This window comes from Agelaius tricolor, unplaced genomic scaffold, assembly GCF_023055355.1.
Source record: "Agelaius tricolor isolate 1412-34295 unplaced genomic scaffold, bAgeTri1.0.p SCAF_9, whole genome shotgun sequence".
NCBI lineage: Eukaryota > Metazoa > Chordata > Aves > Passeriformes > Icteridae > Agelaius > Agelaius tricolor.
The window spans coordinates 34,404,530-34,463,921 of record NW_027269269.1 but is presented as its reverse complement, the minus strand read 5'-3'; the positions used below and the strand labels follow the sequence as shown (position 1 = coordinate 34,463,921).

At 45.5% G+C, this 59,392-nt stretch overlaps 2 protein-coding genes across 2 annotated transcripts in view; both read left to right on the top strand.

Moving 5' to 3' along the window:
* The first annotated feature begins 4,797 nt into the window (after positions 1-4,797).
* MOGAT2 (monoacylglycerol O-acyltransferase 2) lies at positions 4,798-32,655 on the top strand. The gene is made up of 6 exons (XM_071433914.1): positions 4,798-4,891; positions 15,665-15,843; positions 28,134-28,338; positions 29,764-29,938; positions 30,089-30,288; positions 32,317-32,655. Exons 1-6 carry the CDS (start codon positions 4,798-4,800, stop codon positions 32,469-32,471), a joined length of 1,008 nt encoding a protein of 335 aa, XP_071290015.1. The 3' UTR covers positions 32,472-32,655.
* Positions 32,656-51,467: 18,812 nt separating this feature from the next.
* Positions 51,468-59,392, top strand: part of DGAT2 (diacylglycerol O-acyltransferase 2) — a 23,756-nt gene continuing 15,831 nt past the window's right edge. Inside the window, exon 1 of the mRNA XM_071433647.1 lies at positions 51,468-51,650. Within this exon, the coding sequence (XP_071289748.1) occupies positions 51,611-51,650 (40 nt within the window). The 5' untranslated portion in view covers positions 51,468-51,610. The remainder of the gene's footprint in view (positions 51,651-59,392) is intronic.

The following is a 59,392-nucleotide window of genomic DNA, read 5'->3' as shown; positions in this document are numbered from 1 at the left end:
CATCTTTATTTATAACAAAACCATGGACAAACAGCCTGGTGAGGTTTTGCAGAATCAGGAGACTTTGCTGCTCTGCAGATACCATGCAGATCTAACAGGTGTTAGAAGCTGCAAAACTAAAAGAAATCACTTCACGTCTCAGAGAAATACATGGTTATACATCTCTATATCTATATCTGTATCTTGAAGCATGGCTGCTCATTCTTGTCAAGGTTTGAAAAGACAGGTGTCTGCTAAGGAAGGCAGGAGCCTCTCTTGAAATGGAAAATGTAAACCCTCTCCATCCAAATTATTATTTTTTGAAATTAAGGGGCTCTCAGGCAAAGGTATGGGAACAGGAATAACAGTTCTTTATTAGGAAAAGAAAACACAATTCAGAGCCCCAAGTAGTGGTTCCTTGTCAAACATCCCCTGTGCCACGATAACCAGGATGTTTTGGAAGCTGATTAATAGGGTACCTGATAAACCTTCTTCTCCTGGCATCCTCACATGAAGCCAGGGCACCTTTCAGTCAAACCTAAGCTAATGGAGACCATCCAGGGACATTTCTGATAGCTTCTCCTGCATTTTGTGATGGCATGAAGAGCAAGATGACTGGCAATGACCATGTGAGCAGATGTTTCTGTCTCTGCAGGATCTGATAACAAAGGTGGACTGGCTTCCTTTCCCAGACCACCAGCTGACATCTCATCACATGCTGTCTGTACACATTCTCCCCCACACCCAGTACACACATATCCACCAACTCTTTTAGGAAATCATGCTGTGGCATTGTGAGAACAGCACGGCAAAGCTCAGGGCAAGACCTTCGAGGAGTGCACCATGGGTTTATTTAGGGAAAACACACCCTACAGTGGTAGCCATCACAAAGGCAGGCACCTAACTCCCTGGTAATCTCTGACAAGAGTCAGAGGAAGGGGGTGGCAGCTCATCCCATTGCTCCCAGGAGATCACTGACAAGAGCTGGAATGAGGTGAGAATGAGGAATACAATCAGGTAGGAGCCCCACATCTTCTTAGGAGCCTTTTGCCTCCATTTTATAGGAATGGAGATGCCCTGGGCTAAAGGGAGGTGAGACTCCATCTCCAAAGCCAGAGCCAGACCACACTTGCAGCTCCCTCTGTGTAGAGTGTTCAGCTCCACACCACTGCCCCAGGGAGATGCAGGAAAGCTCCATTTACTCTGGCTCTTCCAGGCACTCCCTCTGCTTTGCAGGACATGTCCTGGCACCAATCCCTCCCATGCCTAACATCTATCACCAGGGACAAGAGAATATGACAACACTGCAGGTGACAATCTAGAGGGGAGTTTTAGTGGCCTCTCACATCCTAAATTATTTTATAATCATGCACAGCTTCTTCCTGGTGGGTTCACAAGGTTCAGCCTGGGGCGTTCTTGTTTTCCTTGCAAAATGTGCTTATGATTCATGTATGTTGTGAGAGTGTTTTGAGGCCAAATGGGACAGGAGCCAAAACAAATCCATATCAGAGTGCTGCATAAAGAGAATAATTGAAATGCATAAAAAAAAATGACCAATAAATCAAGTTCTCTAAAGGACATCAAATTCTTTTATGAAAATCACTGGCATAACACAGCCAGAATAAGAAGAAGTGATTTCATCACAGGTAGATGGGGGAGAAATATTTGAAAGAATTTATATTAAAACCCCCCAAAACCAAAAAAACCCACCAGGCAGAAGTCAGCTTCTCTCACATCCATGTCCTCACTCAGAGCTGGAGAGGGACAAAGACCAAACTTGGTGAAATGGTATCTCATAGGTTTGGGGTGGTGGAAAGGATGAGAACCTCCCAAGGGAGGAACACTTATAACTGAAGGAGTGATGGGTCAGAAAGGAATGGGACTTAGAGAATCCACTGTGCAACTACCAAGATGGTACATTCAGTTTCCTTCTGATAATTTTGTGCATTGGAGGGCAAATTAGCTCTAGGAGTACATATAAATGACTGAGAGGCTTTAAGGTAAATAAAAGGGGATGATCTATGATTGGAAGAGAGGATCAGTGATCTGAAGAATGCTTATAGATCTTCTGCTGTAGCACTAAGTTCCATAGGTCTGTATGTGATGAGCCTTCAACAAGGAACTCCACAGGTCCACTTCATGGCCAGCTCCTCCTGCCAGCTGTGCAGTATCCTGGCATCCTGCACCAGCCACGGCATTGTTCCATGCATTTCTTCCTGCAGATCCTCTGTGTTAGGCTTTCCCAGCCCTGATCCTGGATCCTGGCCAGTGTCCATGTGCAAGTCACGTGGGCATGTCTTACCATGCTGACTTGCAAAGCCCAGTGACTTGAAAAGCCCACACTTCCATGACTCTGGGCTTACCTTTATGAGGCTCCTCCTCATACTCTGAGAGGGACATTGCTCCACTGAGTAACAATGCCACCAACAGAGGTGTTACAGAAGATGACTTATTGAGAGATTAAAGGAGCTTAATTTTCCCAAACTAAATGCAAGCCATAGGAGATTGAACAAATGACTGTATATAACTGAAAAGGGAAAAGCCAAGGGGAATGTGTTTGGAGTTTTGTCATGGACCAAGGTGTGCAAATGCCTGAGTGGGTTAGGAAATAAGACTGATTAAGGTATCAGGATCTAAGATACAGAGCTCAGAGCTCAGTGTTTGGGCATGTCTGAATGGTTAGCGAGTTCAGAGACACAACTCTGCTCTTCCCTAAAACAGGAAGGAGGAAGCTGGAGGGGATGGACACCTTCTCACTCTATATAACTTCCTGACAGGAGGGGGGAGCCAGAAAAGGGTCAGTCTTCTCACAGGGAACAAGAGACAGGATCAGAGGAAAAGGCCTCGAGTTGTGCCACAGCCTGTTTAAATTGGAAATTAGGAAAAAATTATTTCCCAAAAGGGTTGTCAAGCCCTGGAACAGGCTGCCCAGGGCTGTGGCAGGGTCCCCATTACTGGAGGGATTTAACAGACATGTGGCTGTGGCACCTGGGGACATGGGTTAGTGGTGGCCTTGGGAGTGCTGGTGGAATGGTAGGACTCCCTGACCTTAGAGATCTTTTGCAACCAAATTATTTGGGTGATTCAGAGATTTTAAGTCACAACTTCTATTTTATCTATACTCAGCAAGGAGATGCATCTCTTTCAGTTCCTCCTGAGTGGAAATCTGTGATTTCTCTCTTAATTAAGCAGAAGTTTTTGAAGTCCTCCATAAGTATTTATTTTTCTCTCCTTAATTAAGAAAGTAGAAAGACAAAAAGGAAATGACATAACCACAGCAGGGTAGGACATAAATGTTTATTACCCAGCTGGGCATTGCTTAACTCCTTGGTCAGGTCTTCCATGGGCAACATGTTCCAGGGCTTGAAAACTGTTTTAGGAAAGGAATTTTCCCTAATAACCAATCTAACCCCTTCTTGGTCCCACCATTGACCATCCAGGAAGACCAGGAGCCCTGGGCCCACAGATCTCCCCACAGAATTTTGGAAATCACTGATGGTTTCTCATCAGAAAACATCATGTCTCCAGGTGACAGTGCTGAAAGAATTAAAAACCTCTTTTGCTTTCTTGAAGCAGTCAGGCTCCTGATATTTGCAGTAGATGACAAAAGATGGGGAGAGATTTGAGTGAAATCTAAACCAGTTTTAGCTCAATTAAAGCAACCAGTGCTTTTAAGAAGAGATCCCTTGGTGTTTCACCAGAGCCCTGTTATCCTAGTGATTTGGGAAAACAGAGTCTAACAGATGCCTCCTAGCCCAGCATCCTCCTAGGCCTGACAAAGGGGAGGGATTATTTTTCAGCTAACATCTCTGATTTGCTTCTGCCAAAGGTTGTTTTTAGTTTTATTCTGTAATTCTTGGCTGCAATGACCTTGGGATTTGAAATGCCCCTTAGACATGTGAGTGAAGCCTTTGTACATGGCCAGTCCTTTCACAGTGCTCATTGGTCAGTGCAATCTGTTCACAGTATTATTCTCTATCCTGATTACAATGAGACCTTTGGTTTTCCCAGCCCTCTGATGAGATGATTTTGTTGCTTACCTGAGGGGCTTGTCAGTTCCTTGAGGATTTTTTTCCCCCCAAATTCCTAATTTTTTTCCCACATAGTCAATTACATCTCTTTGCACTTGACAAAGCAGAGGCTCAGACTGTGCACCTGCTTGGAGATACAAATACAAATCAGGAGGAGTATTTCCTTTCTCTATATAAATGTGTGCAAGGATGCACATGGAAACTCATATGCCCCATCCATCCACCATCCATCCATGTCTTGGCAGAGGCATAAGGCTCATGTAGCCTGTGCTCAGCAGTGAAACACCCTTGTGTTATCTCCCCACCTCCTTGGCTGAGACTGAAACCCATCCGCATCACATCACTTGTGAACAAAAGTGGCCTGCCTGTGCTCATCCCTTCTGCTTGTTCCTTCCTGCTGTGCACAGGGTGATTTGTAGGGGAAGGGGGAAAATAAAACTGGCTTACAGGCATGAATGCCTCATTGTCTCTGCCAGATCCAAATATTGAAAAATTGGAAAGAGACAGAATCTTTTGAAAGCAGGATTGGGTCCTGAATGGAGTTTACTTCCCAGATTTGGGTGGAAGAAGCATGAAATTGTCACCATCTAACAATGTTGTGAGTCATGATGGTATAAAGTCCATGACACCTCCCTCCGCTCCCTGTATGGAATGGTGCTGAGTGCAGCCACCACTGTGAGGATGTTGCACAATCCCTTCTACTGTAACACTGGGTAGATATTGACTTTGCACTTTGCATTCACCACTTGCTTCCTTCTCTTTGCGAGACGTGCATGCAGAGGCCAAGATGAAAATTGAGTTTGCTCCGCGGTCTGTGCCGCTTCAGAGAAGGCTTCAGACAGCAGCAGTGGCTCAATGGGTCTGCAGCTTCCTGGGTCTAGGTAAGAGACATCTCTCTTTCCTTTTTCTCAGAAGCCAGAGAAGCTTTCCATAGAACTGCAGTATGGTTTGGGTTGGAAGGGACCTTAAAGATCATCCAGTTACAATCCCCTACATTTTTATGCAGCACTCTGATATGGATTTGTTTTGGCTCCTGTCCCATTTGGCCTCAAAACACTCTCACAACATACATGAATCATAAGCACATTTGGCAAGGAAAACAAGAACGCCCCAGCCTGAACCTTGTGAACCCACCAGGAAGAAGCTGTGCATGATTATAAAATAATTTAGGATGTGAGAGGCCACTAAAACTCCCCTCTAAATTGTCACCTGCAGTGTTGTCATATTCTCTTGTCCCTGGTGACAGATGTTAGGCATGGGAGGGATTGGTGCCAGGACATGTCCTGCAAAGCAGAGGGAGTGCCTGGAAGAGCCAGAGTAAATGGAGCTTTCCTGCATCTCCCTGGGGCAGTGGTGTGGAGCTGAACACTCTACACAGAGGGAGCTGCAAGTGTGGTCTGGCTCTGGCTTTGGAGATGCAGTCTCACCTCCCTTTAGCCCAGGGCGTCTCCATTCCTATAAAATGGAGGCAAAAGGCTCCTAAGAAGATGTGGGGCTCCTACCTGATTGTATTCCTCATTCTCACCTCATTCCAGCTTTTGTCAGTGATCTCCTGGGAGCAATGGGATGAGCTGCCATCCCCTTCCTCTGACTCTTGTCAGAAATTACCAAGGAGTTAGGTGCCTGCCTTTGTGATGGTTACCACTGTAGGGTGTGTTTTCCCTAAATAAACCCACGGTGCACTCCTCGAAGGTCTTGCCCTGAGCTTTGCCATGCTGTTCTCACAATGCCACAGCATGATTTCCTAAAAGAATTGGTGGATATGTGTGTACTGGGTGTGGGGGAGAATGTGTACAGACAGCATGTGATGAGATGTCAGCTGGTGGTGTGAGAAAAGAAGCCAGTCCACCTTTGTTATCAGATCCTGCAGAGACAGAAACATCTGCTCACATGGTCATTGCCAGTCATCTTGCTCTTCATGCCATCACAAAATGCAGGAGAAGCTATCAGAAATGTCCCTGGATGGTCTCCATTAGCTTAGGTTTGACTGAAAGTTGCCCTGGCTTCATGTGAGGATGCCAGGAGAAGAAGGTTTATCAGGTACCCTATTAATCAGCTTCCAAAGCATCGTGATTATCGTGGCACAGGGGGTGTTTGACAAGGAACCACTGCTTGGGGCTCTGCTCAAAGTCGGTGGTGATTTTGGGGGCTACAAAATACTGGTCTTGCTCTGGTTTGTACCACCCCTGGTGCCTTTAGCATGATCATACAATGACAGAGTGGTTTGGGTTGACAGAGACCTTAAAGATCATCCTGTTGCACCTACTGCCACGGGCAAGGACACCTTCCACTGGACTGGGTTGCTCCAAGTCCCATCCAACATGGCCTTGAACAGGGCCCCAGGAATGGAGCAGCCACAACTTCTTTGAGCAATCTGTGCCAGCATTTTTGGCTTCTTCTCAGCACCTGATCAGAGCAGGGTGGCACTAAGGAAGTGTATGGCTTATGGCTAATACATGGGGATATTTACAGGTCTTACGCAGCATCTAAACCAGGGTGGGATTTTCTGCTTCTCTTGCTCTGTAGGTTTAGAGTTTTCATGGTTTAAGCTGTTGCTCTGCTTGGTGTTAGAAATGAGAAATAGAATTATTGTGCTTGAGGAATGATACTGTAGCAGGAGTATTGGTGACTCTGCTTTTGTGGCCCTGGGAACAGACACTTCACTTTTTACAGATGCCCTTGCACATTCTAGAAGGTCATTTTTCCAAGAAAACCCAAACAGTTTGAGGAAAAGACACATCAGCAAATTGACATGCAGAAAAAGTCACTGTCTGGTGGAGGGCATCAGGTGCTGATGGAAATGGCACACATGCTATTTTGGATAGCATGCACAGGGAAATGATGATGGGAGACACAGAGGCACATTATCAGTGGAGTGGAAAAACTGCCTGGGGACATTTACAGCCCATCAGCCTGTAATATTGCAATGTTTCCTAGTTTTATGGAAATCAGAGGTAGGTTATCAATGTAAAATGTCTGGGGCCATTTACAGCCCATCAGGAGCCAAGCTGAAAGGTAACATCACAGAGCTTCCCATTGTTATGCCAATTGTGAATCTCAGATGGGATGTGTGTAAAGCTCCTCCTTTGCTGTGGCAAGACAGCTGCTGACTAGCCCAAAACACAGCAGATCTTTGTACACAAACATCTCCAGAACTACACCTGCACAGAAAGCCCCGGCTGTGCTTCAGACTCTCACTCCGTTTCTGAGATGGGCCCTTCCAAAATCTGCTACAGACCTGAGCCTGAATGGCCACCTTTGCACCAGTATCTGATGGACCAGAGGACTGGGCAATACTGGTCCAGACACCCTGCCTTTAGCTCTTTAAATGCTTCTTGGTGGAGGATTGGCTCATGCTGTGTCAGGAAAATTACTCCACAAACACCAGAGGTTTATGTCCAAAAAGGAGACAGAGGAGTCCTGTAACTTTATTCGAATAAAGGGAGGGGCCATGGGACAATTCCCCTGGGGTCTCTCAAATTTTTAAAGGACACAGCCTCCTTTTTATCCTAATTTCCTGGGCACATTTCCCTCTCTCTTTCCCCATTGGCTGAGGTACTTGAGAGGTACAGACTTCCTGAAATGCCTAATACTTAAGACACCCTTCTAATGTATTCTCCCCAGGCCCTTTTTTTTCCCTTGTATCAATCAGTGGAATTTCTAAAGAATTTATGATTTTTCCCATTGTTTCTTTCACCTCTCAGTATCCAATTTAATTTGTCAGCAGACCTACAGTTTATTTGTAAAGACAAATCTATCTCATTCCATTCATCAATCAGTGGAATCTTTCCCATTGTTTCTTTTAGCTCTCTCAGTGCTAGTTTTATCTACTAGCAGACCCACAGCTTGTTTGTAAAGACAAATCTTTCATTCCTTTCAATCTCTCCTGTTTTATTTTCTCAGTAATTGTCTTTACAAACTTTAGTTATAATTTACTTATTTTTCTGTTCCTGGATCTCTTTTGGTTTTGCAATTATTTGCAGCGACATAATTTTCTGTCCCTTTGTAGCCATTTCTGGATCAGTAGGCATGGCTACTACCTGCATCCCTTTTATCACATGTTGAATAAGTTGCACTAAGCAAGAGATCATGCCTGGTAACAAGATTAGAGTTGCTATAGCACAGAAGAGGAAAAAAGCATTTGGTTAACCCATAGTCCACCAGGTAACCACAAAGACATGTCCCATTCACATCCCTTCCACATTTGGACCAGTACATGAGCTAACTTTCTTATTCCTTTTGTTATTTGTTTCACCACTTTTCTATTTCTAAAAAGCAGTTTGAGTAATTTAATTTTCCACACACTGTCCCTTCTTCTGCTAACAGATAATCTAATACCATCTGATGTTGAAATACTGCATTCCTCATCTGAGTGGATTTGTCAGCAAGGTGGTCAAGAGCTGTAGCTGTCTGGTTGGTTATTATTTCAAAGACAGCTTGTAACCTAATTATCCAATTTAAATTATAAATAGGTTCTCTGGCATCTGATATTAATACATTAGGATTCCAGGTGTCTGCTCCATAGTGTTGCATGATTCGCTCAGGTGGCCATTCATCTTTTCCTGACTTTTGGGTGTCCTTCAGACAGGGATGCATCAATTGACTGCTTTTCTCTAATTAGATCATCATATACCTTGATTACTAACTGATTTCCCTTTTAAAAAGTTTTGCAAGAATTGCAAATAGTTGAGAATTAGGCATTTGAGTTGCTTTTATTTCAGTTTTATCTACTAGCAGACTCACCGCTTCTTTGTAAAGACAAATCCCTCATTCCTTTCATAAGTATCACTCTTCTGAACTACACCTTATCCCAGTTTGTGCAATTCAAGAGGCCAGGGGCCATTGTTGGTCACGAGGATGGATGAAACTGCCTTTTATTTTTGGAAGAGAAGCGCCAAACAGCCATCCTTGGTGCCATTGTGTACTTGTATTATAAACCCTGGGGGTCTCCCTGAGCAGAAGAGATCCCACCTGTGATCAACATTCTAATGAGGAAGAGATCCCACATGTGATCAACCTTCTGCCACCAGAGAACACCTGGCAGGAGGAGACACCAAGGCATCCTAGCAAGAGAGATGAAAGTCTGGCAAGAGCCATGCAGTCTTCGACACAGCTGGCCAGAATGGGACATTTTGGAGTGCTCCATGATTCCCTCTTTGTCCCTGCATCTGCATTTCCTTCCACAATCCATGATTCAGTTGGGATGTGGTAGAGATGTGGTCACAGTGTTAAGAGGTGCTCCAACAGCACATCCCCATTCTCAGCACGGATGCAGTTGGGGCTTATGGAGCTTCAACAATGTTTTCCAATAAAACAATTTGTACTTGAGGTTTTTCCCTTCTTGGTATTGGGAGCAAGCTGGCACTTGACTTTCCAGAGAAGGAAATAACTTCTAGAGCCAGCAGAATGACAGCAAATGGCTGGGAGGGAGGAATCCTCTGCAGTTGTAGGAGTTACTTGCAAACACAAACACAGGCTCTACCTTCTGCAGGGAAATGCAGTTTGCTCTGAATGAGGATGAGACCCAAACCCACTCCTCATCCCATGGCTGACCTTCAAGAGCTTATTGTCTTTCCCAGGAAGAACTTGATTTGTTGTTTGGGGTTTTTTGTGTGTTTTTGTCAGTTTTTGTTTGTTTGTTTGTTGGGGGTTTTGCATGTTTTCTTTGGTTTGATTTGTTTTGGGGTTTGGTTTGTGTTTCTTTTGGTGATACAATCTGAAACCAAAAGCAGTTAGGAAATGCTCTTTAAGAGGTGCATTAGAAAGGTGATAACAAAACCTTAGGAAGCAATTCCAGCTGGTTTGGTTCATTTTACAAAGTTTCTTTAAGCCTGGAGCTTTCCAACCAAAATATCCCAGTTTAACAACTGCATAAGCTAGATGCTGAGAGATACCCTTATTTTCATCCCATCAGCTGCCAAACACCCCTTGTTGCACTGTTATAATCCTCAGGCATGGAGCTCAGACTTTCTGTGGGCAGGATTTAGCTGTCGGCTGCTCCTTTGTTTGGGAGACAGGCTTGTGCTTCTGCTGCCAGAAGAGGGCTTCTGAAACACCCATCTGGCTGCTGCACTGCCCTTTGGCCAGAGATCCCAGCAGCCCTGACTGCAGGCAGCTGTTGCCATGGCTGTGCAAATGCATCCCCTGAGAAGCCAAGCACTGTGGGAGGGACTCATTTATCCCTGCAGGATGCTGGGTGAGGGCAGCAGCTTGGCCCCAGTGCCAGCAAGGAGCTCTGCTCCAGCATCCCTTGCAACAGGCAGGCATTGTCCATACTGCCGGTTTTCTTGAGGATGCTCCTGACAAAAGCATGGAGACAAAAGGTTTTATTTATTTCAGAGGCTGATAGCTGCTGGAGGAGGAGTGCAAGTTGTAAGAATGGGTTGCAGGGCATGGAGTGGACCCTATTGCCTTCCCAGTACATGATCTGACTACTGACCAGTGCCTCCTTGTAATGGAGTGGAACCAGGCTACTGCAGAAAACTGAAATCAGCAGGCTGGTGCCCAAGCCTACTGCACTGCTTCCTTCTGCCTCTCTCATTCCCACTCTCCACTGGGCATGGACACCCATCCAGACACACCATGCAGAGCTATGAGTGCAGAGCTGAACCATGGCAAACAAACCCAGCGCAGGGCCAGTAGATCTGGGCATGCTGCCTCTGCAGACCCAGCACACCACACCCAGACTTTGAACCTTGGAGTCATCAGGGTTGGCTCAAAGGGCATGTGGTACCAGCATGATCAGCTGGTACTTTCCTGGCAGCTGAATGTAGTCCACAGCCTGCCCACATCAGCCGTGCCCAAGGGTGCACTATCTGTGTAGGTGGCCACAATCAGGGATTCCAGGCTGGCACTGAGGACCTCAGCAATGTGCATCTTGGAAGCATGCAAAGCCAGTTTGGATGGGACTTTGAACAAACTGTTTTAGTGGGAGGTGTCCCTGCCCATGGCAGGGCAGTTGGAACTGGATGGTCTTTAAGATCCCTCTAACCCAACGCATTCTGTGATTCTGCAGTGATCTGGCAAGCCCTACTGGCAAGTGCAGTATGAATCTGACTCACTTTCGGGCTGCTGTGATAAAAATCTCTTTCTGTGGGCTGCAGTTTTCCCTATTTCAGGTTGAATGAACAAATTTTGGGTTAGGAGCACTTTGATGGGACATGGTCCCTGCTTAGACTTAGCCAGAGATGTTCTCCATGTGCTTTGAAACCCGTGGCTCCTTTGGAACCCATGGCTTACTTGGAGCCCATGGCATATTTGTGCTCTCCGTGATATGGCCATTTTCTTGTCCAGAGAGGGATTTACAGCTCACAGCAAAACTCAGGATAAGAGACCCACCACTTCGTTTGTGCTTCTTTGAAGCAAAGAAGCTATGAGCTTCTTTGAAGGAATCCAGCCCAGGAAACCAATTGACCTGTGGGAAAACAAACAAACAAACAAACCATCAAATACACATGGACGTGTCTTTGCTGAGTCTCATACAGCCATGGAGATGTGAGATGCTGGGTTCTAGACCATGAAAAGTTGCTGCACCCCTGCTCAACAGGTGCACTGCAGAGTCCAGGACCATCCTATGAATGCTTCATCCAGAGCCAAACCTCACTATGGACAACTATAGAGAAACCTTCCTGAATCTGGAGTCATCAGAAAGCGCAAGATGTAGGGTCTGCATATCACATTCCTTCTTGCCAGGAACCCTTTGGTTTTAGTTTTGGTTTGAAGCAGTCTCCACTTTCCAGGACAGTGTAGACAGTGCAGCAGCTAATCTCAGCCCAGAATTACCTATTTTCAGATAACAGAACTGGTGCATCTTTAATGACTTGCATGATACCCTTAACCCTGCTCTTACAGCCCTTGTCTGCCTTGAAAGAGCTCTATGTAAGGGCTTAAGACACTTTATAGCAATTTAGCATATGCCATTGGGCTATAGCACCCATAAATAGAGTCCAGATGTCAGCAATGGAGAGAGATGGGGAAGACTGATTGGGTGATCAGAATCCAAATTTGTGGTTGGATACAAACACTTATATACTATTTTAGGAGAGCCTAGTAATGTTTACTACAATGATTAGGTTAAAATCACGTACACAAACTTATGCATATCACAACATCTCTTGCTTGCAGAGTTTAATGAGATTTTCTTTTTTCCGGTAAAGCCATTTGATTTAATCTTCTTGCAGTCTAGGTCTAATTTTCAAAGTTCCCTTTAGCTTTTGCCAAGGCATCCTGTTATCAAGTCTCTTAGGTTAACCAGGTCCAAAGTCCATTATCTGTCTTGTGTCTCCCAACATCCCAACATCTCCCCCTTTCCTTTCAACCAAAACCACTCCTTTGATGACCTTAATAATTAATCTATGCACAGATTGAAAGGTATCATGATTAATACAACTATTATCAAAATTATCACATACAAACCTATCCTAAAAAGAATCATTTAGTTTAAAAACTCCAACCCTAAAGGCTCAGGCTTGATCTTTATAAACTAAAACATTCCTGATGGCAGCCGCAAGGGCAGAGGCATTACTGGATTTAGGAAGGCTGCCAGAAGTATAATTTGCAGCCAAAGGTTTGATTCTTTTACATGGGGTGATAGAGAGAAACATTTTTAGACTGATTCCTATCTGTACATTTAATATCAACACAAAAATCCAGTTTCACAGAACCCAAAAACTCTAATTCTTGGGGTTCCAAGAGTTTTTCAGGACGGTAAGGGATCAAATTTGATGTGATTTGAAATGCTTTCAAAATTTTTTGTGTAAATATTAGTGTAAAGTTCTGGAGGAGCTATATCCAGACGTGCAGAAGGAGGAGATAAGGATCATGTCTGTTTGCAACCTCAAACTTGTCTGCAACTCAAACCTGCCCATTTCTTCTGAGCAGTGGGACCAGTGATGGTGGACTTAGTCTGAGGACCTGACATGACTTTTGGAACACACTAATGGAGCTCTGTGGAAAATTTCCTGCCACTGGTGGCCCACAAAGTGTTGGTGTCCAGACAGTGGTATGGAGTTGTTCATCCTCACCAAATTACAGACCATAAATAATCAGGTGCCTGCCTAAGGCTGGAATTTGTTTGGATGCAGATATAACTGTACATTTTCTGGAGCCTTCCTGTCTCTTTGGTGCCATACACAGTAACTTTCAGACTGACAGTCCATTCTCAAACAGGAATGGGCCCCTTTCCCACAGAGCACCAAAAGGTTTCAAAAGGACAAAAAAATCCCAAATCTTGAAATTGAGTGAAGGTCACTGAGTGCAGATTTTGCTCTGGGGAAAACAAAAATTGATTTGCAAATGAATTGAGGAAGAAATTAATAATTATATAATTGTGAGATAAAGTGTGGATTTGATCCAGAACTACTCCTTCACTTTGCAGAATGTACTTTGAGCTTTGCACAGTATGATAAAAGGAGAATTAGGCACTGCAGTTTCATAGCAGACCTGATGACCAGGCTCCTAGGTATAGTAAAATTGTGTTTGTTTATCATGTGGACCCTGGAGCTGCAGCTCATGTTCTAAGCAGTTTTTGAGTTACAAAGTCTGTGTCTGTGGCATTTGAAAACGAAGCGTGAGCAGCAGGTTGAGGGAGGGATTCTCTTGCTCCATTCCACTTTTCTGAGACTCCAGTTGGAGCAGGTCCAGAGGAGGCCTTGGAGATGCTTCAAGGGCTGGAGCCCCTCTCTTCTGGAGTCAGGCTGGGAGAGTTGGAGGTGCTCAGCCTGGAGAAGGGAAGGCTCCCGGCAGACCTTAGAGACTCTTCCAGTGCTAAAGGGCCTCCAAGGGAGCTGGAGAGGGATTTTGGACAAGGGCCTGGAGGGATAGGACAAGGGGGAATGGCTTCCCACTGCCAGAGGGCAAGGGTTAGATGGGATACTGGGAAGAAATTCTTGGCTGTGATGGTGGTGAGGCCCTGGCACAGGTTGCCCAGAGAAACTGTGACTGGCACATCCTTGGAAGTGTCCAAGGCCAGATTTGAGGGGACTTTAATGATTCCATTAAAAGTGTGGCACCAGGTGTGAGCAGTGGTTCTTTCTGACCTGCATGATGCATTACAGGGTAGACCTGCTGCTTTGCCAAGACCTGCAGTTTTTTTTCCCACTGCAAAATTCTTAGTGCCTACCCAGGTGCTTGCTGCAGTGTCTCTACTTATAGGAAAACATGCAATCCCATTTCAGCTTTAAAGGGATTTAGGATCCTGTTAGATTATTGCACTTTTTTTTCCCCATAGGAATTATTGGTACCATCATGACAGTGTTCTAAAAAAGAGCAAGGATTGGCTTTTTCATGCAAAGCTTTGTAATCAGGTTGATTTATCACAATAAAAAATGCTACAAACATGATCTACTGATTTATCTTGAAGTGAAAGCAAACAGGAGGCATATGAAGGTCTTAGATGAGAGCATCCTATTCCATGTCTCTGACAGGCCTTCACTGAGAGGAGGTGGAGAGAGTAGGTATCAGGTGACTCCCAAAGGTGGAAAAGATGTCTAAGTGCCTGAGGGTGTGGATGCATCTATATCACAGCTGAAGCTGAAGCTGAGCAGGGCATCTCCATCCTCATATCTTCCAGCTCTGCGTGGAAGATCTGAAATGAAGACCCAAAGTAGAACAAAGTATACAAAACATTATGTAATCCATGAGCTGGGGAAGGCAAAGGACTTGGATGAATCTTTGGGTTGTCTTCAGCTCAGTCTTCCCCTTCAAAAGCAACACCAAGGGTTCCAGAGGGACAGATGGAGAGGACAGATGGAGAGGACACAGCTCTTCTCAGGTGCACATCTGCTTTTCCAGGTGGCAGCTTGGTGGCCATCATCACTTTCCAGTATCTGCAGACACACAGTGTTGGGCTTGCGTGGGAATTTATGTACCAAGTGATGTTGGTTTGCACAAATGCTTTTGTTCTCTTGTTTCTATGCCAAAACACAGGGTACAAGGGAGGTGGGAGGTAGAGGTCAAACCTGGCACTACTAACTGGTCCAAGTCACAAGTCATGGAAGTAATAGAGAATGAAATAGAGCATTCTTATATAATCCATTATGACACCAAGTTGAAAGAACTGAAAATCCTGTGGAATCCAAGATTAGAAGTGGAGGAAAGGGTCCAAAATCAATAATAAAAACTCACTAAAGAGTAAAATCTTATCTATGGGTATGAACACAATTAAAATGGGGAATCATTAGCTCAAGATAAAGCTGTTTGGGACTGAACAGACTGGACATAGGAACCTTTTTGCTGCCATTGCAAAATATCAGATGTCATCAGGGAGTATTAACAGGAGTTTTGGGGTAAAACAAGGCCATTATCATTGCAGAGATCAGTCTGATTTCAAGGAAAAGCAAGACAGCAAAAGGATAGAGAGCTGACCCATGAGAACACTGTGAATGGAGTGAGATTCATCAGCCTTTTGGGAAGAGAGGGACATGGTGGCCTTTGGAGAAACTGGTGGTTGCTACAAGGGAGGTGCTTGGTGTCTTTTCAGGTTCCTGGGGCAGATAGAAAAGAAACCACCTCTGCATCAGAGGTGCCTTCACACTGATAAATTCAGCAGCAAGCCCAGTGGAGGCTCCATCCCAGGACCATGCCTCTCCAAATGAACCATTCCTCCCAAAGCCCACCTAATCCAACTATCAAGTCACTGCTGGCTTTTCTTTCAGCACAGTGCTCTACTGCTGTCTTCATCGCCCTCTTCTTCACTCGTTTTTGGCTGGTCAGTGCCCTCTATGCTGCCTGGTGGTTCATAGACAGGGAGAAACCCAGCAAGGGTGGGCGGCGGATCCACGTCTTCCGGAACTGCATCGTTTGGAGGTACATGAGGGACTATTTCCCCGTCACAGTAAGTGCCACTGGTCCATTGGCTCTTCAGTGTTCCAGGGACCAGCTTTTTCCTTGGAGTCTGGGTACAGTCTGGGGCCAGCAGTCATGGCATGGGGTGCTGGGAGCTTGGTGTTGAAGGTTATAGCCTTCCCAGCTCCCAGATTACTCAAAGACACAGTAACAAATGGGGATTACCATTTTTACCAACCACATGCTTCAATCACCTGGCTTTTCCATACCTATTTAATCTTGCTGCATTCCAGCTGCTAGGGAAATCTCACCTTTGTTTTCCATGTCTATATTGCAACATTCCTCCCCTTCAGGTTGCTGAGAATTTACCCAGTGGGCATAGGGCAAGTTTTAACCAAAATCCAAGAGATCCTGGGTGGTCTGCAATGTCAGTATCCCGTTCTGCTGAGGAGGGGGATGGATGGGTAAAGCTGGGGGTGCACTGGGCAGTCTCAGAGAGCTGCTGCTCTCTTGAGAGGCACTTCTGTGACATTCCCTGATTTACTTAATGCATGTGGCTGGCCTTTGCCCTTACTCTTTTATCTGGTGTCCCCTTGGCATGGTATGGATGCATGGAGCAGCAGCAAGTCCTGCCTCAGAGCCATCACAAGTTGGTACAAATCTGAGCAATGCAGGAGAAGAGCTCATGGGTTGTGCAAGGAAGAGAGCTTCAAGGACACAGCAGACAATGGAAATTTCTAAGATAATTCCTTTAGGAATACATTGCCTGTTGAGAGAACTCAGATGGGATGCACCCAGCTGGTCAGACATCACCTGGAGTCAGAAGCTGAGTGCTGCAGGCCAGGATAAAGAAGTTGGGAGCCCAAAAAACCAAAGAACACACCAGCCTAAAGGAAAAAATAAGAACCCAGCCTGAGAGTCCATCCTGCATGGAGTAGGGCCTGGGATAAGGATTAGGGGGAGCCAGAGCAAAGTGAGGACTAGAGACAACATGCCCATCAGCTTTGCTGCTCAAGCAGAAATAACCCTCTTTTCTGTTCTCATAAGATCACACCTGGAATACTGTGCACTGTTCTGGAGCCCCATAATCATAAGAAGGTTAAATGGCACTTCTGGGGCAAGTCCAGAGGAGGCCACAAAGCCAGTGAGGGGACTGGAGCACCTGCCATATGGAGACAGCTGACAAAGTTGGGGCTGTTTATCCTGGAGAATGTTGTGATGATACCACACTGCACCTTCCAGTATCTGAGGAGGCCCTACAGGGAAGATGGAGAGACACTGTTCATCAGGAACTATAGTGATGAAACAAGGGGGAATGGTTACAGACTGTAAGGGGGGTAGATTTAGATGGGATATCGGGAAAAAATTCTTGGCTGTGAGGGTGGTGAGGCCATGGTACAGGTTACCCAGAGAAGTTTTGGCTTCCCCATCCCTGAAAGTGTCCAGGGCCAGGCTGGAGGGGGCTTGGAGCAACCCAGACTAGTAGAAGGTGTCCATTCCCATGGCAGGGAGTGGAATTTTAAGGTCCCTTTGATGCTGAAATCAGCCAGAAAATAAACTTTCTAATGCAATTTGAAGTGTTAGAAAGCAGGCATTCTTTATCTGTGCAGGACACATTGCAAGGATGTCTTGTTTAATCCAATGCGTGTGGTGAGGCTTTACAACATTATAATCATATATATTCATTAAAGTGTGTCTCCTACTTAATACATGAACATCACTTTTCCTAGAACTAATTTGCATGCAACTTCCTCCTACTGGAAATCATTTTATGATCCCGGAAGGTCCTCTAAAGGATCTCTGGTGGTCCTGTTCAGTGAATATTTCAATTTTAAAGGTGACCTTTCCTTGAACTTTTTCTTTGGGCATGTGCTGTTGCTTCTTGTTACCTAACTTGCAAAAAAAAATCACTGTAGCCCTCTTTATCTGTTCTTCCACTGGTAAGCAACATTTATCATCCAGTGTGCATACCTTTACATCCTTTTATCTTTGTTTGTAGTTAGTCTTTAAGCTCTATTCAGCAACTTATGAGGAACTGAAAATTTCTATTCTCTATGTTATTTATCACATTGCAACCCAAACCATAAAGTAATTAAATTATTCATGTGACTGCAGTATATATTCTGTAAATTATTTATGGCTGTAAGTCATCACTTGTGAAGTGTTGGACCAACCTCTCTGCTGAAATTTAGCTGCCAGCTCAGCCCAGCAATGACCCTTCTCCTGTTCCTTTCTAAAGAACATGGAACCCCACTCCTGAATGCCTCACTGTGTTCCGTGTCTGTCCTTTCTGGCAGGAGGACCACTAACACCGGTAGAGGGAGCATGGTATGGGGTTTGGCTGCAGCTCCCTGGGTGAGGGCCCAGAGGGCTCCATCGAGCCTTCCTCCCCACTTCTGGGGAGAAAACAGAGGAAGTAACACAAAAGGACAGCAGAAAAATTTAAAAGAGATTTAATATAGAGAGCATCATAGCCAAGCAATCATGTAATACTGTTTCTCAAAAATATTTTCTCAGTCACAGAATTATGGAATCACGAAATGCTTTGGGTTGGAAGAGACCTCAATAATCATGCAATTTTAACTAACATGGGCAGGGACACCTTCCACTAGACCAGGTTGCTCCAAACCCTGATCAACTTGGTCTTGAAAACTTCCAGGCATGGGGCAGCCACAGCTTCTCTGGGCATCCTGTGCCAGGGCTTCAGCTTCCTCACAGACAAAAATTTCTGCCCAATATCCCATCTAACCCTGTTCTCCATCAGTGGGAAGCCATTTCCCATTGTCCTGTTCCTTCAGGCCCTTGTCCAAAATCCCTCTCCAGCTCTCTTTGAGCCCCTTTACTATGGGGCTAAAGCCATTGGCAGGGACTCTAAGGTCTCACCTTTTCTTCCTCAGGCTGAACAACCTCACTTGCCCAAAGTCCCAGCATAAGGGACACAAGGAAGCGACATCTGGGGACACAGACTGGTTTGATATCCAGGACTCTGGACTGCATTTAGGCGTAGAGAGAGTTTGTTAAGCCCTGGAGAATTAGGCATTCTGGGAAGATTAAGTATGACTCCTAATCCTACCAGATCCCAGCAGCAAACTTAGCATGGTCAAGTGTTTGGAGACAGCAAGTGCTGCCTGCTGTCTTATTTTAGGAAACAGCTTTAAACACTGCTTTTAAGGGATCCCTGTGCATGTTTGCTGTCGTGGAAGCAAAGAGAGGTTGGGATGAGCATCTGTTTTCTGGGCAGTGTGAATTTGCAGTGTGCTGCAGTACATGGAGCCTGCCAGTGCTGAGCTGAGCCAGGCCACTGCGGTGTGTATGCACAGCACACCTCCTGCTGATACCACCCCTGCACAAGTATCACTTTGGTGCTGGATTTATCCCCCTTGGAACTGACTGCAATTTAATTAATGATTTGAGAATCAGAGATAGGCAGGACCCGAATGAACTTGAGTGTTTTGAAAAGTGGGATGAGTGAGAAATCATCAGGGTCCAAGGCATTGCCCAGGGAAGTGTTTCTGCTTAATTTCCCTGCATTTTAAACATATTCTAATCTGTTTATTTATTTATTTTTAAATATACCCTCATTATAGTCCTTCAAATGGCCTGGAATTGTTTCAAAATCATGTAGATGTGGCACTTGGGACCATGGTTAAGTGGTACCTTGGACCTTGGTACTGAGGTAATGGTTGGACTTGATGGTCTCAGAGAGCTTTTATATCCTAAATGAATCTATGATTCTTCAATTCCAAGACATGACCAAGCTCAGCTGCATTATAATGCTGTGGAAAATATACCAAAAGGTCTAACTAGAGTATGTCTGACCAGATAACCTATGATGCCTGCTGTGTTGATGTTGCCTACAGAGTGATTTTGGATGCTGTGGACTGCTTTGTCAATGCTATGTTCAAAAAGCAGTCAGAAATCTGTCTGCTGCTGCCCAAACCCTGTCTCTGTTTTCATAATCCCTTCCTCATCATTTATCAGTGAGTCTTTACAATAAAGGATACACACAACTTAAGAGAAAAAACAAATTCTGTCCCCATGCCAAGTGAATGGACATCACTGCTTTTTCTCCCCAGCCCCATCCTGTCATCCCTCATACATCCAGGGTGCTTTGGTAACCTCAGATGTGGAAGGTGAAATGGGGAAAGTGTGAGCATAAGCTTGACAATATCTATTTTTACCACGGTCCTCAAACAGAAGTCACCATCTTGCTGACTGAAAATTGGGGCTTGATGCTTGCCTTAGGCAAGACATCTCACATTTGGATCACACAACTTGGGCTATGAGTCCGTTCTAGCAAATTAAAGTCTCAGATAATTTTGAGGACTGTTGTGGTTATTTATGTTTCTCAGTGAATTTCTTCCCTTTGTTATCAGGGAGACACTGGAAGAGGTAGGGGGTGGCTTTTTGGGTGAATAGTTAGCAATCAAGACACACAAGGAAGTCTCCTGGCATTCCAGTGGAGTTTTTGTGGGGATGGGGAGTTTTTGGCTGGGGACGTGGGCTTTTCTGTTCAGCATTTTTCGGGAGTTGTGGTGTGATGCCGCCCACCACAAGCTGTGATCTGGGACCCGACACTTGCTACGAGTGGGTCCAACCTTCCTGCCCTCCTTCCATGAGGGCATTGAGGGACTGTGTGTCCTCGGCTCCAGGACTTTGCTACGCTGCAATTCGGCACTACGGTCAAATCTGCCTGCTTCCCCTGCTTCTGCCAGCTGCTCCTTGATAGTGCTGACACCAAACGCTGGCCCTGAGTTTGCAAAAGGAGCAATTTCCTTCCTTCCCTCCCTCCCGGCGGCGGCTCAGGGGATCATGGCTCCCTCTCTCGGCCTCTCTGGAGCGGGCACTGAACTGTTACTCCTTTTTCTACTTTTTTTTTTTTTTTTTTTTTTTCCTGCCTGAAAGCCATGTAATTTTCAAATTACAGTAATTTGGAAAGAGGGGTGTTTTCTTCCCATTCCAGGAAGGTTCCCACCTACCTTGGCAGACATTTGTCTTTTAAATCAAGAGAGGGTCATATTTTGTTTTCTACTACTGTCATCACTCAGAGCACCCCAGTAGGGATAATCATGCCAGCTTTATTCAGGGCAGCCTGGAAAGAACATGCTGTACAGGGAAGGTCCCTGTGGTCTTTGCCACGCTGTTTTCTCCTTGATATTTCTTACCGGCCTTGGGGTTATATCTAAGTGCCAGGTGGACCTTGTTGTCTGCAGAAACCTCTGTCATTGTGCTTGTGGTCTTGCTGGTGTTACTGGTTTTTGTTAGCATAACTGAAATGAGTTACTGGAGAATTCGTTAAACCCTTGAAGCTTTGGGAAGTAATTTGGGAAGACTTCATCCCATGATTCATTCATCCTCATCATGGTGCTAATAAATGAATACTCCAATTTAACAATTAAGGAAATTTATTAAATTATCAAGAGTATAAACTTGGAAAAAGCCACAAGCAAATTGACTCTGAGCCAGGCGATCAAGGTCAGGGAGACTTAGAACTTGGCCTCTATTGCACCACAATCCCTGTGGGTCTCCAAAATGTCATTTCAAAGGAGTCTGTTTTATACAGTCTTTTGGGCTCTGGTAGGGGGCTCTTCTTTAGCATATTTTAGCATATTATCGTAGTTTTTCTTTCTTGCTGCTGCGTTTCCCGGAACCGGAGGATAATTCCTGGAATCCTGTCAGGTGAAAACTTCCTGGCATGAACTTCTGATGCTGCCTATCAAATGCCTCCTGCTGGGATCTTGTCAGATGGAAAGAAATCCCTTGAAATATACATCCTGGTAGACAGTGTCCTCCTCATGTTTGAATCTCCATTCTTTATTTGCCAGACACTGGCTCGGTACATAAGATGCTGTGGTTTTAATTTCCTTTAGCACAAATTATTGTATAACATATATTACAATGGCACAAACGCTGACAGAGGTTATTTGTGTGTGTTGCAATTCTCGGGAATTGCAAGGCACTGTAGAGAGGACAGTTCCAGTCTATGTGAACCAATCCTTGCCAGGAATGTTTCCTTTCTTTTCACAGAAGAGTGGTACTATTTGTAACTGAGGACTTGTGCCATGGCCCATGACATCAAATACGATTTCTGACTCCAGCGGTCTTGACTGTTCCCTTTGCTTCCTTCTGTTGGCTGGAAGAGGGATTGTCAGGGAAAAAGAAAAGCATGGCCGAACGGCCCAAAGCCCCCATGCTATCCTTTTCTGAGGAACTTCTCGGTCCCATGTGTTGGCCCTCTCTTTTCTGTTCTGGAGTGTCCTTAAGAAGGGTGTCATAGTTTGACATGGGAGGAATTTGGGGACAGTCTGTTGAATCACTGAGAAGCTGGACACACCTCTGTGAAAAACATATGTTAAAGACCAAAGAAACCCAGGAACTTTCTCTTTCTTTCCTGGCTGGCAAGAAGGGGCACGCCCCGGGCCTGCCGGGCCCCGTCCCGGGCCAGGCCGGCCCTGCCGCGGGGCTGGGCCCCCTTTCCCCATTCCGCCTGCAGGCTCCCCATCTTCCCACATCGACTCCCGGGCAGGGAGAGAGGGGTGCTCCGGGGCTGGATGGAGCCGGCCTTGCTAACATCTGGCTGCTGGCTACACACCCACCTCAGCCCGGGTCCCAGCCGATCCCGCTGGGTCCCGGAGCAGCCCCGGGACAGTGCTGGGATTTTATCCCATAGGAGTTGTCTGCAACCATTGGGCAGGGGGAAGGAGAATCCCCCTGTTATAAATGACAAGCTCGACTAGGCCAATATTCAAGCAGCAATCAATTTATTAATTAATATGGAAAAGTATGAGCAATACAGTGCTGGTACAGTGGGGGAAGTTTCCCCTGCAACTGCACACCGATAGTTGAGGCTTACAGGTATTTATAGGGGTACTCATAAGTTTTCTCAGCAGTTTCTATTCCCAATTTTTACTCATCAGCAGTTTCTATTCCAAATTTTTACGTCACAATTCTATACACTATTGTGATTTAGTTTTTCTCAGGATGTATCACAGAAAGGAGTATTCCAGATGGTGGTGGTCCGGTTTCCAAAAGAAGGAAGAAGTATCCCAGCTGGTGAGGTCCAGCTCTCCAGATGTGGGTCCACCTTTTGATTGCAAGGACTATAAATCTCATAACAGTGATGTCCAGCTTCCCTTGGTCGAAAGTATTAGTCCTTGAGTTGATGTTCATCTTCCTTTCTCAAGCTGTTTTTCACTGTTATAGTCTCAGATGGGAGGGATGAGGACATGCCTTGGTCTTGGGGCTGAAATCCTCTTGTAAGACTCTTGGGAAAAAGACTCTTTGCATGAAACTATAGGGAGATGAAGGGTTCAAACTGATATTGAGCAAAGGCCTCCATGCTAAAGCAAGAAGATGTGAAAGTAGCTGTGATCCCATGAGAAGTCTGAACAGAGAGATAAGAGTAGTCTGGTGCCCCCAGGAAAAGAAGATCTCTGTTCTCAGGCATGAAGATGATTTTACAGATAGATAATGAGAACTTTTGCCTTTGAACAGCTCATCTTTAAAACAGTACCCCATAAGTCGACATGGCCCATAAACACGGCTGTGGGAAGGCTTATGGCAATGGGAAGGACTTCATGATTGCAGATTTCCCCGGGTGGCTGCTATTGGTGAGGAAATTGAGAGCCACAAGAGGACTATTTTCTTCCCTCTTGGGGAGAAGTCTCCATAACCTTAACAAGAAGGGCTTCTCTCCCTAAGTGAACTGAAGAAAGACTATTCTAGAGGTGGTAAACTGGCAGGGAATTTTAGGTTTTGTTTCTTTACATTGTCAGTGGGAAAGAAAAGGTTGTGGGGGGAGGAAAAGTGTTCTGAAAGGCTTGTTTTGATTCTTAGTATATTTTTCCTTTTAGTTACTTTTAATAAAATTTTCTGTATACCCTTTTGAAGTTTTGAGCCTGCTTTGCCTTTCTCCTAATCCTGTCTCACAGCAGGAAGTGAGTGCACTGGTGATTGGCCAGCACTGAACCTGCCACACTCATCAGTACATTGATTGGGGAAATCTCAAAATTGGAGAAATCTGAAATTGGTGAACCAAAACCACTACAAGGGGGGCAATGGCTGAGACCCATTGGAAGACTGTGTCCCACCATTTGCACTGCTAATCCACTGGATAGAGTAAGCCCTACAAGAGGAAGGGAGGACTTGAGCATTTTGGAGCTTCCAGCTTTGGGAGTGAGGGTAGTGAAGTCCTATCCAAACTCAATTTAAATCCACCTGGCTGGTCAGGTTCTCCAATATTTGCTGCAAAAGCAGCTCTGACCTGACACTGTGGCACCAGGAGAAAACCAGGAGAAAACCAGGAGAAAACACTGTGGCTCAAAGATCTTGCTGTTTCCAACTGTGCCTCTCAAACTCTCACCATTGCTGAGACCTGAAACCCATCCTCCTCAGCAGCTGCTGGCAGTACTCAGATACTTGCCCTTCCTTTGGTCTCTCATCCTGACACCCTTGGGTGGATGACCTGCTTCTTCTCAGTTTGGCACAATCTGTCCTTCTTCAGATCTGGTTTGGATTCCTGGATATCTTGTTGGGCTTCTTACAGAGAAACTGGCTGCATGTTCCATCCTGCAAGAGATGATTTTGGGAGGTGTCTATGGAGAGCTGCAGACATGAGGATTTTTTTAGTACAAAGTTGAGAGGTTTATCCTACTTAAGAACATATTACTGATTATGACATCCATGGAAACAAAGTTTGGGACCAGAGAAGGATAGAAAAGCATTAGAAGAGAGAAGGGTTGACCAGAGAAGGATAGAAAAGCAACTCATTTTGGGAGACATTAAATGCAGAAGCCAGGAGCTTGCTGATCAGGGCTCCTGTTTGGGATGTTAATGTGGATATGGCAGCTGGGGACATGGATTAGTGGTAGTTTTGGCAGTGCTGGGGGAGCATTTGGAACCCATGATCTTAGAGGGCTTTTCCGTCCTAAACAATTTTATTTATTAGGAAGGCCAAGATCACCCCACACCTGGGATCCAGAAGGCTTCCTGACACTTTTGAGAATGAATCATTACTGCTGTCAGCAGCCAAGGCATCAGCCAGCATCCTGACCATGCCAAAGGGAATCTCAAGGAAGTCAGCAAACCCATGGCTCAGCTTGGAGAGCACAACCCTGAGCTGCTAACAGCTGCTTCCAGACCACAGGTCATACACATTAACTTGGCATTTCTCAGACACCTCTGAGATGAGAAACTGCTCTTATTTCACCAGAAAACCCCTGGATTTTGTCATGCTCATGCACACACCAGCTTGGTTGGACTCTTAAGTACTTTGACAATTATTAAATGTTCAGTTCACTCGTAAAGACTGGAATGGTGAACGCTATCCAGAGGGTGTAGAAAAGACAACTCATTTGAGGCAGGATGGAGGACAGGCCCACTCCTTGGCACCTCAAACCCAGTTCCATTAGGCAGTTCGGATCGACAGCAGGAGGGGGAGGCTGTGCAGAGTCACATTATTAACCTTCCTGGAAGTTTGGGAATGGAGACTGACCTCTGCCAGGTGGAGGGGGAAGGAGTGAGACAGTGGGAACAATCCAGAAGGGAAGATGGAGTTTCTGTGTTGAAGAGTTTCCAGAGGGAAAAGGGTAGTGTAGAGTCTAGACCTACGGTATCTAGAGACTTTGACTAAGTCTCTCCTCTGCTACAGATTTCCTTCTCAGTCTTGTACAAGTTCTCTGGTTTCTCTGTGAGTTTTGGCCAAATCATCCAGATGTGAGCAGGCTCTGTGACAAAACAAGGACCTTCTTTCCTCAGGGCTACTGCAGGGGACAGCACTTGCAGAAACATTACCCTGATTCACCAAAACTTGAGGGACTCAGCTGCTACCCTCCAGCTGCCCATGGCTTAGAGCAGGGCATCACAAATCACAGATTCAAAGACTGGGTGACATTGGAAGAGAACTCTAGAGGTCAACATGCCCAACCCACTGCTCACCCAGAGCCAGTTGACCAGGACCATGTCTTACCACAGAATCACAAAATGGTTTGGGTTGGAAGAGGCCTTAAAATTGATCCTTGTTGGAACAAGGACACCTTCCACTAGACCAGGTTGCTCTAAGCCCCATCCACCCTGGTCATGAACACCTCCAGGAATGGGGAAGCCACAGCTTCTCCGGGCAACCTGTGCCAGGGCCTCACTATTCTTATAATAAAAAATTTCTTCCTCATAGGTAGTTTTAATCATCCCTCTCTTAGTTTAAAACCACTCTCCCTTGTCGTATCACTCCAAGCACTGTCCTTTGTTCTTTCCTTTCCTGTCCTCCCTCCTCTTTCATTGGGATGAGCACCGAGACAGCAGCTGGATGTTTCTTAGGGAGTGTTTTTACAGATGTGTGGTGTAAAAACATCTGCAAACACTGTGGTGGTGTAAACACTGTGTGTGGTGTAAAAACATCTGTAAACACTGTGGTGCACAGGCAAACTATCCCATAAGGCAGTTTGACCGCTCAGTGGCTGCCCTCTTGCATCACCCTTCCCCTTCAGAGCCAGAAATGTAGCAGTTTCTAACACGCCTGGACATCTTGCTTCCCTGCTTATAATTTGCTTGGAGATGAAGCGTTGTTTGGAAGCTGAGGATGAATGCAGGAAACATTGATGCAAGCTGAGATTACTCAAAAAAGAGCAAATGGTGGGCACTTAGTGATTCAGCCATCTGCCTCTCTTCCTGCCTAGAGACCTCTGCACCTGGGCAGTAGTGGGACTTGGTTTGTCCATTCCCCTCATTAGAAGCAGCTTGAATGGGCTCATGTACAGTCAACAGTGCTTGCAGACAGGTGGAAAATGAGTCACGATGGAAGAAAGTAAAATATACTCTCATGATTAACCTGCAGTTCTGGCAGCTTCTAGGAAAATACATGCACCATTAACTGCACCCTGAGTGCAGATGGAATCAGGGTACTTGGAGGGGTGACACTTAAATGCATAGGGCTTTGGTTGTTCTTGAGCACAAATGCCTTGGAGTTGTCTGGAAAGGCATGGTGGCTCTGTGATAACAGAATCACAGAATTGTTCAGGTTGGAAAAGTCCTCTAAGACCATTGAGTCCAACTGTTCCCCAGCACTATTGCAAATGCCACTTAATCATGTCCCCAAGTGCCACATCTACATATTTTTGAACAGTTTCAGGGATTGTGGTCCCACCACTTCCCTAGTCATCTTGTTTCAATGTCTGACCACCCTTTCAGTGATGAAATGATGTGATGACTAACCTTGGAAAGATTCATCCTTCCCTGCTGCTGTGAGTGTCCTCAGCATCCACAGAAATGGTGCAGAGATTCCAGCATTCAGTTTTGCCTGCTTCTGCCTGGGCTATGCACATGCTGGCTGGTGTTGGCATGGCAAGGTCTTCTTGGTGCCAGAGCTGGAGGGTGGGTTTGTCACACCAGCTCCTCTCCCCTGGGCAGTCCATAACAAGTGCAATGGAGATCAAATTCCAGTTGTCCCTTATCTCCCTTTAACCTCCCCTCTTGTTCTGTGGCACCCATTCTCCCTTGTAGTATATCCCAGGCTTGAATATCACTTTCAGATTGGCTGAGAATTTTAACAAGCTGCTTATCCATCCCTCAAGGGCTGGCCATGAGCTGCACTGTATCTGCAATCCATGCTGCCCATCCCTAAAATGCTGGGTATGGGAATTCTCTGTTCCCTCCTGCCAAAACTGCAGCAGCCTTGGGCAGACATCCACTGCTCTTTGATGGACCTGGGCACCCAACACAGGCACAAACAAACATCTGGCATCCTTCAAGCTTTCCTCAGTGGCAAGGAAACCATCAGCTTCTCTGTTAGATGTCTGGGAATTAGATTTCATTTTACCATCTGTGAAAACACCCTGGAATCACCTGGCACGTGCTTCGGGACAGGATAAACCTTTGATCCTCACAAAGTTGTTGGGTGGGATACATGCTTGTGCTGTGTAGTAGGTCTGCCAGAGTGATTATGTATTCCCTCTGTTGTTCTGGTTGTGAGATCAAGAGGTACTGTGTGGAAGAAATCACCCTTTTCTTGCTTTCCCCCCCATATTGGAAAATCTATTGGAGGACATTTAAACAAAATTGGTTCCCAATAGCACCTAGACCAGTTCAAGGCAACATAATGAACTGTGCCATTAGAAAAGTAATTTTAGGCCAATGGGTAGTAGGAGATGGAAATATGGGAAATTAAATATATCTCAGTGAAAAATGAGGGAGTTGTTCCAGTTAACCTTTTCCAATAGAAACGCATGTTGGGTTCAAGACACTCCCCTCCAGTAATACCTTATCTGCTCTTCATAGCCAGTGTTCCACCCTGCTGAGGTTACAGTACTAACTCCGACCACATTTTGGCTTCATCTCTGTGTCTAGTTGGTGAAGACAGCAGAGCTGGACCCTCGGCAGAACTACCTGGTGGGATTTCATCCCCACGGAGTCCTGGCAGCCGGAGCCTTTATCAATTTCTGCACAGAGGCATCTGGCTTTTCCACACTCTTCCCAGGCATCACCCCCCACCTGATGATGCTTTCCCTGTGGTTTCGCTTCCCGTTCTTCAGGGACTATGTGATGAGTGGAGGTAAGGAGCATGGGACAATGGCCAGCAGTAGTATGTGTGGGTGCTTTTTTGAGGAACATAGAGAGAAAATGCATGGGGAAGGCGACTCAAGGGTCTGTTTTCCCTCACCTGGGGCCAATTGGATCCCATTCATGGACACAGCTGTTTGAGATAGCAACCCAAAACCTCTGAAGTTAAAAATTGCCCTCCTTGCTGTTATCTCTGTTGTTCAACTCCATAAATGGTCTCTGTGCTCAGGGCATCACTGTGCAGGTGCTGTGGAACAGCAAAATGCAGAGCAAATTGTGAACAGAAATGCTGAGAGCTGCAGGCCAGGATGTTCCTGTACTTCTTTCCATAAAAATTATATTCAGGCTTGAAACTGTGAGGAAAAAGATGCTTTTTCTGAAGCAGGAAGCTTCCAGGGAAGCAGCATCCAGGGACAGAGGATGAAAATAGTAGCTCATGGTGCTGCAATGGAATGTGGCAGGGGGGAAGATGTAGTGAAAAGGAATAGGAAAAGGGACAGGTGAAAATTAAACTGAGAGAGGTGAAAGGGAGTTTTGAGAGATTTTTGGACACCGGCAGGACGACCTCCATCTCTCAGCAGTGGGCTTGGGAATGGTCACTTCTCCAGCTGAATGTGGGCAGAATTCAATAGGCTAAACATAGGCATTCAGTTCCATCTGATGTACCCCAGGGCATCCATTATCCTGTTTTCCTCATAAACTCTGGCTCCTGCTGCCAGAGTATTTACATGGAGAGTGAGAAATCCAGACAGTGAGATATATGAGACACTTATGACCCAGGTGAAGGAAGGTTTAGTCACTGTAATGTTGGAGTTGGGTGCATAACTAATTTTTAGGTCAATTGAATCCATTTCACAATGAGGTTTTAATGTGCAAATTATTTCAGCCCCTGAAACAAGGATGTTTTTTAATTAAAAAAATATTGTCAAAACAATGTTGCTTTCTCATTTCTGAGTTAAAGATTTCTATTTTATTCAAGTAAGCAACACCAGAAGACCAAATACCTTCATCAAATTCCACTTTCAATTAGCACCATCCACTGAAACCTGTGTGTGTTTTGACCTAAAGCAAATGTTTCTCTGACATCAGAATTATTCAGAATTGGACACAGTCTCACTTAACAACAAATTGAAACAGATTTTTTTTAGGACTCAAGTGCAGCTAGTTCCGGACTTATTTTTTTTCCTAAATTTTTCCCTCACTTCTCACTTCTGAGCCAGACAGCAGATAGATAATTGTGTACTCACCCAGCAGAGCTGTGTGCACATCTAGCACCTTTAAAGGGAGTTGACCTGAGGTTTTCAGCTCTGAAAATAAAATTGTTAGCACCTCTCCAGAGACGGATTATGGGGGGAAAAAGGTGCAGAGCAAACCACAGACAGGTGGGTTTTACTTTTAATTTCTCTCTGCTCTCCAGGCCTCATCCCCTCTGACAAGGAGAGTGCATCCTATGTGCTGCAGAAGCCAGAGGGTGGGAACTTGCTGGCCATCATTGTTGGTGGGGCACAGGAGGCTCTGGATGCCCGTCCAGGATCCTTCACCTTGCTGCTCAGGAACAGGAAGGGATTTGTGCGCCTGGCCATCCAGAATGGGTGAGGAAGGGGGTGGGCTCCAGGCTGCTGAGGGAGGGGTGCTCGGCTCTGTGGCTGGTCAATGGGGTGTTTCTGTTTTGGAGAAGAATGAAGGGGGTTTGGCATGGGCTTTGCTAATCATGACACCCTATTGGTTTTGATTCCCTGCAGCACCCCCCTGATCCCTGCCTTCTCCTTTGGGGAGAATGATGTCTTTGACCAGGTGAAGAATCCCCAGGGCTCCTGGCTGCGGAAGATTCAGCATTGTCTCCAGCAGATCATGGGCATCTCCCTTCCCCTCTTCCATGCACGAGGCATCTTCCAGTACAGCTTTGGGGTGATTCCCTACCGGCGGCCCATCTACACCGTGGGTGAGTCAATCCACAGAGCTCTGACATCGTGCCAGACACACTCAGGCTGGCCAAACTGGGGAAACAGGGACAGTCCCTGGGTTGTGTCATCCTCCTGCCCGGCTGGAGCCTCATGCCAGAGAGCACAAGCAGTGGTAGGCTAGAAATGTGCTGTAAAGCAGCGCTCCAAACTGTTCACGTGTCTCACTGTTTTGGCAGTCTGGTTTGATGTCATGACAGATCCCAGCCCATCTGGGCTGTGCTGTGAAAAGCCCCAGAGCAAATGTGGCCAAGCTCATCGCTCCTGTGAGATGCAGACAACCCCAACACCACAACACGGTGACAAAAAACACTGCAGTAGGGTTGAATTAAACATCTGCCAAGGCAGTTTTACAAACACAAGTAGGACCAGCAGGTCAAGGGAGAGGATTCTGCTCCTCTTCCCCACTCAGGTGAGAACCCCTGATGCAGTGCTGCCTCCAGTTCTAGGGCAAGAACATTAGAAGGATGGGGAGCTGCTGGAAACCACGGAGATGCTCCAAAGGCTTGGAACATCTGGGAGACAGGCTGGGAGAGCTGGGGATGTTCAGCCTGCAGAAGAGAAGGCTCTGAGGAGACCTTAGAGCCCCTGCCAGTGCCTAAAGGGCCTTCAAGAAAGGGGGAACTTGAAGGGCAAATTTGAAGGGAATTTGAAGGGGGATTTTGGAAAATGCATGGAGTAACTGGATGGCAGGGTTAAATGGATATTGAGAAGAAATTCTTGGCTGTGAGGCCCTGGCACAGGTTGCCCAGAGAAGCTGTGGCTGCCCTTCTTCTCTGGAAGTGTTCAAGGGCTGCTGGGACAGGGCTTAGAGCAACCTGGTCTAGTGGAGAGTGTCCCTATTCAAGGTAGGGGGGGGTGGAATGAGATGATCTTTATGTCCCTCCCAAACCAAACCATTCTGTGATTCTCCAAACACTCAAGTAGTTTGCAGCTTTGCTCACTGTCCTGTGCAGACACATCTGCAAATCCAAACCTATTTGCATGTGAGGAAGATGAACCATTTTGACCAGAGACCATGTCCGTGGGAGACCAAATTTCAAGAAAATCTTTGGTTTTGAATAATTTTTCCAATATCTCCATGCTTGGTCCACCAGTGTGGCTGATGCTTTGTGAATTAATTTAATTAAAAATGCTGTTTGGAATAGTTAGAGCTTACACCACTGATTAAGTTTGACAATGAGCAATTACTTCTAATTGTATTAGAACCTGTTTGGATTGTCTCAATGGTTTTATGAGCTGTGTAGTATCACATGGGCTGTTCACTAATTGGATGAAGAATAGCCTTATAACGTGTTGAAACCCTCTGTCACTTGACAAAAACAATTTGAGTAAGAGACCAGAGCAAAAGTACCTCATGGATCTTCACTCTCTCCTGCTCCTGGTAGCTCTGGGAGATGGAAAGGCTCTTCTGAAAGTAGGAACCAAAATAACTGGATTTGCTGTTGAATAAAATGTGATTTTTAAAAGATAAGTACTTGGTTCCTAATAAAAATCAGATATTTCACAGAATCTGAGCAAAGTGGAAGCACCTTCAATGCAAGTGTATTTAAATAGTGTGGGGCTCCCCTGCTCCTCACTTTCCCCATTTGCAATGCAGATTCCCAGTGCCACGTGGAAACAACTTGGAAAACCCAACCCAAATATTATCCTATCTTTACATTGTGTTTATCTGCAGCACATCTGAGATGTGAGAAGCAGCTCTTGTGAGTTCATTGGGATACAGCACTTCTTATTTCAAAAGGCTACACAGAGGGTCTTTGACATTAGCCAACTTTGCAGATGGGTAAACTGAGGCAAGGACCAGTGTGATCCTGGAGACCAAGAGCTTGGTCAGGACCTGAGCCACCATCCCTCCTTGGTTGTGCTGTCTCCCAGGCTCCAGGAAATACCTGGTCATAGTGACCTGTCCATCCTGGATAGGCTGATCTCAGCTCTGTGCTAGGGTGAGCAAAGTGTTCAGAGATGCCTGACACTGGCTCCTCCTAACTCCTGTACTTCTTTTCCAGTTGGGAAGCCAATTCCAGTGCAGAAGAAGCACAAACCCTCAGAGGAAGAAGTTGATCAACTCCATGAAAAATACCTAAATGAGTTGTCTGAGCTCTTTGAGAAGCACAAAGCTAAATACAATGTCCCAGAAGATAGCCACCTGGAATTTATATAGAGTGCCTTAAGCAAGGTGAAACCATGGGGATCAAGCTCCAAGTTTCCCCCTTCTCTGGAACTACTTCACAACCTCAACATAGTCACAGTTAACACACAGTCTCTATAGTGTTGGGAAAAGAGCTTGATTTTCCCAGTATTTGCATGGGTGTAGAGCCAGTTTTTTTCATTTTTTTTTCTCCATGTAGAAGACATAAAAGATATAAAAGAGAAGAAAAAAAAATCTCATCTGTGGACAGCACAATTGAAACTCCTCGGCACAAAAATAACAATTCCAGTCTGGCATGGATGCCACTTTATACAGATATTTCCAGGCAGTTCTGAATTATTGAAATTATTTCCTTTGCATTATTTTCATTTTGAAATGGGACAATGAGCCATATTTGTGATGAAGTCATATGGTTTTTAAAATACAATTCATCTAGATCAATAAATGAACATTGGGTTTTTGGTGCTCTTCATGTTTTTAATTGCTTTGGGCTCTTTTCTCACCACCTGAAGCAGAGTTTATCAGAAAGGTCCAGCATGATGCCAAGCCCCCTCAGCAGCATGATGCCATAGCCCACTCGTGCAAAAGAAATTAAATAAATTCCATTAGAAATGTGCATTGGAACTATAGAATATTTCTAATTATTATAAAGAAACCAGGAGCCACTCTGGCAGTCACACCCCCACCACCAGAGCTGGGATCGAGCCTTGGCAGCTCCACACTCCACACTCACACTGGGTTTCCTTGCTGGCTCAACCCCTGGTTTCCCACAGCACAGTCTCAGACATCTGGACCCTTCAAACAATTTAATCATAATACAAGAACAAAATGACAGCTTGGGGTGAGACCCTCCAGAAGGAATCTCCAAGAAAGGAAGCCCTTGGCTTATGTGCCCTTATTATCTGAGTGCGTGGGAAAGTCTGGGCTCTTCTTGCTGAGTCCTTGGCTCCTGCTGTGTCTTGGAGTGTCCCTGTGCCTGTCTGTGCCACAGGTCCCTGTGCCCTTTTGTTTTGCAAAGAGTCAGCAGTGGCCTCTTGCCTCCAGCTCTTACCACCAGAGCTCCATTTATACCTGGCACTGCCCCTCAGCTGCTTGCTGACTGCTCTGAATATGTTCTTTAATAATTAGTTTAGAAATATAAATGAGAAATAAATTTGTAATGTCTAGGGACTCATCCAAAGGGTTCACCATACCTGGGCTCTAGGAGTCCTGCTTCCAATTTGGTTAGTTTAGTCCCAGACATCCCTGCATAGGAACATGACCAGCTATGGTAGCAGGGTCACTGTGCATTTTGTTTTACAAATGAGACCATCTTCTTAGGAAAGAGGAGGATGACTAGGACATGGGGGAAAGGAAATGTGATTTGGGCTGGAAATATCCATTGGGGTTTGGGGGAGCCACGTTTGGCAGGTGATCAAGGCTCTAAATAGCAGCTTCTTTTTGATATCCAGAACTTCATTAAACTTTGCACTTAATGGGATTTTGCAGAGTGGAAGTTTCAGGTATGGCAGGAAACCATCTGCTCAGTTCACCCTTACAGAGCCCTGATACTTTAATCTTCTTCTTTCTCCCTCCCTTCATTTCTTTCTCTTCCTCACATCCTACTCCCCACTTGAGAGGAGCCACCAAAAATCCTGCAGATCACATGCACATCATTTTTGTTCTTGAAACTGCGAGAAGTGCATTTAACAAGAAAAACTTGTTAAAAAATTGAAAGCTCTGTCTCAACTGACAATACCAGGTCATCATTGGGGTTTATTTCCTTTTTCTGCCTCCTGTCCTGACCAAGGCTGCAAGGATTCCACCAGATTCTTAATCTGAATAACCCCCTGCAAATCCCTCCCATTCCTAGAAAACAAGCAGCAGCAAGGAAGAATTTAATGGAACCCTGCTCAACATTCTAAACACTCCTGTAATCCCACGCTTAATCCAGTCCAATAAAACTGGATGTTTTTTTATTATTAGGTCACATGCTATGATTTCTATTTTTCTTTTTCTTTTGTTCTTATTTAAGGACAGAGGTGCCCAAGCAGGAGGAAAATTTTCTGCACCAGAAATAAAAAGAAATGTATCTTTCACCCTTTTCTCTTGGAGTTCATCACCATCCAAGCTTTACCCTAGCCCCAGTTTTTTTTCTCTGTCCTTTCTTCTGCCTTTCCTTTTACATGGCCTTCCACCCAGAGATGTCAGGAATGTTGCCATGACCTTATGGAAACATCCCAGTGGAGATCAGTGCCGGAGGGAAGCGATGGGGATGTCTCAGAGTCACAGCATGGTGTGCTGTGGGGATGGGGGAGGTCCAGAGGTGAGGATGAGGAGCTGAAATCTCAATACAAGGGGAAAAGGAGCAAAGGTGTTGCTGTTGGGGTGGAAATCAGCACTGAGGGGAGGGAGAGGATTTGTGGAGATGTGGGGATATTTTGGGGTTGTAGGAAATGAAGAGGGGGAGATGCAAGGTCACAGACAAGGATGGCAGAAATTGGTACTGACAAGAGGGTTTGGTCAGTAGGGGAGACTTCTACCCCACTGAGTGTTCCCAGCTGTCCACAGAGGCCTCGATCCTGCCCTTTTGGGGCTGTCAAAGTGATGCCCCTTGTGCCAGAGACACACCTGCTTGAGAGGTGGGCTGGCCCATCACCTTCCTGGCTTGTGATACCATTCTGAAAGACAGAAACGGCAGAAAATGGGTGGCCAGGAAAAAATCTCAGGGAGGCATGGGAAGGAGCTGCCTGAAAGTTGTTGGCGTGGTCAGAGAGATCCAAAGGTGAAGAAAGACCACAGTGCTGGAGAGGAGGAGTCAGAGGAAAGTGTTGGCTGTACATAATTGGCTTCCTTCAAGGCCAGTTTTATCTCACAGACTGGAAAATACCCTTGATGCCTCAGGGACCTATATAACCCAGGAGGGAGAGGTCAGTGCCTGGGCTTGTGTTAAATATAACAATAAGAACAATGATTCATAGGCATCCTTGCAGCCAGGACTATTCAGGGAGCTCAGCACAATGAGAGGTCTCATCTCAAGAAGCCAGAACTGTCTCTGAGCAAAACACTGTAAGCCAAGAAGCTTTCCTACTATTTCAGCACAAAAAGGGGTGAATATTTCACACAGAGCTGTCTGGAGGATTAAAACTCCTTTGATGCTACAAAAGGCAGGAGAAGCCTAAGGAAGGAAAAGTGCTCAGATCAACCAAACCAAACAATGTTTAGATTTGACTCTTCAGCTTGAAACTGGCTTAATTGGAGTTGCCTCCAAGGCACCTTCAACTGAGGGACCTTCAAGCTGTCACACCAAATAAGGACCACTTAAAGCTAAAACAATGTATGTTTCCTTCCAGCATGTCCACTCCCTACTTACTCAGCTGGTTTCGATCTGAGAAACAAGCCCAAGGAGAAGAAATATATCCAATTGCCTTTCTTGCAGAAATGTCAAATGTTACCCTTTTTTGGACTTCTGTGGAAATTCTGAATTGGAAAATATAGTAAGAAATAAAAGTGTGGTGAATCGGTATTCCCCTCCTGCCTGTCTCTTCCTCCCACCTCTTCCCTCCTGATCTCTCCTGTATTTCTGTTGTGAGAGGCTCTAATCTGGATTTGCCTTACTTAGCAGGTTCAGATCATGAGGCTCAGAAGAAAACCTCTAATGACTGATGAATACAAAATATGGACTAATTCTCCAAGAGGAGGAAAGCCAAGCAAAAAATGCTTTTTTGCCCTTCTGCAGCTCTAGTGCTGCAAAGTTGTTTTACTGCCCTGAGAATGGGATTAAAAGATTGCCTGCTGTTTCAAACAAAATTAAAAGGTTTTCTGCTGTTGTTTTCTGCTCAGGGAAAGATTTGCCTCCTTTAGTTCAATAAAGTCCCAAAATGTGGTATGCTAAACATCCCTCCCTTATGGCATATCTTTCAATAAAGGAAATAAAATTGCAAGTGCATCTGAAACCCATCACTTTGCCTTAAAAGAAAATAAACAAAGAAAGAAACACAAAACCAAATCAAGAAATTATCTTTTTTTGTTTCCTTTTCAATTTAAACATTTGGAACAATAACATTTAAAACATATAGAAAGCACAGGTCTCCTCACAAATATTGACACTTATTTTTTGGGATAATCTGTTGGTTCTGTCTGACTTCTAACCAATGAACTCTCTTCTGCATCTCCCATCATGTGAGCTCACCTCTTGACACAACCTTTCTTGGAGGAAACATCTGATACGGGATTTTGGCAAATCACTCTATTCAGATTATAAAAACCCATCAATGAAGAAATAATCTACAATGACCAACAAGGCAGGAGGGTATATATTGGATTTAAGAAATTATTTGGTATGATTTACCCATTTTTCAAGCTTGTGCTTGGTTTTACTCCTACCCATTTCCTGACCCCAGCCCCCTTGGAGATGCTACGCCATTAAATTTGGGCTGGCAGCCTACTGAGCTACCACATCTCTGGGGCATAGGGGGTTTGTGTGTTTCAGGAAACATGTGACCTTCAAAACAGAGAATGCACTTATCAGGTGGGAAACCACCTATAAAATCAGATAGTTGTGAGCCAGCATCTTGGGTGTCAGGATACAAAATAATTCCTGTGAGCTAAAAGGATTCATATTTCATTAGGTTGTAAGAAGCCAACAAAATACAGCCCAAACATGATTTTAATGAGCAATTCAAGACACACAGAAAATTACATACAGAATGCACTTACAGGAAGCATTTGAAATCGCTTGGGTTTATGAAATGCTTGCAGAAAACTATGAATGCACAGAATATCGTGCATTCACAGAAAATTGTGCATGCACAGAAGAAAAATAATGTAAAGGAAAAGAATTCATGCTTTATTCTTGGTAAACAAAGTTTTCTGATCCCCTAGAATTGAAAGGGAACAAGTGCTAGCAAACAGTGCTTTTATTTTCACCACTGCCAGCAAGGACAGAACTTGGCTGCTCATTGCAAACAAAAGCTTCATAAGGTTCATGGACAAGGGTGCATGTGGATGCTGAGGAACTCACCCCCACATCACAGAGTACCTTGAACTGGGAGAGCAATGTTGCATTGTCAAGAGCACGTAAACAGGCTGTGAGGTCAGGATTTTCAGAATTATTTACAAAGGGCTTAGCTTGTACCTTCTGAGGGGGAGATCCTCTAAGATGCCATTTGGCAGGATCTCCTAGGAAGGCTAAGCACCTCATTTTGCTTATCAGCAACCTCAAAATCTGGAGATGCTCACTTGATAGAATCACTGTGTCCCTCAGAGGAAGGAATGAGCTGGGTGCCAGGTTTTTCCATGCTGTGTTTTTGACATTACAAACAAATCCCACAGTGTGCCTTGCTTCCAGGAACTGCCAAGCACTTTACAAGTAAATAGGATCCATAATCCCTGGAGAGGTAGAACAGGAGCTACTTTAACCCCTCTGTTGATGCTGGGCTACTGTCAGCCCAAGAACGTCACAAGGCCAGAGAGCAAAAATAAGCACGACCTGTGGCCCAGATTCCTAGATCATCTAGTTCCATGTGATTTGTGGCTGGTCAGAGGAAGACTATAGCAAAGTTGAGACCCAGATCCCCCTGAATCATAGAATAGCTCACCACCATCATTGTAAAAAAACTTCTTCTTTATATCTAATCTGAATTGATCCTCTTTTCTATGAATACTTATAGTTAAGCATAGAGGGGAAGAAAGAATAATATAATTCTAGGAAGAAAGAGGCCAGACAAGTTGAAATTACAATTATTTTAAAGAAAGCAAAGCAGAATGGCTAAATTATTATTTAAAAATTAGAAATAAAGAAGTGATAACCAGATTTGACAGGGTTTTTAGGTACAAAAATTATTCCCTTCCTTGGAAAGTCCAAATGACACAGGAAAAGTCCTCTCCACATTAGCCCCATGGCTCAGGAGTCCCTAAGCCCCACCTCCTCTTTCAGTGGCCATCTCTGTTAGTCTCTATTTCTCTTCTTCCTTCTTAGCCTGCTACTCTATTTGGTCTCAGTTCCCTTGTAGAAACTCTTGCAATCATGTTGCATCAGACCTCCTTGTGTCTGGGATGTCCACATCCTTTGGCCAGAGACAGAGATGGAATGGATTTCACATCTCACTGAGAGCCTGTGTGCAGCAGCACAGAGGTCAGTGCAGCCCTGGCACACCACACTGATGATAACATGATGTGCTGCTGGTTCTCCCTTGCCAAACTTTAGGGCTGGCCGTGGCTGGAGCAGCAGGAAAGGTTAATCTTTGTTGAAAGTTTTATTTGGGTAAGGAGGCCATCTACCACTTCACTTTCATTTGTATTGACCAGTGCAGAGCATTAGGAGTGTTAGAAGCATTAGAAGTAATGAAACCCAGTAACAAGCAAAGCCATTGGACACTGGTGTCTGTTAAGAACAAAGAAATATTCATCACATCCTAGCAGGTCATGCTAAAACTGGCCTCACGAAAGATCTTCCGAAGCCTATTAGCTAAGGCACATCCTGAGGGAAATCCTCTTAGAGCAGTGGAGGTGACAATGTAGCTGATATTACAGTTCCCAGGACTGCAGTCACAGAGAAACAGGGCTGGGAAGGGGTATTAAGAGGTCAGTGGGGGCATGCCCTTTATCTCAAGGAAGGATCAAGTCCATCCATGTCATATGTCACCAGGCAGACGTGGTGTTAATATGCTCTCGAACACTTTCTATGATAAAGATGCCACAACCTTCCCAGAGAATTTATACCTAATGCAAATTGTAATTCAAATTCTCAAGGATGTACTTTGGCTCATGGCTTTTTACTCCCATCCAGTATGTGAATGAAGATAAGGTTATTCCCCTCTCTGTCTGTCTTCATGTCATCACATGTCAGGTCTTCTCAATCCACAGTTTTTCAAGCTAAACCATGGCTAAACCACCTTTATTTGATGAGCTGGATCCACTAAAATCTCCATAGTAATAGCTGTCAGAATGGTTGCTTGAGTGTACACAGACTTGTATATTTTGATGATCATCTCAACTTCTGGAATTGGACAACACAGGGTTATGAGGACTTTCATGAGTCTGAAAGTACTCCAGCACAAAAGAGCTGATAGAAAATGACCTATGAAAGGAGGATTTCCCTTCTTCCCATTTATACCTCAAAGATGCTGATCTGGTTTTAGGTGTCCTCAAAACACTGGTCCATATTTGGCCAAGAAATTTCTCATGCAGCAGATCGCTGAAAAGACCTGCAACATGGTCGAGTTGAAAATGTCCCTGCCCATGGAAGAAGGGGGAGTTGGAATAGATGATATTTCAAGGTCCCTTCCAACCCAAACCATTCTCTGATTCTATAATGAACTTTTCTTACAACATTCCAGAAACACGAGATGAGATTAAGTGTCATTGAAAGGCTCTGTGGAGAATTAAGACAATCTCGGGTGATTAGGTTAGTTTTTTGTCCTTCAGCCCTTAGATGGCCCCAAGAAGTACCACTCTTATTCTGCACTTCCTGCAGCTGTGGAGTGCACAGGGAGCAGAAACAGTCTGGCTGCAGTCAGCGTGACTCCCTGCTGAATAAAGGCTTGCAAGATTGAGTCTGTCTGGTGCCTACAGCCCACATGCATGCGTGGAACAACTCTATTGGGATTTGCAGGAGTTGGGAAATAAACCTGGCATCTCTTCCTGCAGACTTTGTTAATTCTTAGTTTTTTATAATTTTATATTTGATTGTGATGCAACCCCCTAAATTTAACAACATGGTGCACTCAGGCAGCTCTAGTCCATCACACGTCATCTAGTCCATCACTCTACATCAATTCCTGCAGTAGGAGGGATGTAAAAATATTATAGAAATTATATGCTTTCCACATTTCAAGCTATTCTAACACAGTGGGGAGGCTCAGATTATTACTCAGATTGGCTGACCCAGGAGGAATTAAGATTCAGCCTACCTCAGGTTGTCCACAAACCCTTTCTGCCATGCAACATGCAAAGTGCAGTGGGGATGGTGTGTTAGCTGCCTTCCTGAGGGAAGGAAAGGAATTCCTATTGCAAGATCCTTTTTAATTTATAATGAGGAGGTATTTTCAACCATGAGTAGCTTCTAGAGATGTGCTTTGAAATTCAAGAGCCAGCATAGAATATCCAATCATGCATGAGTCAAAGACTCTGAGAAAAAGGTGTTTTGGCACCAGAGCCCTACCAATCAGGGTCTTTTGGGTTCTTTTAGTAGCAAGGGGTGCTGGAGGGTGTCCAGAGAAGGACAATGGAGCTGGGTAAGGAACTGGAGCACAAGGAGTGCATGGAGGACCTGGGGCGGCTCAGCCTGGAGAAAAGGAGGCTCAGGGGGAACCATCTCACTCTCTACAAGTCCCTGAAAGGAGGGTGGAGCCAGGTACAGGTTGGGCTCTTCTCCCATGGGACAAGCGACAGCACAAGAGAAAACAGTTTCAAGTTGTGGAGGTTTAGGTTGGATATCAGGGAAAATGTCTTCACCAAAAGGGCGGTCAGACATTGGAACAGGTGGTGGAATCATCATTCCTGAAACTGAAAAGTGTGTGGATGTGGCACTTGGGGACATGGTTTAGTGTTGCACTTGGCAGTGCCAGGGGATTGGTTTGACTCAATAATCTTAGAGGGCTTTTCCCACCTAAAGGATTCTATGACTCTATGACTTTAGGACTATAAGTGCCTAAGAAGAAACCAGGCTGCAGAAGGAACATCAGGAGAAAATCAGGTAGATCTTGACAATTTGCTCTAAGAGTTCTATGCCTTATCTCTTTGGATCTGCATTTCCAATTTTGTAATTGAACATTTAACTTTTTTTTCTGTGCTAAAATAGCCCTCCATTTTAATTGGTGTGGTGACTGGTGAGCGCACTTGCTCTAAAATAGCAAACTAAAGCATTGCAAACAAGCCCTAAAACTTTTCTCCATCCATTTCTGTAGCCTAAGAGATGCAGCTTTTTATAAATAGAGGTACTTCAAGGCAAGAGCATTTGTGCCTTTTGTGTGTCCCAGACCACTGACAGTGATGCTGTCCTGCATTCAGAGGCGAGAGCTCTGGGACACGGTAAAAGGAAGGAAAATAATCTTTGCAAGGCATAACTAGCAAGCAAGGGTTTCACTGCAGCTGTTCTCAAAGGTGAAGGCTTCTAAATGAGCATCTGCAGGAGATCTGGGGCCTCTTTTGAATGTCCTGCTATATTTCATATCATTATTACTAATTTGTGTTGCAAGAGCTTCTTATGTGTGGTCCAAGGAGTTTGATTTGGTATCACAATCCTGTCTTGTAGCTGGAAGTTGCAGCCAGACTTAGCCAAGGAGAGAAATCTGTGAAAACACAGGGGGGGAAAAGGTTCGATCTCTGGTACAAATGGTGAAATTAGACTTCCAACATGCCTGGGCAGGAAGAGCATTCTTGGAAAGGAGACTCACTGAGATTGAGACCCTCCTGAGTTCCTTTGTTTTGCTTCCAGCTGCTCATCAGCAGAAACCATTTTGTTCAAGACCTCAAAAGGCAGCTTGGACAGACTAATGTGGGGCTCTGCACCAGCCATAAAGCACAGGAAGGTGGGTGACAGTGTGTTCTCAAGCCTGTGGGCAGACCCACTCTCACACAATGGGGAAAATGGTGCAGCAGATGGCCATGTGTTTTTTCTCTTGCACCTTTCCCCAGCACAAAGCTCACAGAAGTTCTGGTCCTGCAGACCAAGGATGGGCCAGGGCAGCTCAGACTGGAAGAAGTTTTCAGCCTCAACATTTCAGGGCGGGGATCAAAGAATCATAGGATCACATAATAGTTAGGGTTGGAAGAGACTTTACATCTCATCTCATTCCATCCCCCTGATATGGGCAGGGACACCTTCCACTAGACCAGCTCCAAACCTCATCCAACCTGGCCTTGAACACTTCCAGGCATGGGGCAGCCACAGCTTCTGTGGGAAACGTTTGGTAGGGCCTCACCACTCTCACTGCCTAGAATTTCCTCCCAATATCCCGTCTAACCCTATCCTCTGGCGGCTGTGTCTTGGTTTACCAGACATGTATCTGCTAGGGAAGGCAGAAAGCCTTTCTTGAAATGGAGAATGTAAACCCCCTCCCTCCGAATTATTATAATTTTGTATAGTAGAGGAAATGTATTGTATTTGAATATTTGTATTTGAGTATCTGTATAGAGGGTTTGCCCCAGAGGTCCCGGTTGCCCTTGATGGGCTGCAGCTGTGACCAATGAAGATAACTGGGATAAAAGGGGGCGGGATAGCCAGTCAGGGAGAGCCTTTGAGGAGCCCTGACCTGAGAGAGAACAGCATGCAGAAGAAGGAGTCAGTGAAGATCTGCAGCTATGAGAATACACCAAAGAGGTATGGACTTTAGAAATCTGATAATATCATTATGGGACTCTAGAGAAATAGAACAACAACAATTTTGGAATTAAGAGGCTCTCAGGCAAAGATATGGGACAGGAACAGCAGTTCTTTACTAGTATGTGCAATAAAGCAAACAAACAAAAGCTCACAACAAACAGAACCTGAACCCAGTCCAGGCCGCGGTGCTTTCCCCTTGGGTGCAGTTCCGGTCACGGCCAGCAGGGGCGCTGGCGGCTCCCGGTGGGCGGGGCAGGGGCGGGGATACCCCCGGGCCTGCAGGGGGCGCTGCGGCAATGGCGGCTGGGCCCACACGGGCAGCGGCGGAGGAGAGGCTTTGATCCGCAAACCCTGGGGAAGGGCTGGAAGAGGGGATTTCATCTGCAAACCCTGGGGAAGGGCTGGAAGAGGGGATTTCATCTGCAAACCCTGGGGAAGGGCTGGAAGAGGGGATTTCATCTGCAAACCCTGGGGAAGGGCTGGAAGAGGGGATTTCATCTGCAAACCCTGGGGAAGGGCTGGAAGAGGGGATTTCATCCGCAAACCCTGGGGCAGCTGATCCTGGTGAGCCCCGCAGGACTCTGGGAAGCAGCGGGCTGGAATAGCAGGGATGAGTAGGAAATCCCGGGACAGTGGACAAAAATGTATCAGAAACTCCACGGCAAAGGGCTGGAGCCTGTGGGATGTCCTGGCAGGGCAGGGGGATGCGGGGCCCAGCAGCAGAAGAAAGGTTCCCCACTGGGTTATGGTGGTGGCCGTGAATTCCTCTCCCCAAGCAGCAGGTCTGACCACCGTCCTCCTCCGAAGCCCAGCAGAGAGAGAGCGTTCCCAAATTTCCAGCCCTCGTCTTTTTACCTGCCTCTCTCTATTCTAGCAGTATGTCTGTTTCTCTCCCCCACCCCGAGAGAAACTCCCAGAAAACCAAAGGAGTTCCCCCTCCCCGCAGCCTCAAGCACTCAGCCATCAGTGCTTCTTAGCAACTCAATGGGAAAAAAATTCCACAAGTAACGAGGAAAGAAAAGAAAAAACCCAACCCCCCACAAGTGGGAAGCCATTCCCTCTTGTCCTATCACTCCAAGCCCTTGGTCAAAGTCCCTCTCCAGCTCTCTTGGAGGTCCCCTTTAGTATTGGAAGAGCTCCCCTGTCCCTGTACTCTCATGCACATCCCCTCCCTCTTCTCCTTGGAGATCCACATGCTGGGGGTTGTCCATGTGCAGTCTCCACCTCCTCTCCTCCCACTGAAGCAAATCCCCAGATGTAGACGTGAACTTAATAACAAACCAATGTCTGTGTGAAAAATGCTTTTGTGATTCCTGTCAATTGGCAATGGAATCAGCAAATGCTTGTATCTGTATTGAAAATAGACGCAAAGAACGGTTTTGAAACTTTCTGACTGAATACCCAAATAAATCATGGAAATAAGAGAATTGTAGTAGAGTAAAAGGGATGAGGTAGCAAGACAACTGATGCTTAGAATAAAATAAGTTGTGGTCAAGCTAAGGGATATTGCAACAAAGCATCTAAATGCTTATGTAAAATAAAAAGCTTGATGCACTTGACATAATCATGTAGCAGACACCAGTGTAAGGCCTCCTTCCAGATGACCACAAGAAGGACAGGACCACATTGAAAGATTATGATATTGCTGATCCCAGTTTATTGATATTTGCTGATTTGGACTAACCAAGCACATTGGAAAATGCTCTGTAGGCTTAAAACCAGTATATATACTTTGGTGAACTTGTAGTGGTGTGTGCTGTGAGTGGAGCAGTGACTCCCCAGCCACCAGCGCTGCTAGCTTGCTTTCTTTACAATAAAAGATAAAGAAATAAAATTTGCTTTGGCTATTGAAATTTTATATCAGTCTGTTGCCTCCAAACTACATTGCCCAGTTTGCAGTCCTAAGGAACCCTTCCTAACATCTTAAAAAGGCCACAAGCATCCTCCCATAGGAGAGATTCATCCTCCCTTTCTAAAGACCTACATCTTTTCTTCAGTGAAGGGAAGAGACGAGCAGCTGAAAACATGGAGCAGAAATACTGAAGCTTAAGGGAGACAGTCTCCTAAGAAACAGCCCACAACCATTTCTCATGGAGCAGATGTATCCAAAAGATGTTATGCTACAGCCTTGAGAAACCAAGTGCCTGTGAGCAGTGGGGAACTTGTTTCTCTGCCATGTAGCAAGGTGGTCTCTTCTCACCAGTGTGAGAAACAACTGCTCACTTTGAAAATTTAAACAGGTTTATTAAACCTTAACAAAAGTACAACAAAGGAGTACATAAGGAAAAAGCTGCAGTGCTGGGAACTGCCCTTCATGGATACCACATGGCCAGTTCATCTTCAGGATGGATGCTCAGTCTTTTATACCCCTGGGGGTTGCATCAGCCAGCCCAGCCCTCCCAGAGTCTGTCACTCAGCTCTTCTTTGCCATTTATCAGTGGAGATTGCTCTCTTGTGACTTGATTGGGGGTCAGGTGTTGCCGTGCTGCACCCCCTGAGCAACCCCCTGAGCTTTTCCATTCCCCACTGCCCCATGCCAGGGACACATGTGCAGCCTTCTTTGTACCTGTCCTAGACAGCCCAGGCTGTCTGATGGCAGCAATACAGGGGGGAAAGGGAACTGTGGGGAGAACAGAGGGCATCTAAACTACAATAACATAACTGTACATCACTAAAGCTTTTCTTAAGGTTCACACAATAGTTATCTTTTAATTGTGAGACCCAATCATCTCATTATCCATCTATAACACCAGGCTGCTTTGCAAGGCTGGGGTGCATCTTTCCTTCTTCCCTGACCTAAGTCATCCTGTGCTCTGTGCACGGCTGGAACCTGCAGGGAGGATTGCAGGAATCTGGGGCAAAGGGAGGATTTCCCAGTCTCTGCTTTTCTCTGCAAAGGGTGCTGGTGCTGGAGGGGCCCCAAAGCTCTCAGGGAGGTTTTTCTGCAATTGGTAAAATCCTTGGAAGCTGGAAGGCACAGCATGTGCTAATTCCATGAGGCAATTCTTGGATATGTCCTTGCAAACTGCAAGTGATCTGTTGGCTAAATTTCTACTTTTTTAAATCCATTTTTTCTTTAGGATCTTGGGACTGATGGATCCTCCACAGGATTTGTGGCCACTTCTGTCATGCCCAGGGTGGTGAAGAGACCTTGAGAGGCCTGGCTGGCTGAAAGGTCAGTGGGGGAAGGACAACCTTGGCTAACAGCTTTAAGGCCTTGCTTATTGGCCCTTGCTGTGCCCAGGGGATGGAGGGTGTATGATGCTTTTGCTAGGAATTTGTCTGGCTGAGAGCTGGGATGGAGGCAGGGAGGTGCAGAGGAGCACTTGCCTTGGCTTCACCAGAAATGCATGGTCTGTGTGTGCCTGGTCACCTTTCCAAGATTTGTGCCTTGGTTTCCCCACCAGTGCTGTCCCATGGCTGTCTGGTTGCAAACACAGAAAAAAACACAGAGGCTTGTGGATTTCTCAGGGAGGGCTTTAGGAAAATGCAATCTTCATCATGGGCAAGAGCTGAAAATGCTCATTTTTAAAGAAGTATAGCAAGATGCTTCCTAAAAGATTATGAAAGTCTCCCACCCTTCAATAATAACTTTTTTTCTCTATTATATTCAACCACTTTCCAATGTCTCATTCTTCCACACCCCTCTTAGCAAAGAAAGCAAACCTATTTAAGAAAAACACTAAAATCACATTTTCTGGTCTGTGTGTGCCAATTCTTGTTTTACAAAACACCCTGCAATTGGATTAAAAGTGGGGCTGGTGAACTGTCTGTTAGTAATTCTCCACCTGGTCTCTCTCCTGTGCTGAAGTAGTGCTCATTCAGCACAGGGACCAAAGTTCTTTGGACATACAGTTAATTTTTAGGTGCTCTAATTTTAGACTGCAGCTAGGCAGCTCTACCATGACTTGCTGCCAACAGCCAAAATCTTTGCTCCCTGACTTGCATAAATCTTCCTATCTGTCTGCTGTGGAAAAATGAGGGTGAGACTTTAAAATAAAAAATAAATTAATGCCCTCTAACACAAAGCTCACTGTGAAGTGTCTCTCTTGCAGTTTTGGCCTGAAGTTTGCTTCCACTTGTGAAAAAGAGGAGGTGTAAGTGCAGCTTGGTGGGGGAAGAAATGGCTACATTTCAAAGCCTCTGTAAATGTTAAATAACTACCTGAACAAAAAATGCAAGTGCTATGAAAATAGCTGATGCCAGCTTTGGGCTCTGAAGTGGTTGTGCCATTAACCAGTGAGTTACAGAGGAAATGCTCTTTACTCCAATACTACAAAAATAGTGGCTGTGTACTCTGAGCATGGAGGTTTGCAGACAATACCTACCCCAGACAATACCTAATAGGCATCAGAAAGGATCCAGGCATCAGAAAGGATCCAGGACCAGTATCCAACAGGAGGACAGAAGAAATGTGGCATTGCCTCCTGTGCTGGGCACTGCCGAGGCACCTCCAGTCCTGGGGGTGTTCTGAGCCCCTCACTCCAACAAAGACATCGAGGGGCTGGAGTGTGCTCAGAGAGGGGAACAGAGCTGGGAAAGGGTCTGGAGCACCAGGAGCATCTGAGGGAGCTGGGGAGGCTCAGGGGGGACCTTTTCACTCTCCCCAACTCCCTGACAGGAGGATGGAGCCAGGTAGGGATCAGGCTCTGCTCCCAGGGAACAAGTGACAGGACAATAGAAAGCAGCTTCAATTTGCCCCAGGTGTTGTTTAGGTTGGATATAAGAGAAAATTTCTTCCCTGAGAGAGTTGTCTGGCATTATAATAGGCTGCCCAGAGAAGAGGTGGAATCACCATCTCTGGAAGTGTTTGAAAGGCATGTGGATGTGGCACAGGGAACAGGGTTTAGTGGCAGTGCTGGTTTAACAGTTGGATATGATGATCTTAGAGGGCTTCTTCATCCCAAATGATTCTGTGATTCCATGCTCATTGGGGTTTTACCTTCTGCTTGTCCCTTTCTTGCATCAGTGGTCTGCTCATCAGTCAAATTTGCTTTTAACACAATCTGGATAAATTCAGGCTTTGCCCCACCAGCTAAATAAATGCTTGTTCTTCCTTAGTTTCTTTCCTGGGGATGTCCCAGGATGCAGAAGTCCCAGGGATGTGTTGGTAGGGGTTTTGAACAACCTGTTCTAATGGAAAGTGTCTCTGCCCATGGCAGAGGGTTGGAACTGGCTGATCTTTAAGTTCACTTCCAACCTAAACCATTCTGTGATTTCATGTGTCAGTGTACTCTTAAGGTGCCCACAGCTGCAGAAATCCCTTTAGAAAACAGAGTCTGCAAAGCTCTGTCATGCAAACATCCCCTTCCAAGCAAACTCTTTGAACAGGAATGGTGTAAAGTGCAAATTGGCTGAAAATCAAGCCATGGGCTGGGGGCTTGAACAATTTTTTGGCCATATGACATGGATACTCCATATGCAAAGGTCAGCCAGTTCAGTGATCATGGTGGTGCTAGATGTCCACAGGTACCTCAGCATGGGCTCTGCTGAGGTCTCCTGGGGAGGGAGGCTTTGCTCCCTGCTCACTCAGCTCTTTCTGGCTCTGGACATGTAGTGGACATCTTTGCACCCTGGCAAAACATAAGCCAGTGTCACTGGACCATGCCAATGACATGGCCCAGAATGACTTCATGCATCTGTAACACGTTGCCCTGTGGTGCTCCCGTTAGAAAGTGTATGATGGCTTTAAACTGAAAAAGAACAGGTTTAGGGTAGAGATTAAGAAAAAATTCCTATGAGGCCTTGGCACATGCTGTCCAGAGAGGCTGTGGCTGCCCCATCCCTGGAGGTGTTTAAAGCCAGGTTGGATGGGGCTTGGAATAACCTAGGAAGTTGCCTCTCTTCATAGCAAGGGGGCTGGGACTAGAAGATCTTTAATGTCCCTTCTAACTCAAACCATTCTGTGCTTTTATGATCCTATAGTTCTATGATCAGTGGTTGTCATTTGTAAAGCAAAGAATGGCCATGCACAATTTGTTAATGGGTTCAGAGATACCCTGGTTGACACTTATTTTGCATGTCTGAAGTGTGGCTGGTTTCTGCTCATATGGCAGGTGTCACTGACATATTTTCTGAAAAATACCTTTGCTAGGATTTTTCTCCTGAGAAGCTGAGAGGCCTCAGAAACAAAATGTAAACAATAATTATCTGATTGCTTGGAATGTGGTTTGGAGGTTGCTTACCAACAGGTGCATCTTTGATTGGTCTCATGTGGATTGTTTGTACTTAATGACCAATCACAGGTCCAGCTGTGTTGGGACTCTGGTCAGTCACAAGATTTTATTATCATTCCTTTCCTTGCTAGACTTCTGATGTTTCCTTTCTCTCTTTCTTTAGTATTGTTTTAGTATATAATTTTCTTTTAATATAATATCATAAAATAATAAGTCAGCCTTCTGAAACATGGAGTCAAGATTCTTATCTCTTTTCTCACCCTCCCTGTGGTGGTGTTTGGGGACCCTCAAACACCACCACAGGCAGGCACTTCTCTGGTGATGGAGCATTGGAAAGTACCAGTCTGGTCTCCTAGAATCATAACACCTGCCTCAGGAGCATGGACAGGCGGTGTTGTGAACCTGGGGGGACAGAACACTTCCACCCACCCACAAGAACAAGGACTTGAAGGATCTTACCAGAAGCCACAGCCAGAAGCAGGAGAGACCAAGGGGAGCTTTGAAGCTCATGAATTCAAGACTAAAGAATGGGGTGAAGGACCAAGCGTGAAATTCCCACAACCAACTAAATCTGCATTGTTTCTTCAGCTTAGTTCCCCAGTAAGCTTGTCCTGATGAGCCAAGTACAGGAAGTTTCTTACGTACATCCAAGCCACTGGATGAAGACATGGAACATTGATTCTTTGAAAACAGAGCATTTTCTGCCTCAAAGTAGCTGCACAGGAATAAAGCTACAGAGCTGCAACCAAGTTCTGATTCAAAGTATTGCAAATCCACCCCACAACTTGCAAACGATTCCTGCAGTCTCTGAATAGAAGTGGGAAGGGAAAAATAAGAATGTTCTCAAAAGCTTAATTCAATAGGCATTGCCCTCAAAATTCAGTATATGTATTTAAAAAAGGAGTCTGAAACTATTGTGAATTGTTCTTGGCTGCAGAGAGCTGAAGGACTGGCTCCTATCTGTGTTTCTCTCTCCATAGCCCATGGTTGTCAGACTTATGTGAAGTAATAGTAGGGTATTTGAAAAGATGTTATTGTTCAAGAATAATCATGCCAGACACACAGGTTAATAACAGATAAAGTTGTGTATCTCCTGCATCAACCAAAACATCAAGAAAACATGTCCTGTATATTTCCAAAATCATTATAAAACCATCACCTGTTGTGTGGCTTCTTGTTGGGAAAAACATCCTTGTGGGAACACAGCCAAGATATTTCTAATCTGTTATTTAGGACTGTTTACTGATTTTTCAGTGAGTGGGATGGGAGAGGAAAAAAAGTTTCAGGACAAGTACACTTCTAAGAAGTGAGATACTGCACTGCTCTGATCAAGTAGTGGGAGTCAAAGAATCTGAGAATGGTTTGGGTTGGAAGGTTCCTTAAAGCCCATCTTGTTTCCATCCCCTGCCAAGGGCAGGGTCACCTTCCACTAGAGCAGGTTGATCCAAGCCCCATCCTACCTGCCCTTAAACACTTCCAGGCATGGGGCAGCCACCATGCTCTGGGCAACCTGTGCCAGAGCCTCACCACCCTCAGAGACAAGAATTCATTCTAGCCCTGCCCTCTCTCAGTTTAAAGAGATTCCCCTGATTGTGTCACTCCATGACCTTGTGAACCTAGAGGCTGTTCTGGGGCTCAGTTGCATCATGAGGTTGGGGCTTACATTTTCCTTCCTTACAAGAAACTTGGTGGCACAATTTACAACTTCAAGTCACAAAGCAGCTGCTGAGGCTGAGGCTGTCTATGGTGGTTGCATCTTTACTCCTGACAGTTGTAATAATCCATGAAGCACTAAAGAATATTATTATTATCATTTTATTTATTTAAATTTTAATGCATCCATCCAGGCTGGGATACCATTGCAGCATGTGGAGCAAGAAAAGCAGCCCAGAAATCCCCCGTGTCCTGGGCCTGGGGCTGATCCCACAACACGGGCAGCAGGTGATTCTGCTCCTCTGCCCCACTCAGGTGAGAGTGCTGCCTGCAGCATCAGAAGGATGTGGAGCTGCTGGAGACCTTAGAGCCCCTGCCAGTGCCTAAACGGGCTCCAAGAGAGCTGGAGAGAGACTTTGGACAGAGCCCAGGAGGTACAGGACGAAGGGAATGGCTTCCCACTGTCACAGGGCAGGGTTAGATGGGATATTGGGAGGAAATTCTTGTCTGTGATGGTGGTGAGGCCCTGGCACAGGTTGCCCACAGAAGCTGTGGCTGCCCCATGCCTGGAAGTGCTCAAGACCAAGTTGAACGCGGCCCAGAGCAACCGGCTGTAGAGGAAGGTGTCCCTGCCCACGGCAGGGTGTTGGAAATGGATGAGTCTTAACATCCGTGCTAATCCAAATCGTTCTGTGATTCTATAAAACAGGGCATGAAACAGCCTGTACAGGGGGCGAGCCTCTGCTTGTTCTCCCCGCTCCCTAAACCCTATCCCATGTAGAAATCTACACCGCCGGGACCAAGAGCTTCCCCTCACCCCCACGGCTGGGCTGAGAGACCCGGGAGCCCGGCCGGGTCCGCCCCTGCACCCTCCCTCGGTCTCCGCCTCCTCCTGCCGGGCTATATATGGATACACGGCCGGAGTCTGTCCGGCTCGCTGGCTGCGCCGGGGCTGCGGAGCGTGGGGGGCTCCTCCGTCCCATGGCCTTGCCCGAGCCCTGAGCGCGCCCCCCGCCATGAAGACCATCATCGCCGCCTACTCCGGCGTGCTCCGAGGTACCGGGGGAAGGGCTGGAGATGAGCCTTGTGCCCGGAGGGGATGCTGCGGTGCGGAGCAGCTTTCCGGTGCTTCAGGGGCTGGGGTGGGAGCAGCACCGAAACACTCGGCCTTATGAGATTCTTCCTTTTCTTTTTTTTGGCCGTAGGAACGTTGTTCACGGGGAGTAAGGAGAGGGAAGAGCGATGTGCAATGGCGGGGAGGGAGCTGTAGCTTTCCTTGGGTGGAGGATTACAGGTCTCTGCGCAGGTTCTGTGTTTTAGCAGCTCGGGGTGCGCTCCTGGGGCTGCTGGGAGCGGCTCTAGTTGGGTCTTGCACATTTTGCCGAGGAGCAAACTACAGTGAGTTTGTACCTTTGCAAAATGTGGGCGCGGGGCACTTGCGTGTAAACGAGTCCTCCCCTCCCCCCCACCCACCCCTTCCTTTTGTCGTGGTAGGAAGAGAAGTGTGGTCGCTTTATCGGATAAAGTTAATTCTCAACTTTCTATCCATAGAATTTCATTTAGCTTGGAAAAGGCCTCTTCAGCGAGTCCAACTGTTTCATAATGCTTTGTTCCCCACACCTTCATCAAGGGGAAAATGGCAACGTGTTGGTATTTTTGCTCTCTTCTAATGAGGAGGTGAAGATTCACTGTTGAGCAGGAGTTTGGTGGTAGCCAGTTCTGCCAGGTTTGCTTTAGCAGCCCTCTGTGCTGGTGAGTGACTTGTTGAGAGAAGCGGAACTGGTGTCAGCCACTGACACCCGTCGTGGACAGAGCTGCTGCAGACACCCAACACCTCCCTGCACGCCGGAACATGTTGGTTAAAGGCTGTGGAGAGAGTATAGGAAATCCCAAACCACAAGCTACTTTGCCTGCTTGTGAAGGCATCTCAAAGGATCTTCTAGGAATAAATTCAGCAAGTATAAATGTTTTGCTAGATAGAGTTTTGTATGCCTTCTGCAAGGGTGCTTGTCTGGAGAAAGGTCAGGATTTGCAAACGGGGGAGCTTTGCGTGACAATGCAGTTGGACAGCGATTTAACTTGTGATTTGTGGAGGGTCCTTGAGTGGTTGCTCTGTGTTGTGAAAGGCTTTTTGCCCTCAAAAAGCAAACTGCTAATACCTCCTGGATTGAAGAGACCTGTGAAATGTTTTATTGGTTAAACAAATCATTAGCAGAGCTGAAGGGACATGAACCTGGTGAATTAACCTCTGAAGTCTTGATTTTGCAATGGCCTGTCTGGTCCTGGGTGTAGAGCTGCTGGTGCTCATCTCAGCCAGGATATTAGATTGATTTGAAGGATTGGTTGTGAACTGACTGGGGAGAAGACCTGCACGTGTTTCCTGTGTTCAGATCTGTTTCTTAAAATAACTTCACTTGTTTCCATGACTAACAGAGGTCAAGTTATATTTTCAGTGGAGAGAGGTTATTTGAATTAGCATCATCTGAACTGTTATATTGAGAGTTAACTGCAAACTAAGTGCAGAGAATAAATAATTCAGGAAACCTATAAAATATGTAGGGTTGACCCGAGACCTCAGCAGCCACCTTGTTGGCACTGGCATGTTAATGATGGATCTAGGACACATGCATAATTCAAAATGGACTGTGGTTTAGGGACAGTGATTGGCCTCATCTCTAGATAATCCTGATTAGTGATGGAAAGCTGTCTTAACTCTCCTCAGGTCAGTTTTCCTCGGAGGCACCTCGTGGGGATCTTGCAGTGATATTTGTGCTTTTTAGCCTAATTTAACTTATTGCTGCCTGGGGAGACAAGGGATGTTGCCTTGGTGACTGCAACATCTACCAACCCCTTGCCAGTGCTGCAGCCTGCATGGGCAGGAAAGCACAGGACTGGCTTCAAAGCCGAATCCGGGTGCCTCCCAGAGGAGCTCTGACTCCCACTGGGTATGGAGATAGTGGTGTAGGACCCTGCAGTTCAAAGCTGGCAGAGGTGATGTGGTGTGGAGGTTCATTCATGAGACCTTATGCTTGATCATGTTGGATAACTTGTCTCATTACAGAAGGTGTGCAGAACAAGCCCCCTAGATTTTTTTTTTCCTATGTCCGTGAGTATTTTCTTCCAAGTATCATGCTTGTGCAAAGGGCTGACTTTGGGGCGAGCATCTGAATGGCTCATACTGTCCTTTAGTCTTTTTTTTTTTCTGGCATCTAATTTTGCTCTGGTGCTTGTAAATTTGGCTGAATTAAGTCTGATCCTATTTAAAAACAGGCCAAAAAGAAAAAAAAGGTGCAGGCATCTGCCTCTATATCCATCCCTGTATGTATGCAGAGGAATGTTCCTTGATATCAACCCATTACTGCAAAAATCAGAGAAGACCTTGAACCAATGCCTAGGGTTGGATGATGGTCTGAGACAACTGGTTGGGTAGGAGGGGTTGTGGGCTCCTCATCTTGACCTGCCCCACTTTGGCCATAGGAGGCCCAGGAGGTCTCCTCCTTGTGTTGGGTAGAGCAGCAAGGAGGTCTTGTCTCATGCTTCTCTGTTGAGCAAAGATGCTAGTGTGGCTGGAACCTTGAAAGGCTGTCCTGTGCTGAAATGTCTTTTCTAATGTTACTTCATCAGTAAGAAGTTCGGGATGAAGAAGATGATTTTTCTCAGCTTTACCTTGGAGTTAGTCTTACACTCACATGAGGGTTACCAGACCTGAGTTCTGCTCTGGGGTGGGCAGCCTGGGAGCTCCTGTTTTGGGAGAACAGGATCAGGCTGGCTGCAATGAGGTGCTGTCTCTTGACAAAGTTGCTTGGGAGATGAAGGTCTGGGCTTGCTTATATGAAAACCCCTCTTTCAGAGCTCTCATGTGCTCTGGACACAGTGATGAGCTGTAGGAGGATGGGTCATTTTCTCTTGTCCAGACCTGTTCAGTGTTGCTAAATTAAATCTAAGCTTGTTGGCTGCTCTGGGACAGTGGGGTTTTGTGGCTGCATCCCTTTAACACACATACTGCTGTGAGTGTGGAGGCTGAGGGCTGAGTTTAGTGCTGAGAGTAAATCCAGAGCTAACATAAGTAATCATGACAGATTTGTTTCCTGGGTCTGGAGAATCCCAGCTCCTTTCTAAAAGAGAGGATAGAAATTTTTATTTGCATGTCCCTGTTCAAAAATATTGTTGCTTTCCAGTCATAAACGCACCATACTGCAGATAACGTAATTGAGTAGCTTCCTGGGACAGGAGCAAACTGTTCTAAACTGTGTACAGGGCAGGATAACTATACTCTGCACTAATTACTCAGTATTTTCTTAAATTGTTTACTCTGTAGTGAATATACTTGTGCTTGGGGCACCCAAGTAAACCCAAGACACAAAAGAACTTGTGTTGCTCAAGGGGTTTTACAGGTGCTCCTGCAAGCTGTGTGGGCTCCTGCTCTTGCATGGGTGGCTAAGTCCTCCTGAATATTCTAGTACTGGTCTGTTTTTATTGTCTATCTTTGTTCCAGTTTTAGCTTCTCTGCAAAATACATGGCTCAAAATGTCCATTTGCAGTTTATGCTTTGATGGATCTAATACAGTTTTCTTCCAAATAAGCCGTGTGAAGCTGTTTAATTATTGGCCAAGAAATAGCATGCTAATTGTCTGGAAAAGGTGGCAGATGAAGCTTGGGTTTAACAAGGTTTCAGTGTATTTTTAATTATATGTAACACTTGTACTTCTTCTCAGTTAATTTCCTTTGCTGACATTTAATTAAGCCATGTCAGTTGGGTACCCACATGTGAAGTCCTGTTTACTTCCACTCTTGGGATCTTTGATTCTACTTCCCTGGCTAGATAAATGTTGTTTGTGTAATTTATCTGAAATAAACTGTGCTAGAAGAGCACCAGATGCTGAGTAGGTAATGCAGGAATCAAATGCTTGGTCAAACCATTTGCTGATTCCAGGATCTCCGTGGTAGCAACTCCTGTGTTTGATGTTAAATGGAACTAAATGATAAAAGTATGGTGAGCCCATCACCAGTTGCAGGATAGCTGGCTGATGTCCCTGAGCTCCCTTGGAAGGCTGCGGATGACTGCCATCTCTGAGCAGCACGGAGTTCTCCTGGAGAAGTTGTCACTCTGTCCATTGTGACAAGGAATGTCCTTGAGAGCCATGCCTGGCTTAGTGCAGGGAGTATCCCACCAGCACTCCAGGGAATGGGCTGCAGTGTGAGCTGGAGACCAGCTCATCTGAGCCCAGGAAAGCTGTTGGTAAAGTATATCTTGTGGAGATATGGTCTGCCAAGGGTGACCCCAAGAGTCATGGAATGGCTTGGGTTAGAAAGGATCTTAATGATCATCTAGTTAAGGCTCCCCAGTCAGGCTTTCCAGTTCTGGGACAGGTACCTGGAAAATGCTCCAGGGCCTGTGCAGCGTGGCCAGCTCAGGATCAGCTACTGTCGTCAGCGGCAGAAGATGGAGGTTTGGGTTTCTTCAGGATCCAGGATATTTCCTTGGGGAAAGACTGATAGGAATGTATACAAATTATAGTTATGTCTACTGGGCCCTTCTAAAGTAGGTTATAAGGATAATCTGTTCCCTGAAAGTTACAGAAAATGCCTTGGGTTTTAATATGTGAAAGGTACTTGGTGTGGGCCCACAGGTGAGCCATTAGGAGGAAGTATTTTCTCTAATGGACTGAACTCAAATGTCAATGTTGGGTTCTTCTTCTGTGGCTGAGTGCCACTCCCCCTTCCCCCTCATTTCTGTTGATTTGTCAAAGCTCTTCTGGTCTGTGTCACTAGTAACTGGCCTGGTTCTCCAGAGCGTGGAGGGTCTTACCAAAAATGCCTCCTGGCTACTGAAGCTGAAAGGAGATAAGGCTTGTCTGGGGGTTGAACACACAGTGTCAGTCAGACATGATGCAGACATGATGAATGAGAAGCTCAGGACTGTCTGGAAAAGATTGTCTTGGCACTTAAGTCTGTGAGTGCCTGGTTGATGAAATGGGTTGATCTGGAGTCCGCAGGTTTGGTGCAAAGGTAGACCTGATGAACTTGCCAGTTCAACTGACCGTTCCCATGGTCCTTTCCTTTGCTACTGGGCATCTTTCATTTCTTATCTGGGAATTAAATGCTAATATTCAGGCCATGGTAGCTACTGACTTTGCTGGTGTCTTGGTCTGAAAAGACAGGTGTCTGCTAAGGAAGGCAGGAGCCCCCCCTGAAATGGGAAATGTAAATCCCCTCCCCCTGCATTGTTATAAATTTCACATTAAGGGGGGGCTCTCAGGCAAAGGTATGGGAGCAGGAATAACAGTTCTTTATTAGAGAAGAGAATAAAAAAATAAAATAAACAATGCAGTAACACAAAACACTAACAGAGTCAGAATACGACCCGACACCCTGTGGGTCAGGGTGTTGGTAGCAGTCTGACTCAATGGTGGCTGCAGTGCTCCTGGAGTGTCAGGTGTGGTTCTGTTGGAGCAGTGATGCTGTAGAAGGGTGTAGTCTTCCTCTGAAGGTCCAGTGGAAGAGGCAGCTGTTCCTCTGGGAATCCAGTGGAAACGCTGTTCCAGTATCCCAAAATCTCAGCTTATATCCAGGTAGGAATGCTTAGCTCCTCCCCCTGGGCAGAGCATCTCACAATGTGATGCTGTAATTTTATCAGTCATGCAGTGACATTCAATGGCCCATTAACAGCAGATGTCTCCCCAGAGGGAGGATTGGCTTGTGGAAGAGATTAAGAAAACTGCCCAATTAACAGAAGATAACTGCTCCTTCTCTTACAGATGGCAAATAGAATACACACACTGTCTTGCAATCTAGGACACCTGGTGTGGAGAATATTGTTCTCTTTGAAGGATACCTTTGCTTTCAGCAAATAACTGACCCAGGACACTTGTGTAAGGGCAGGGGCTTAGAGCTGTCAGGCAAACCACTGCCTTCCCTCTGTCTGCAGGGGTTGAATGTGAGCTTTATGTGGTTCAAAAAACAAGCTGACAGGTTGACTTGTGCTACTCAATACTGGTCTATTTACTGGGCTGGCAATGCCTACAATATGTTCAAACATCTAGAAAATGCTGAAGTACAAATTCTCATCTAGAGGGATAAACAGCTGTTCTCTTTGGTAAGAGGATAGGGATTTAGCTGATCCAAGGCTGGAGTGTTTGGTTTATGAAGCCAAAGACGTTTGGTAGTGTAAATGCAGGTGCTGGAAGAAAAAAATTACGTGGGGCTGGGCTTTTATTGTGTCACAATCTCAAAGGCCTTTGGCTTCTTTTGGAGGACGTAGACGTAATGTCCAGTGACACTACTGTTGCTAAATGCTTTTTTTAAACTTGTGTTTGGTAATCCTCAGTCAATATCAAGATTGTCCACATGCAATTTTGTAAGGTTTTTGGGATAGCAAGTACCTGGCTGGAGCTGTGGCCCCTCAGCAAGAGTTGAGCAACCTGGTCTTGTGGAATGTATCCCTGCCCATGGCAGGGCACTGGATTGAGATGAGCTATAAAGGTCTCTTTGAATACAAATCATTCTAAACCCAAAGATTTCTTTTACCCTTAAGCAGGCAACTGGCTTTGTAAAAAATGGGGTGAAGTTTATCCCTCACTCCAAATTTGGGGATTTGCTACTAGATTTTACAGCATAGGATTTCTGAATCTCACTGCTTAGATACTCTAGTGTGGCAAACCAATGCACGGTGACAGTTTAACTCAACATATTCTCCTGTCTCACCTCAGAAGCAGGAGAACTACTTGCTGGATTCATTCTTAATACTGCACTATATTATCTTTTAAAGAACTGCCTACAGCTCTAGCTGTTGTTTCAACCTGGATTAGTGCTGTAGGTTTCAGTTCACTTGCAGTTGTACTGGTATGATCTATCCCAGCCTAAAACTTGGTCTGCTTAGAGTAATTAATGCCCAGTGCACTACTGGGATTATTCATGTAACATGGATTAAGCAGAACCAAGGGTCTGAACTGGGTGGTCTGGTTCTAAATTTAGACTGCAGCCTTTGTTGTGGCTCCCCCTTGAATGTTGCCAGGGATGAGGCATCTCTGGGTAACCTGTGCCAGTGTTTCACCACCCTCACAGAAAAAACTTCTTCCTTACCTAATCTAAATGGACCCTCATTCCTATGAAGCAGTTGCTTTACATATTTAAAGGATGCACCCGTGAGAGTATCTTTGTAGAAACTACCAAAAATCCTAGTGCCTGCTCATACCTAGAGAAACTATTTTCAATCACTTTCATTTGACTGATTGTGAACACTTGCTATGCTATTTCCACTAGCAGGTAATATCTTGTCAGCAAGAACTGAACCTATTCAGTGTAATAGCTTCTTTCATAGTCCTAATCACAGGCTGATCCTTAAATACAAAAAAAAATATGTAATTACACAAAGTGATTTGTATTTTGGTCAGTTTATTATGATGCTTGTAAATAAGGTAATGAAGAAACGTGAAGGAAAACCCACTTGCAAGTGCTTCTTTCTGGGGGCTGTGTATACTGTCAAAAGCTGCAGTGGGTGGTTCTTCATATAGAAAGCAAGTGTTTTCAGTGTTTTACCCACTTCTGGGTTTTTTCCCCGCTTGAATATCTTAAGCTTCTATAAGAGTGGCTTTCAGCTCCTTCCCTCTTATTTACTGCTTTAGGAATGCGGATAGTTTTCCTTACCCATAGAGCTGTGGATCCTCAGGGTTTTATGTTGAGGTGTTCAGCTAGCATTTGGGCTGTGCTGAGGGAGGCCAGAGCACAGAGCTTTCCTTGAACAGCACTGGGAGTTGTGCAACAGGCCTTGAGAAGGGAGAATAGCTCACACCAGAGCC

Bases quoted from the DNA above. Each gene is read 5' to 3' on its own strand.
- MOGAT2 (XM_071433914.1), top strand. From the start codon at position 4,798: ATGAAAATTGAGTTTGCTCCGCGGTCTGTGCCGCTTCAGAGAAGGCTT. The intron at 15,844-28,133 runs GTAAGTGCCACT...CTCTGTGTCTAG, and splicing joins GGGACTATTTCCCCGTCACA to TTGGTGAAGACAGCAGAGCT. The intron at 30,289-32,316 runs GTGAGTCAATCC...CTTCTTTTCCAG, and splicing joins GCGGCCCATCTACACCGTGG to TTGGGAAGCCAATTCCAGTG.